Source organism: Myxine glutinosa, chromosome 14 (assembly GCF_964187855.1).
Source record: "Myxine glutinosa chromosome 14, kmMyxGlut1.1, whole genome shotgun sequence".
NCBI classification, from domain to species: Eukaryota; Metazoa; Chordata; class Myxini; order Myxiniformes; family Myxinidae; genus Myxine; species Myxine glutinosa.
In genome coordinates, this window is record NC_136274.1 from 86647417 (window position 1) to 86719505 (window position 72089).

Sequence of the window (72089 nt, forward strand, 5' to 3'; positions counted from 1 at the left end):
CTCGTTAGCTCCGCCTCGTGGAATCGGCACGTTGCTTCTCATTGGGTGCGTGCGGGGGGTTTACCAGGCTCCGCCCTTGACGAGGAGCTGACAAGGAGCCCCTTCGTGGTAACCCCGTGGAGCGCATGGTCTGGAGCTAATCGAGCCGGTGTGAGGACGCATCCTCCCCCGCTCCGCCGCCATCTCCTCTGTTGTTGTTGTAATTGTTGGGGAAGAAGATGGAAGGAGGTATGGGAAAGGTCCTAAACTCACTACTGATGCCATATAATCACATTCTGGTGCAACGAAGAGTCATAATTAATGGAGACGAGGCCTTAACTGACATAGAATAAGAATAACTAGGAAGATGTCCGAAAGTTGTCTACGTGTGGTGCGGTGGACCTGGGCACGACATTTAATGGGGGAATAAGGGGAAGGTCGGCTCTACTGATTGTTATTTACATGCAATGGGACTAGGGAATGGGGGATTGGGGAAAGTTGGGGAGTATTGGAGAAAATAGGGGAATATTTACAAGCGGATATGGAGGCCAAATTCCATATTCGCAACAATATAATGGATGTTGTGTGGTTAATTGATAAAGAGGTTGTTATAATGCATGTTGTGTGGTTAATTTATAAAGAGTTTGTTATAATATAATGGATGTTGTGTGGTTAATTTATAAAGAGTTTGTTATAATATAATGGATGTTGTGTGGTTAATTTATAAAGAGTTTGTTATAATATAATGGATGTTGTGTGGTTAATTTATAAAGAGTTTGTTATAATATAATGGATGTTGTGTGGTTAATTTATAAAGAGTTTGTTATAATATAATGCATGTTGTGTGGTTAATTTATAAAGAGTTTGTTATAATATAATGGATGTTGTGTGGTTAATTTATAAAGAGTTTGTTATAATATAATGGATGTTCTGCGCGTGGGCGGCAGTATCAGATCGGGGCGCCCAAACGCTCCCCGGCTAAAGTTCATCCTGCAGTGCCCACATTGTGCGGACAAACTCCATCATTGGCCGGTCACACTGTGCCTATCGGCCGGCCTCGAAGACCGAAATTGTGTCGGTTACCGATCCTCCGGGTTCGTAACTATGCCACCCTGTCAAACTGTCATGTATGCAGTGCAAATATTCACCGTTGTATCCCTACACCGGGACCGGGTTGTATCCCTACGCCAGACCTCGGATGGCGCTGCTGTGAATCGGGCCTTGATCGGCAGAGTGAATAAACGCGTACGACAATTGATCGCAGTTTGTCGAGATACATTACATGGCGACGAGGATAAACATCTAGACCATGACTTCTTTCGGCCATATCGATGAATTCGACCCTCATGAGGGGGATTTTGACACGTATTCTGAGCGGTTGTCTTTCTACTTCGAGGCGAACGGCATCGCGACCGAAGGCCGGATGAAGGCCGTCATGGTGGTGAGACGTTCACACTCGTTAAAAACCTGATTCGGCCTCGGACAATCCAGGAGCTCACGTATGCAGAGCTCAAGGCCGCTTTGAAGGAACATTGCAACCCATCTCCTTCAGTCATCCTGTGTCGGTTTAATTTTTACATGTGCAGACAGCAGCAAGGTCAGTCGATCGCAGACTTCATTGCACACCTCAAAAAACTGTCACATCTGTGTGAGTTTGGGGACACGATCGATGACATGCTTCGTGATTTGCTGGTGGTTGGCATGTCCGATGACCGCACTCGTAGACGCCTGCTTGCTGAGAGAAGACTGACGTTCCAAAATGCCAGAGACACCGCCATTTCCATGGAAAGTGCTGAACGCAACGCTACAAGCATCGGTGCCACTCGCTCGTCTGGTACCAGCCCTGCTGTGAATCGGTTGGATCATGTTGAGCCAAAACGTTGGAACAAGGCTCCTCGTCAGAAGCCAGTGCAGTCTCAAACCCACAACAACTGTTTTCGGTGCAACGGAAAGCACCCTCTGGAGACGTGTCGGTTCAAAGATGCGACCTGCCATTTCTGTTCGAAAACTGGCCATATTGCTCCAGCTTGCATCACTCGCAAATCGGGAAAAGGAAAAGCTGCTGACAAGATTCATCAGTTTATCGGTTCGGAGGAACCCGAGCTTGACCAGGTGAGCTCTGTTTCCGACAACTCAGAATCGTATGACCTGCTTCATATTGATTCTCACCATAGGCGGGACCCTTTTCTTGCCAATGTTGTCGTCAACAATCGACCATTGCAAATGGAGGTCGACACTGGTGCAGCCGTCTCGCTCATCAGCCATGCTGTTTTCACAAACCTGTGGAGTGATGCTGACCGACCCCATCTGAAACCTACTACCTATGGACTCTCCACCTATACAGGTGAGAAGATTGTTCCCTGCGGTACATGTGACGTCACGGTGGGCTACGATAACCGTGAGTTTCACCTACCCCTGATCGTCATTCCTGGAAAGGGCCCTTCCTTACTTGGCAGGAACTGGTTGAGCATAATTCGACTGAAGTGGGAAAGCATTCATCAATTCCGGGCAGCCAACGTTTCTCCTACCGCAGCATACACACTCAAAAATGTGCTGGATACGTACCCGGATGTCTTCAAGGATGAGCTTGGAACCTTGAAAGGACATACGGCTAAACTCAGGGTTGACCGGGATGCCAATCCTATATTTTGCAGGGCTCGCCCGGTCCCTTTCGCCCTGCGTGAGCGGATTGACAAGGAACTGGATCATCTTGAAAATCTGGGGATCATCGAGCAAATCCAGTATGCCGAATGGGCGGCGCCCATCGTTCCGGTCATAAAATCGGACCAGTCCATCCGCATATGTGGAGATTATAAAATGACCATGAACAGGTGTTCTTCATTGGATAAATATCCAATCCCGAGGATCGAAGACCTCTATGCTCGTCTCACGGGAGGCAAGACTTTTACGAAACTCGATCTCAAATCCGCCTATCTACAGCTCTGCTTGGACGAGAATTCGAAACAGTATCTTACCATCAACACGCATCGTGGGTTGTACAGGTACCACCGACTTCGTTTTGGAGTGAAATCTGCACCTGGAATTTATCAGCGTGTCATGGACAGTTTGTTTGCCGCCAAACGCAACGTCGTTTGTTACCAGGATGATATTCTGATTACTGGTCGTACGGACGCGGAACATCTACAGAACCTGGAGAGAGTTCTGAAGAAGATTTCGGACTCCGGCCTACGTTTGCGTCGAGACAAGTGCAAGTTTATGGTGCCATCAGTCATGTACCTGGGTCATACGATTGATGCCGAGGGTCTACACCCGACAGATGAGAAAGTCCGAGCTATCAAGGATGCTCCTGCTCCACGAGATGTGACCGAATTGAAGTCATACCTCGGTTTGCTTCAGTTCTATGGTCGTTACATCCCGAATGTGACCGACGTTTTGGGCCCCCTTTATCGGCTTTTGAGGAAAGGAGTCTCCTGGAGCTGGGGGTTTACTGAACAATCAGCATTCCAGACCTCTAAGGATCTGCTCAAATCGTCCAATGTTCTCGTTCATTTTGATCCAGAGAAGGATCTTGTGCTGACATGCGATGCCTGTCGGTATGGAGTGGGGAGTGTATTGTCACACGTGATGCCTGACGGTACGGAAAGACCGGTTGCATTTGCATCCAGAACGTTGTCCCCGGCAGAGAAAAATTATTCCCAACTTGACAAGGAAGGATTGGGAATCGTTTTCGGCGTCGGCAAATTTCGCCAGTACCTTCTTGGACATCATTTCACGATTCGCACTGATCACAAGCCGCTGATCAGTCTGTTTGGTCCAACTAAGGCGACATCTGACACACTACCGCCCAGGATCATCCGCTGGTCCCTGTTTCTCACTGCTTATGACTACACCATATGTTATAAGCCCGGTTTGTCTATCACAAATGCAGATGCCATGAGTCGGTTACCCCTTCCAGAATCAGTTGATGATTCGCCTACACCAGGATCCATTATCGCACTGATGGATCATCTGGAAGATTGTGCTGTCGATTCCGGCCAGATCCGCACTCATACTCGACGAGACCCCGTTCTGCCCAGAACTGTCCAGGCTGTACAGCTTGGATGGCATTTGCTACCTGAGGGTGACCCAGATTTTGCGGCTTTTAAAGCACGTAAAAACGAACTCAGCGTGGAAAATGGTTGCCTACTCTGGGGATGTCGTGTCGTGATCCCGAAAAATCTGCGTTCCAGGGTCATGGATGAAATCCATGACTGTCACCCCGGGATTGTGAAGATGAAGTCACTCGCCAGAAACTATGTGTGGTGGCCGAATCTTGATGCTGATATCGAACATCATGTCGACATTGTTACCCCTGCCAGAGCACCCGGAATACACCTGCGAAAGCGCCACTGCATCCCTGGGAATGGCCCAGCGAACCGTGGCATCGCCTACATCTCGATTATGCCGGGCCTATTAACGGCAGCATGATTCTAATAATTACGGATGCACACACAAAATGGATTGATGCCTATGTGACGCGTGGTACTACGTCAGCCATTGTCATCGAAAGACTCAGACGCTGTTTCGCCACTCATGGTCTGCCCAGGATGATCGTGAGCGATAACGGTTCGTGTTTTTCCAGTACCGAGTTTGCCAAGTTCACACGTCGGAACGGCATCAAACATACGTTTGTCAGCCCACATCACCAGGCTTCAAATGGCTTGGCCGAACGATCCGTAGGAATCATCAAATCCGGATTGCAGAAACTTCAGGAGGGAACCCTGGAAACAAAGCTGTCTCGTCTCCTGTTCAAATACCGTATCACGCCACAATCAACAACCGGTGCAGCTCCGTCTGAGTTACTGATGAAACGACACTTGAGATCGACACTTGACAATCTCAAACCAGACATATCATCAAATGTTTATCAGAGCCAGCTTAATCAAAAGTTGGTGCACGATAAGACGTCCAACAGTCGATATATCAACATTGGAGATCCAGTGTTTGCCCGAAATTTTGGTGCAGGTGCGACGTGGCTACCGGGGGACATCATCGAGAAGCCAGGTCCACTGTCCTGTGTGATTCGCCTGCAGGACGGCTGCGAAATTCGTCGACATCAGGACCACATAACCTACCGTCACTGTGAGTCGATGGAGCCTGTAGCATCGTCACAGTCAGGACAACAGTTCGACCCGCCACTGCCGGAGATCGTCGTGGCCGCTCCAGCCGGCTCGGATGCCCCGAAAACCTCTGCAAACGCTACACCCTTCGTGGAGACCAAAGGAATCACCTCGGACTCTGTATCCACTGGTACACCGCGACCCAAAGGAATCACCTCGGACTCTGTATCCACTGGTACACCGCGACGCTCAATGCGTGAGAGAAAAGCACCCGACCGGTTGAATCTTTGAAGATGTTTTTTTTTCACGTTGACACATGTTCTATTTTCATGTATTTTCATTATTCTCATAACCGTTTGCACACATATTTTCACATGTTTTGGAAATGTTGCTTTTGAAATGTCAATTCTGGAAATCTAGCACACTTGTTCTATTTTCACGTATTTTCATTATTCTCATAACCGTTTGCACACATATTTTCACATGTTTTGGAAATGTTGCTTTTGAAATGTCAATTCTGGAAATCTAGCACGTATTGCTCGTGGTAATTTTGGACTTAAAGGGGAGGATGTCATGTATAACCACCTATGCAGTGCAAATATTCACCGTTGTATCCCTACACCGGGACCGGGTTGTATCCCTACGCCAGACCTCAGATGGCGCTGCTGTGAATCGGGCCTTGATCGGCAGAGTGAATAAACGCGTACGACAATTGATCGCAGTTTGTCGAGATACATTACAGTTAATTTATAAAGAGGTTGTTATAATGGATGTTGTGTGGTTAATTTATAAATAATTTGTTATAATGGATGTTGTGTGGTTAATTTATAAATAGTGCTACGGTTTTGAGATTGGCACATATTAGTCATTAAAGGTTAAAGGGTTGCCCCCAAAATTAGTCCACAAGCAACACGTAGGCCACCTTAGAGTATTCGTTATGCCATAGTATGAGTAAGTATCGGCCATTTCCACTAGTGATACCTGCGTTGTGTAAAGACACGAGTTTAGGTCCTTTCGTTTTGCGTCCACCCTCCAAGTTCCATCTCAATGGGCATAATTGATCCCACGCCCCATTTTGGCTGATCCCTCAGTTTGTTACGCTTTGGCCAGCAGCAGTTTGTTACGCTCTGGCTGCCAGCAGCATTCGCTGCTCTTTGTTCGCTCACTAGTCGAGTAACACGAGGTAGGCCTGAGAAGAGGGAGGAGCGCGGGGTCGAGGTGGGGCGGCGTCAAAGCAGCGCGTCACGTCAAAGGCGATGACGGTAAGGGCCACCAGCCAACCAGGGCTCTAAAGGCATGGCGTGATAGGGCGTGGTAAGGCGTGTCTGGTAAATGCTAGAAGGTTCGCGGGGCGTGCCTATAAAAGCCTGTGCACAAAGCCCTTGGGAGGACTTGCACGAGAGGAGGACTTGCTACCAGAGGTCTGAAGCAGAGGACTCGTACGAAAGGACTTGCTTGAAGGAATTGCGCATTGTAAAGGACTCGCAGAGAAGGGGGCTGGAAGGACTTTTACGGCGAGCGCATTGAGAGCACTTCATTGTGTCAGTGCTTCAAGGCTTTGAACTGTATTCGCCTATTACGTACGCAGCCACGCGAGTAAACGCGGCCATAGCCGCCAGTGAAATACCGCCGCGCCAGAATCCCTCCCCTACCGTTCGCCCCGTAAATAGCCCAGTGCGTCCCAACGACACAATACGAGCTCCTGTCTGCTGCCTTCACCTACTTCGCGGTATGAGCTGGGGACCAGAGAGAGAGCTGCATGGAAGCCATCCCTGGACGCGCTGGTGACCATCAACCTGACCTTCATCAGCAAGCCCCGTGTGAGTGTGTATGTGTGAGACGGGCCCGTTTGTCTTGGGTATTAAGTTAAGACTGTTTTTAAGGCAGCACTGTGTCCCCTTTTTCTGAACCATTGTAAATAGTGTGAATAAATCTTGTTATTCCTTTTCTTCTGAATTCGACCGCTTTTGTGATTTCTCCATTGGCTAAGCGTGGTACGAGTAAGATCGCCAGAACCAGGGTCACCAACTAAACGGCACGGATCGCGTGTACGCACCGCTCGGCGTAGCCACCAACACGCGTGATTCGTGCGGGGCTTATTTCCTCGTTTCTGGGCAGTGCGGGTAATTAGGTAATAGTGATTCTAGTCCTACGACCCTATTTCGCGCTGTCCGGGAAGGACGTCAAAGGTCCCGGGTCCCATCGGCCAGTCAAAGACAAGGGGACTAATCCCCCCTTGGTAAGGGGATAAGGCCGGCAGAGAGATCCGCAACAATAGTTTGTTATAATGGATGTTGTGTGGTTAATTTATAAAGAGGTTGTTATACTGGATGTTGTGTGGTTAATTTATAAAGAGTTTGTTATAATGGATGTTGTGTGGTTCATTTATAAAGAGTTTGTTATAATGGATGTTGTGTGGTTAATTTATAAAGAGTTTGTTATAATGGATGTTGTGTGGTTAATTTATAAAGAGGTTGTTATAATGGATGTTGTGTGGTTAATTTATAAAGAGTTTGTTATAATGGGTGTTGTGTGGTTAATTTATAAAGAGTTTGTTATAATGGATGTTGTGTGGTTAATTTATAAAGAGTTTGTTATAATGGATGTTGTGTGGTTAATTTATAAAGAGGTTGTTATACTGGATGTTGTGTGGTTAATTTATAAAGAGTTTGTTATAATGGGTGTTGTGTGGTTAATTTATAAAGAGTTTGTTATAATGGATGTTGTGTGGTTAATTTATAAAGAGTTTGTTATAATGGATGTTGTGTGGTTAATTTATAAAGAGTTTGTGATAATGGAAGACAATAATGATTGTGTAGTTATAGCGACGTCATGACGAACAGAGCCAGAGGAGGTGAATGCAGAGAGCAGATCGGGTGGGGAATCGGAGGTCCTGGCGGGGTCTCCAGGGTTGGGAGTAAATGCGATCAGGGAGAATCGTCACCAGCTTTCATTACTTAAAAACTCGCTGATTGGATTAAGCACCCGAGAAATGGCCGCTGGTTAGGTCGGTGATTGAAGGCAGGCCCGTAATGGTGGGAATTAAAGGCTAATTAGAGCACCGAGCGGAGGGGGACGAGGGTCGGGGACGGGTGACGTTTGGGGCGAGATCGTGATGAGTCCAGAGTGGGAGATTTTGGGTTGAGGGAGGAATATGGGAAGAGAAGCCGAGGGGAGGGGGGAATCCAGGGGGAGGGGGAGGGGCTGACCGAGGCGCGTCTTGCCTCGTGCTGCGGGGTCTCGCGCTCCATTGTCATGCACGGGGAGCGAGCGCGCAATAAGAGGCGGCACGACAAGGGCTCGTGCATTGAGTGCCAACATTTTCCCTTCTGTGACATAGTAGCTTCGTCCACCATGGATTACCCGTACTTGAACGGAGCGCCGTACGAATCGTGCATGGCGGGAATGGACTCGGGGCTCGCCTCTGCGTATGCAGACTTCAATTCGTGCGCGCATGCCGGGGGGTTTCAGTACGGGACGGTTCGTCCTGCGTTTGGCTCTTTGGGTGGCTGCACCATTACGGCCCTGCGGGACCCACAGTCTCCTGCCTTTAGTCCTGGTAGGCACATTCAGCGGGATGGTTATACTTTGGAGTGAACAGATATTGAGAAGACCATGATGTCAGAGATTATTGAGCAGATCATAGTGATGGAGATTAAGCAGATAACGATAACGAAGATGGTTCAGCAGATGGTGGTGATGGCGATTGTTGAGCAGATGGTGGAGATGGCGATTGTTGAGCAGGTGGTGGCGATGGAGATTGTTGAGCAGATGGTGGAGATAGCGATTGTTGAGCAGGTGGTGGTGATTGCGATTGTTGAGCAGGTGGTGGTGATGGCGATTGTTGAGCAGGTGGTGGAGATGGAGATTGTTGAGCAGATGGTGGAGATGGCGATTGTTGAGCAGGTGGTGGCAATGGAGATTGTTGAGCAGATGGTGGAGATAGCGATTGTTGAGCAGGTGGTGGTGATGGCGATTGTTGAGCAGGTGGTGGTGATGGCGATTGTTGAGCAGATGGTGGAGATTGCGATTGTTGAGCAGATGGTAGAGATGGCGACTGTTGAGCAGGTGGTGGCGATGGAGATTGTTGAGCAGATGGTGGAGATAGCGATTGTTGAGCAGGTGGTGGTGATGGCGATTGTTGAGCAGGTGGTGGAGATGGAGATTGTTGAGCAGGTGGTGGTGATGGCGATTGTTGAGCAGGTGGTGGAGATGGTGATTGTTGAGCAGATGGTGGAGATGGCGATGGTTGAGCAGATGGTGGAGATGGCGATTGTTGAGCAGGTGGTTGAGATGGCGATTGTTGGGCAGATGGTGATGATGGTGATTGTTGAGCTGGTGGTGGTTATGGCGATTGTTGAGCATATGGTGGAGATGGAGATTGTTGAGCAGGTTGTGGCGATGGTAATGGTTGAGCAGATGGTGGAGATTGCGATTGTTGAGCAGGTGGTGGAGATGGCGATTGTTGAGCAGATGGTGGAGATGGCGATTGTTGAGCAGATTGTGGAGATGGCGATTGTTGAGCAGGTGGTGGTGATGGCGATTGTTGAGCAGATGATAGAGATGGCAATTGTTGGGCAGATGGTGATGATGTTGATTGTTGAGCTGGTGGTGGTTATGTTGATTGTTGAGCTGGTGGTGGTTATGTTGATTGTTGAGCAGGTGATGGTGATGGCGATTGTTGAGCAGATGGTGGAGATGGCGATTGTTGAGCAGGTTGTGGAGATGGCGATTGTTGAGCAGGTTGTGGCGATGGCGATTGTTGAGCAGATGGTGGAGATGGTGATTGTTGAACAGATGGTGGAGATGGTGATTGTTGCGCAGATGGTGGAGATGGTGATTGTTGAGCAGATGGTGGAGATGGAGATTGTTGAGCAGGTGTCGCAATGGAGATTGTTGCGCAGATGGTGGAGATGGCGATTGTTGAGCAGATTGTGGTGATGGTGATTGTTGAGCAGGTGGTGGTTATGGTGATTGTTGAGCAGGTGGTGGTATAGCAATTGTTGAGCAGATGTTGGAGATGGCGAATGTTGAGCAGGTGGTGGTGATTGAGATTGTTGAGCAGGTGGTGGTTATGGCGATTGTTGAGCAGGTGGTGGTTACGGTGATTGTTGAGCAGATTGTGGTGATGCTGATGGTTGAGCAGATGGTTGTGATGGCGATTATTGAGCATATGGTGGTGATTGAGATTGAAATTGTTGAAGAGGTAATGGTGATGGAGATTGTTGAGCAGATGGTGGTGATGGTGATGGTTGAGCAGATGGTGGTGATTGAGATTGAAATTGTTGAGGAGGTAATGGTGATGGAGATTGTTGAGCAGATGGTGGTGATGCTGATGGTTGAGCAGATCGTGGTGATATGATTGAGCATATTGTGGTGATTGAGATTGAAATTGTTGAGGAGGTAAGGGTGATGGAGATTGTTCAGCGGATGGTGGTGATGGAGATTGAAATTGTTGAGGACGTAATGGTGATGGAGATTGTTGAGGAGGTAATGCTGAGAATGATTGGCGTGCAAATATGGCAGTGCTACAATAAATGGTGAGCATACGACGGTGAGCGTTATGGTGATGAATATTACAGCATGCACATGTAGGTGATGAATTTGATTGTACCAATCATGGTGTGGCATATTTATTGATAAAATGAGACCTCTGTGATTCACATTTGGTATATATTATGCTTTCTCATGGAGAAGGATAAACATGTGCAAATACAGTACTCACGGAGATGATGATTGCAGGATGGCATTGATAATGTTAAATGGTAAAGATGGAGATTGATCAGGACATTCCACAATGAAAGCTTCTCTTTGTCGCTGACACCCGCACCGTGTATAGGCGCCATGTTGAGCATCCTGAGCGATGTTTGAACGTGTTTCGATGATCTGCGACATCTCGCATCCACACGTCCATGGCACAGATGCTCGTTCCTACCTCCTGGTCGTGCTACCTTCGTGCCCGAGTTAGACCTGCTCCCTTGTCCAGCAGTCCCAGACCGGCATGTCTCTGGGTCCCAGACTCAGGTCGTCGTGCAGCTGCTCGTTCCTACCTCCTGGTCGTGCTACCTTCATGCCCGAGTCAGACCTGCTTCCTTGTCCAGCAGTCCCAGACCGGCATGTCTCTGGGTCCCAGACTCGGGTCGTCGCGCAGCTGCTCGTTCCTACCTCCTGGTCGTGCTACCTTCATGCCCGAGTTAGACCTGCTCCCTTGTCCAGCAGTCCCAGACCGTCATGTCTCTGGGTCCCAGACTCGGGTCGTCGCGCAGCTGCTCGTTCCTACCTCCCGGTCGTGCTACCTTCATGCCCGAGTTAGACCTGCTCCCTTGTCCTGCAGTCCCAGACCGGCATATCTCTGGGTCCCAGACTCGGGTCGTCGCGCAGCTGCTCATTCCTACCTCCTGGTCGTGCTACCTTCATGCCCGAGTTAGACCTGCTCCCTTGTCCAGCAGTCCCAGACCGGCATGTCTCTGGGTCCCAGAATCGGGCCGCGAGCGCCTTTTTAACCGCCGACTTTAACCCAATTGGCGGCGTCGGGCCCGGAAAGTCACAAAATTACGTTAACGCTTGAAGAACAATCAAGTTATGTCGGTTATTTTATCCTTTTCACGAGCTCGGATGAAATTATTCCAAATCGCTATACAGGGTGAAAATAATGCTGTTACATTAAATTAACTTTAAAATCTAATCACTGGCCTAGGTCGTGATTGCGCAGGATTTTCCAAACTTTGGTCCCATCGTGGGAGTGAACGTTTCTCCAGGAATCGATGTCACTGTTGAAGATGTATCAGACTGAGCAGCATCGTCCATCACCTGCCCTTCACAAGGATCACAAGGATCACCTGCCGTGCACTCATACCTTGTGCTCCAACAGCAGCAAAACATCACTTTCCACACACTCTCTGCCATCCTGTCGTTGCGCATCGCAAAACGTTATTTATATCAAATAATCTCATTTGGGGACTCGACGCTCAGCAGATCAATAATGTCCACCAGCAATCTGCTGCATAAGGAGGTTAGAGTGGGCAGCACACACAAGGGGCTCCCAACTATGGGGTCAGGGGTCGCCAAGCGGTTTTACTCGTGCAATATATAAAAGGGGTCGCATATTGATGTACGCATACAACAACTTTAAATACTGTGCGCATACAACAACTTTAAATACTGTGCGCATACAACAACTTTAAATACTGTGCACATACAACAACTTTAAATACTGTGCGCATACAACTTTAAATACTGTAGGCATACAACAACTTTAAATACTGTGCGCATACAACAACTTTAAATACTGTGCACATACAACAACTATAAATACTGTGCGCATACAACAACTATAAATACTGTGCGCATACAACAACTTTAAATACTGTGCGCATACAACAGCTTTAAATACTGTACGCATACAACAACTTTAAATACTGTGCGCATACAACAACTTGCAATACTGTGCGCATACAACAACTTTAAATACTGTGCGCATACAACAACTTTAAATACTGTGCGCATACAACAACTTTAAATACTGTGCACATACAACAACTTTAAATACTGTGCGCATACAACTTTAAATACTGTAGGCATACAACAACTTTAAATACTGTGCGCATACAACAACTTTAAATACTGTGCACATACAACAACTTTAAATACTGTGCGCATACAACAACTTTAAATACTGTGCGCATACAACTTTAAATACTGTACGCATACAACAACTTTAAATACTGTGCGCATACAACAACTTGCAATACTGTGCGCATACAACAACTTGCAATACTGTGCGCATACAACAACTTGCAATACTGTGCGCAGACAACAACTTTAAATACTGTGCGCATACAACAACTTGCAACACTGTGCGCAGACAACAACTTTAAATACTGTGCGCATACAACAACTTTAAATACTGTGCACATACAACAACTTAAAATACTGTGCGCATACAACAACTTTAAATACTGTGCACATACAACAACTTTAAATACTGTGTGCATACAACAACTTTAAATACTGTGCACATACAACAACTTTAAATACTGTGCGCATACAACAACTTTAAATACTGTGTGCATACAACAACTTTAAATACTGTGCGCATACAACAACTTTAAATACTGGAGGCATACAACAACTTTAAATACTGTGCGCATACAACAACTTGCAATATTGTCTGCTTACAACAACTTTAAATACTGTGCGCATACGACAACTTTAAATACTGGAGGCATACAACAACTTTAAATACTATGCGCACACAACAACTTGCAATACTGTGCGCATACAACAACTTAAAATACTGTGCGCATACAACAACTTTAAATACAACAACAAAATTCAACTTTAAATACTGTGCGCATACAACAAACGTTTTGTATAATTTCCTGCGAGCAAAACCTTCATCTAATAGAGATGAGCTGCCTCCTAAATATACATATGGCCACTTGAACAAGTCCGGCTGCCCCCAGCAAATGCACAAAGCACGTCCTCATGCCCTACACCAAGTCCTGAGATGTGGTGTGCCATCTCCACCACAAAACGAAACTCCGATCTGCTGTTTGACAACGCTCAAGCCGACCTGTTACACTAATCCAGGTGAGCAAATGCACGAGATGTAACTTTTTTTTAGGGTTGGAAGCCTTTGTTACAACGATCCATTTTGGACAGGTTAATAATGTCGATCTAACCTGCTATTTATGTTGTCAACACCAAGGAGTAGGTTGGGAACTGCTGTCTTATCCCGCGAGTATGTGTTCATTAATCGTGTTCCCGGATGGTTTTTTCTGCGCACACAAAGCAGCACAAGATTCCATGAACACCACTGGCCCTTTCACTTTGAGCCAAGCTGGTAGTTTTGTGTAAATGTAGTAGCCTATGGTATATTCAAATCTTCGTTCACCATCATCGGAGCGAGGATTCATAAACATGGCACGATATGTGTGCTCCCTCGGCGATAGTCTCTCCCAGTTCCGCAGGACACCTTGTGCAGGCTGAACTACATCCACTCGGGAACAACAATCAAAAAGGAACCATCATCAGAGTTTTAGACGTTAAAGATCCAGCGATAAATGTTCAAATTGCCTTTTCAATGGTATCTTCAATCTCCACCTATAATGTAATCCTCATTTTGTTTCAATACCTATTTTCCATCTACAATTACACGTGTAATATTCTCATCTTTGTTTTTTCAGTTTCTGTCATTATTTGTATCCATTTACTTTTCTGTCTGGAATCGGCACTCATAATATTCTCCAATTTATTTTCATATATTCTCCATTTTCAATCTATACTCATAATATTCTCCAATTTATTTTCATATAATCTCCATTTTCAATCTATACTCATAATATTCTCCAATTTATTTTCATATATTCTCCATTTTCAATCTATACTCATAATATTCTCCAATTTATTTTCATATATTCTCCATTTTCAATCTATACTCATAATATTCTCCAATTTATTTTCATATATTCGCCATTTTCAATCTATACTCATAATATTCTCCAATTTATTTTCATATATTCTCCATTTTCAATCTATACTCATAATATTCTCCAATTTATTTTCATATATTCTCCATTTTCAATCTATACTCATAATATTCTCCAATTTATTTTCATATATTCTCCATTTTCAATCTATACTCATAATATTCTCCAATTTATTTTCATATAATCTCCAATTTCAATCTACTAGGACGTGCCCGTACGTGGGTGCCCGTACGTGCGTGCAAAAAAGCATGCGTGCAAACAACAACAACAAAAAAAAACTTTGAAACCACGTGGCAGTAACGACCACAGAACCCCCCCCTCTATTTACATGAAATGGTTTGGTCCATTCGCAACGACCACAGAACCCCCCCCCCCCCCCCCTCTATTTACATGAAATGGTTTGGTCCAAAGCGAACGGCTTGCGGAGTTTGGTAAAGAAATCGCCATAGCTCGGTAACTACTTCTCCGATTAATATGAAACCTTGAAAAGGCACATCCTCGGGTCCCCAGCAATATACCTGGCAAGTTTCAAGTATATCGGACCGGTAGTTGTCGAGAAACAGCGGTCACAGACAAACACACACACACACACACACACACACACACACAGACACACACACACACAGAGATTACTGGAATTATAGATAGATACTCATAATATTCTCCAATTTATTTTCATATAATCTCCATTTTCAATCCATACTCATAATATTCTCCAATTTATTTTCATATATTCTCCATTTTCAATCTATACTCATAATATTCTCCAATTTATTTTCATATAATCTCCATTTTCAATCTATACTCATAATATTCTCCAATTTATTTTCATATAATCTCCATTTTCAATCTATACTCATAATATTCTCCAAATTATTTTCATATATTCTCCATTTTCAATCTATACTCATAATATTCTCCAATTTATTTTCATATAATCTCCATTTTCAATCTATACTCATAATATTCTCCAAATTATTTTCATATATTCTCCATTTTCAATCCATACTCATAATATTCTCCAATTTATTTTCATATATTCTCCATTTTCAATCTATACTCATAATATTCTCCAATTTATTTTCATATAATCTCCATTTTCAATCCATACTCATAATATTCTCCAATTTATTTTCATATATTCTCCATTTTCAATCTATACTCATAATATTCTCCAATTTATTTTCATATATTCTCCATTTTCAATCTATACTCATAATATTCTCCAATTTATTTTCATATAATCTCCATTTTCAATCTATACTCATAATATTCTCCAATTTATTTTCATATAATCTCCATTTTCAATCTATACTCATAATATTCTCCAATTTATTTTCATATATTCTCCATTTTCAATCTATACTCATAATATTCTCCAAATTATTTTCATATATTCTCCATTTTCAATCTATACTCATAATATTCTCCAATTTATTTTCATATATTCTCCATTTTCAATCTATACTCATAATATTCTTCAATTTATTTTCATATAATCTCCATTTTCAATCTATACTCATAATATTCTCCAAATTATTTTCATATATTCTCCATTTTCAATCTATACTCATAATATTCTCCAAATTATTTTCATATAATCTCCATTTTCAATCTATACTCATAATATTCTCCAAATTATTTTCATATAATCTCCATTTTCAATCTATACTCATAATATTCTTCAATTTATTTTCATATAATCTCCATTTTCAATCTATACTCATAATATTCTCCAAATTATTTTCATATATTCTCCATTTTCAATCTATACTCATAATATTCTCCAATTTATTTTCATATAATCTCCATTTTCAATCTATACTCATAATATTCTCCAAATTATTTTCATATATTCTCCATTTTCAATCTATACTCATAATATTCTCCAATTTATTTTCATATATTCTCCATTTTCAATCTATACTCATAATATTCTCCAAATTATTTTCATATAATCTCCATTTTCAATCTATACTCATAATATTCTCCAATTTATTTTCATATAATCTCCATTTTCAATCTATACTCATAATATTCTCCAATTTATTTTCATATATTCTCCAATTTCAATCAATACTCATAATATTCTCCAATTTATTTTCATATATTCTCCATTTTCAATCTATACTTATGATATTCTTCATTTTTGTTTCATATATTCTCCATTTTCAATATACAATATACTCATGATATTCCTCATTTTTGTTTCAACATCCAATCTTCAATTTCCACTCGTTATATCGTTATTTTTATTTTTGTTTAAACATCTACTCATCTAACTTCAATCTACACTTGCTATAGTCTCTTCTGATCACTTGTGTTTCACCATCAACTCTTCCACCTTTTCCCAATCTTTGTCCTTCTGTGGTTTGTCAACTTGCATATTCATGTTAAATTCTGCTTCTACATTTTAAAAACTATTAGAAAAGGCAACATTTGTTAATTTCACTTGCTGATCACAGCTTGCCTGGAGGTATGCACACCCTAGACCGAGAGGTATGTACACCCTAGACTGAGAGGTGAGAGGTATGCACACCCTAGACCGAGAGGTATGCACAACCTCGACCTAGAGGTATGCATACCCTAGACTGAGAGGTATGCTTACCCTAGACTGAGAGGTATGCTTACCCTAGACTGAGAGGTATGCACACCCTAGACCGAGAGGTATGCACACCCTAGACCGAGAGGTATGCACACCCTAGACCGAGAGGTATGCACATTTACCTCTGAGCTGCCAAGCCTGAGTTGAAATTTTGACACAGCTATAAACTTCTATCCTTCAGGCGTAAATTTATTAAAACACCGTTATTTGTGTAACTTGTAGTAAAATAGTTATTTGTTAAAGTTATATTAAAATATAGTTATTTTTGTGAAATTATTAAAACTGTTATTTGTAAATTATATTAAAATACTGTTGTTTGTGTAAATTTATTTAAACTGTTATATGTGTAAAATTATTTATACTGTTTGTGTGAATTTATTTAAACTGTTATATGTGTAAAATTATTTATACTGTTTGTGTGAATTTATTTAAACTGTTATTTGTGTAAAATTATTTATACTGTTTGTGTGAATTTATTTAAACTGTTATTTGTGTAAAATTATTTATACTGTTATTTGTGTGAATTTATTTAAACTGTTATTTGCGTGAATTAATTTAAACTGTTGTTTGTGTAAAATTATTTATACTGTTGTTTGTGTGAATTTATTTAAACTGTCATTTGTGTAAAATTATTTATACTGTTGTTTGTGTGAATTATATTAAAACTAGCGACGGTACCCGCCCTACGGGCAGGGCTTCAATTGGGAAGCCGAAATGAAAAGGCAAAATATCAGAAATTGAAGGCAGAATTTTTTTTTTTAACGATTCATATAAACATCCGTCAAATCATATCACACGTAAATCATCAAAATCAAAACAGAATCTTTAGAATTTCAATAAAAGCCACATTCACTGTTCATCTTACTATAATTCACCAAATGTCCGTCTGTCTGTTCGAAGGTACCGTAAAAACTGCTGAACCAATCGCAAAGATATTTTGGGTGGGATTAAAACAACGTTCATTAAACATTAAACGTTCATTAAATTATTACGAAACGAAAAACATTACGAAATTACGTTCACACCGTCACGTCAAACACTACCGTGAACACATACATCGTCACAACATCGTCACAATGAGAACATCGTCACAATGAACGTAATGCGAACACGAATGTTATGCGGGAGTCAAAACCTGAGAATGTTGGAGACCAGAGCTGAAATTGGGAAAACTAAATAGCCTATTTTACTCCTGGAGCTCCCAGGATTACCCACGCAAAATATCTTTGCGATCGGTTCAGCAGTTTTTACGGTACTTTCTAACAGACAGACGGACATTTGGTGAATTATAGTAAGATGATGCTGTTTGTGTAAATTTATTAAAACTGTTATTTGTGCAAAAATTACTTAAACGTATTTGTGTAAAATTATTTACATTGCTATTTGTGTAAATTATGTTCAAATACTGTTATTTGTGTAAAATTATTAAAACTGTTATTGTGTAAGTTATATTCAAATACTGTTATTTGTGTAAAATTATTAAAACTGTTATTGTATAAGTTATATTCAAATACTGTTATTTGTGTAAAATTATTAAAACTGTTATTGTGTAAGTTATATTCAAATACTGTTGTTTGTGTAAAATTATTTAAATTGCTATTTCTGTAAATTATGTTCAAATACTGTTATTTGTGTAAAATTATTAAAACTGTTATTGTGTAAGTTATATTCAAATACTGTTATTTGTGTAAAATTATTTAAATTGCTATTCCTGTAAATTATGTTCAAATACTGTTATTTGTGTAAAATTATTAAAACTGTTATTGTGTAAGTTATATTCAAATACTGTTATTTGTGTAAAATTATTAAAACTGTTATTGTGTAAGTTATATTCAAATACTGTTATTTGTGTAAAATTATTAAAACTGTTATTGTGTAAGTTATATTCAAATACGTACTGTTATTTGTGTAAAATTATTAAAACTGTTATTGTGTAAGTTATATTCAAATACTGTTATTTGTGTAAAATTATTAAAACTTATTGTGTAAAATTATTAAAATACTATTATTTGTGGAGACTATATCAAAATACCATTTGTGTGTCTTATATCAAACCATTATTTGTGTACGTTAATATAAAACACCGTCCTTTTTTATCGGCCATTTTTAGCCCACCTTTTTTTGTGGGGCCGCCCATGGGGGAGGTGGAGATTGGACCAGGTGTTTGACGAATCTGCTGGCCATGCCCGAGGCACTCGTTAGGGCAGGAATTTGTTCAGGCTGCCGGCAATAGCTCGCCTACTCTTTGTGAAGGATACCAAGGGATCTTTAACGTCCACCCACGAATGTTGGCAGACAGGACGCCCGTTTAGAGCATCCGAGGGACGTCAGGTGCACACATTGGTGATTCACCCTGGCTCTGAAACACCGGGCTGACAGTTTACACCTGGGTAGCGATTCGAGCCCAGGTGGGACAGCTTATGGCGCTTTTCCATTGTACGGTACGGTAATCCCTGTGTCGTTTTTCCATCGCACAACAGAACCGTGAAAATAGTCGGATTTATCTGAAGTGACGAAAAGAAAAACTCCACCGCTGTGGTGACGTCATTTCCTCCGTCACCAAAGGTGGATGCAGGTTATGTTCAGTTTGTTTGTGAACAAAATATCTCAAAAAATTGTGGACGGATTCGGACGAAATTTGACAGAGAAATGGCGTATGTGACGAGGACAAAATGATTCGATTTTGGTGAAGATCCGGATCCGGATAGTATAATTTTTAAAGTGATTCTTCACCATTGGGAGATAAGGTCAAAAACGATACAAAGCAGGATATCTTAAAAAGTTGTGGACGGATGATGTTGATTAAATGTGATTCTGTATTGTGATGTTCTGGTCTACTCTGGGATACAAAATGTAAACTGTTCACCTGACGAAGGTATGTCTCTACTGAGTAACGTGCTAGTTTCTCATGCGACACTAAACTGTAAACAGCTCCGAAACTATGGAGGAACTTGAATCTGTGCTTTACCTCGTTGGGTTTTGGTTTTATCCGAACATGAGTTTTTTTAGCGAAATGTAAAAAGAGAGAGGAAGTGTTTGAGCAGAAGCTGAAAGACGCCAGAAAGAGGAAGCTAAAAGGAGAAAGAAACCTTTGCAGACAATTATGCAGACCGACAACGAAGATTTGGGTCTTGTTCGTCGGCGCAAACAAAGAATACAGGTAGAGTATGTCACGTTAACCTTCATATATAGCTAGTAACATTACGACTATCTTTCACTTTCTTCCTGAATTGACGATTGCGATTGAGCAATCAACGGTCTGCAATATTGCTACCTCCACCCATAGGTCCGGGTTCGGCTCACTTGGTACCGATCCATAGCAGGAACCAAATTTAGCACGGGTACTTAGGTACGGTACGGTTCGCTTTGCAATGGAAAAACGAAAAAATGGATTTTGCTTGCGGTCCGGTGCGGTGCGGTGCGGTGCGGTACGGTACGGTACGGTGCGGTACCGCGGTGGAAAAGCGCCATAAGAGGAGGGTGTGTTCCTCTAAGTCTAGGCCATCCTGTCAGCCCAATATTAAAACACTGTTATTTGTGTAAAATTATTAAAACTGTTATTTGTGTGAAAAATATAAAACACTTATTTGTGTAAATTACATAAAAATACCGTTATTTGTGTAAAATTATTGAAACAGTTATTTGTGTAAATTATATTAAAACCGTTATTTGTGTAAAATTATTGAAACAGTTATTTGTGTGAAAAATATAAAACACTTATTTGTGTAAATTACATAAAAATACCGTTATTTGTGTAAAATTATTGAAACAGTTATTTGTGTAAATTATATTAAAATACCGTTATTTGTGTGTACTATATCAAAACATTTATGTACATTATATTAAAACACTGTTATTACTCCCACCAGGGAGTAATGCATTCGATCGTGTCCGTGTGTGTGTGTGTGTGCGTATGTGTGCGTATGTGTGTTCGTGTGTTTGTGTTTTTGTGAACAAGATATCTGGAAAAGTTCTGAATGGATTTGGATGAAAGTTGGTGGGATGATTGCCCTTGGGATAAGGAAGAATTGATTATTTTTTGGTGAAGCTCAGGATATTATTCAGGATCCAGGAATTTTTTTGAAGGATTTTTTTACCATTGGAAGATGGGGCTCCAACTTGACCCACGGCCGGAGTATGCGCTCTACTGAGTGGCGTTCTAGTTTGTGTCTGTTTTTATTAAAATACCGTTATTCGTGTAAATTAAATTTACCATTATTTACAATTATTCGTGTAAGTTATAGTTAAACGTTATTTGTGTAAACCATTGAAAACACACTTTTTTGTGTAAATTATATTAAAACCTTTTTTTTTATAAATTGTATTAACACACCGTTATTTATGTAAATCATATTTAAAACGTTATTTGTGAAAATAATATTAAAATAACGTTATTTCTGTAAATTTTATATACTTTTATTGTGTAAATTATATTTGAAATTGTATTTGTGTAAACTATATGAAAACACCGTATTTTGTTTAAATTATACGAAAAGTTATTTTTACATTTTAAATAGTTTATTTTTACAAATTGTGAAAACACCGTATTTACACTAAAATAGTTATTTTTACAAATCGTGTTAACACTATTATTTGTATAAATTATATTAAAATGTTAGTTGTGTAAATTGATTACAATTGTGAAAATTGTGAATTGTATTGTGAATTGTAAAAATTGTAACTATATATATATATATATATTATATATATATATATATATATATATATATATATATATATATATACGTATATATATATATATATATATATATATATATATATATATATATATATATATATATATATATAAAACACAGTTTATATGTGTGTGTGCATGTGTGTGTGTGTATGTTACCGATAGACTCCTAAACGGAGAGGCTCACGTGCTTGATATTTGGCAGAGACATGGCCATTGAGCCTGGGAAGGACATGGCCTACCTAAAAATATTTGCCGAGATCCATATTTTTTATTCATATTTACCTCAGCACATTTCAGCGAGGAACATTATACACGGAATCTCAGCCGGTGCCAGAGCAGCTCGCTGATTCGCTCAGAGCGATCACGTGATCCAGACCACTGAACGGAAAATATATAGAATGACCATTGCCATTCACACCACATAGGTGGAGATGCAGCTACCGGGCGCCATCTTGGTTGGCACTCGATGCTGGGCGATGGTGATTTCCGTCACGTCGTTTGCACGTAATTCAGAGCGAAAGCGATTGCGTTTTTTCACCTTTTGTGCGATCGTGTTTTGTGTCGATTTTGTGCGATATGAATTAAACGTCTTTGAAACAGCTGTGAAACGTCTTTCCACAACCCTTCCTTAACCGATTGAAGCAGTTTATTGCCGCACAAAATGGCATTTTAACAGTTGTCTCGCTTTTAAAATCTGGGACACGTTCAAAACAAACGAGATCCGCGAAGCGAGTTGGTCGAGTTGTGTGAGTCGCGCTAACCAAGATGGCGACACGGCGGCTACACTTTTCACGGAGTATGAGCGTTCTATATATTTTCAATTCAGTGCGCCAGACTCGCTCACGTACTTGATTTGTGGCATAGACATGGCCATTGGGCCTTCACGGTGTAATTTGTGCGAGGCTTTTGTCCATGTGAGCTTGAGTCGAGAGGGGAATGTACGGGGTGGGAATGTACGGGTCTCCCTTCCCCGCCCGGCAACGCCGGTACTGGAGGGCGTCACAGGATCGGTGAGTCTCCAAATCGCTTCGTGCTGTTGTTGCGAAGATGCAGGACGATGTCGCGATTGTTGTGCTGCTCTCCTCCCATGAGAACTGCAACGTCATTGTTGACTGGCCCTCCCCTTCCTCCCCTCCTCTTCCCCCTCCCCCTCCCTTCCCCCTCCCCCTCCCCCTCCCTTCCCCTCCCTTTCCCCCCTCCCTTCCCCCTCCCTTCCCCCTCCCTTCCCCCTCCACCCTACCCCCTCCCTCCCTTCCCCACCTCCCCTCCCCTCCCCCTCGCCCTCCCCCTCTCCTCCCCTCCCACCCTCCCCCTCTCCTCCCCTCCCACCCTCCCCCCCGTTCCCTCCCCTCCCCTTCCCCCTCCCCTTCACCCTCCCCTCCCCTTCCCCCTCCCTTCCCCTCCCCTCCCCCTTCCCCCTCCTCCCCTTCCCCTCCCCTTCCCCCTCCCCTTCCCCCTCCCCTTCCCCCTCCCTTCCCCCTCCCCCCGCCCCTTCCCCCTCCCCCCTCCCCCTCCCCCTCCCCTCCCCTTCCCCTCCCCCTCCCCCTCCCCTTCCCCTCCCCTCCCCTCCCCCCTCCCCTTCCCCCTTCCCCTCCCCCCTCCCCCTCCCCTCCCCCTCCCCTCCCCCTCCCCTCCCCCTCCCCTCCCCTCCCCTCCCCCCTCCCCTTCCCCCTCCCTTCCCCCTCCCCCTCCCCTTCCCCCTCCCTCCCCTCCCCCACCCGGCAATGCTGGGTACTTCTGCTAGTATATATATATATATATATATATATATATTATATATATATATATATACTGTTAATTGTGTAAATTATACTGTATACACCATTGTGTAAATGACAGTAAAATATCGTTATTTGTGTGAATTATATTAATACTACTTGTTTTTATAAATTGTATTAACACCATTATTTGTGCAAATTATAAATACCGTTATTTGTGTAAATTTTATTAAAATAACGTTATTTCTGTAAATTATTTATACCATTAATTGTGTAAATTATATTTAAATAACGTCATTTCTGTAAATTAGATTTACCATTATTTGTGTAAATTATATTAAAATAGCGTTATTTCTGTAAATTAGAATAAAAGAACATTAAGTCTGTATTTATATATGCCATTATTTGTGCAAGTTATATCAAAATAATGATTTGTGTAAATTATATTTAAAACGTTATTTATGTAAATTGTATTAAAATAACGTTATTTCTGTAAATTATATATGTCATTATTGTGGACATTATATATGCCGTTATTTGTGTAAATTATATCAAAATCACCTTATTTGTGTAAATTTTATTTTAAAACGTTATTTGTGTAAACTATATGGAAACACTGTTATTTGTGTAAATTATATTAACACCGTTATTTGTGTAAATTATATTAACACCGTTTGTGTAAATCATATTAAAATCGTTATTTGTGGAAATTATATTAACACCGTTATTTGTGTAAATCATATTGAAATCGTTATTTGTGTAAATTATATTGACACCGTTGTGTGTGTAAATCATATTGAAAGCATTATTTGCATATGTTATATTGAAATACCGTTATTTGTGTTAATTACATTTAAAACGTGATTTGTGTAAACTATATGAAAACACCGTTTTTTGTGTAAATTATATTAACATCGTTATTTGTGTTAATTATATTAAAAACGTGATTTGTGTAAACTATATGAAAACACCGTTTTTTGTGTAAATTATATTGACACCGTTATGTGTGTAAATCATATTAAAAGGATTATTTGCATATGTTATATTAAAATACCATTATTTGTGTTAATTATATTTAAAACGTGATTTGTGTAAACTGTATGAAAACACCGTTTTTTGTGTAAATTATATTAACACCGTTATTTGTGTAGATTATATTTAAAACGTGATTTGTGTAAACTGTACGAAAACATCGTTTTTGTGTAAATTATATTAATACCGTTATTGGTGTAAATTATATTAAAAGCATTATTTACATATGTTATATTAAAATACCGTTATTTGTGTAAATTATATTTAAAACGTGATTTGTGTAAACTATATGAAAACACCGTTTTTTGTGTAATTATATTAACACCGTTATTTGTGTAAATTATATGAAAAGCATTATTTACATATGTTATATTAAAATACCGTTATTTGTGTAAGTTATATTAAAAACGTGATTTGTGTAAACTGTACGAAAACATCGTTTTTGTGTAAATTATATTAATACCGTTATTGGTGTAAATTATATTAAAAGCATTATTTACATATGTTATATTAAAATACCGTTATTTGTGTAAATTATATTTAAAACGTGATTTGTGTAAACTGCATGAAAACACCGTTTTTTGTGTAAATTATATTAATGCACACCTATGCTATGCACAAGGAATCCCGACGAGGTCATGTCTGCACCGCCTGCTCAAGCGCTTGTAGACCCTCACATCACCCGCTCGCTATGCACAAGGAATCCCAAGGAGGTCAAGTCTGCACCGCCTACTCAAGCGCTTGTAGACCCTCACATCACCCGCTCGCTATGCACAAGGAATCCCGAGGAGGTCATGTCTGCACCGCCTGCTCAAGCACTTGTAGACCCTCACATCACCCGCTCGCTATGCACAAGGAATCCCGAGGAGGTCATGTCCGCACCGCCTGCTCAAGCGCTCGTAGACCCTCACATCACCCGCTCGCTATGCACAAGGAATCCCGAGGAGGTCATGTCTGCACTTGGCATGGGGGCGGTGTACTTTGAATGTATCTGTACTTGTTTGTTGTACACCGCACCTTTGTCTTTCCGTCGCGGTCCCCCTGTGCTGTCTTTCCCTCACGGTCCCCCTGTGCTGTCTTTCCCTCGCGGTCCCCCTGTGCTGTCTTTCCCTCACGGTCCCCCTGTGCTGTCTTTCCCTCGTGGTCCCTCTGTACTGTCTTTCCCTCACGGTCCCCCTGTGCTGTCTTTCCCTCACGGTCCCCCTGTGCTGACTTTCCCTCACGGTACCCCTGTGCTGTCTTTCCCTCACGGTCCCCGTGTACTGTCTTTCCCTCGCGGTCCCCCTGTACTGTCTTTCCCTCGCGGTCCCCCTGTGCTGCCTTTCCCTCGCGGTCCCCCTGTGCTGTCTTTCCCTCACGGTACCCCTGTGCTGCCTTTCCCTCGTGGTCCCCCTGTACTGTCTTTCCCTCACGGTACCCCTGTGCTGCCTTTCCCTCGCGGTCCCCGTGTACTGTCTTTCCCTCGCGGTCCCCCTGTGCTGTCTTTCCCTCGTGGTCCCCCTGTACTGTCTTTCCCTCGCGGTCCCCCTGTGCTGTCTTTCCCTCGCGGTCCCCCTGTGCTGTTTTTCCCTCGCGGTTCCCCTGTGCTGTCTTTCCCTCGCGGTTGTCAGCTCTTTCACGAGCTTCGATTCAGTATACAAAAAAATAAAAAATAAATGCCGTTATTTGTGTAAATTCTATTAAAAGCATTATTTACATATGTTATATTAAAATACTGTTATTTGTGTAAATTCTATTAAAAGCATTATTTACATATGTTATATTAAAATACCGTTATTTGTGTAAATTCTATTAAAAGCATTATTTACATATGTTATATTAAAATACCGTTATTTGTGTAAATTCTATTCAAAGCATTATTTACATATGTTATATTAAAATACCGTTATTTGTGTAAATTCTATTAAAAGCATTATTTACATATGTTATATTAAAATACCGTTATTTGTGTAAATTCTATTAAAAGCATTATTTACATATGTTATATTAAAATACCGTTATTTGTGTGAATTATTCAAAACAATGACAACGAAAACCCTCAAATAAAACAAAAAAGTTTTCAACAACTCCATCATATTCAATTTTTTTAACAACCTCCTCAAAATGTGTACAAAACAAAACTTTAAAAGCGCAACGTGTTGCTCAAATAAGGTAAGTGGAGCAGAATTTCCAAGGTGAGTCGCAAGGTGGCTGCTGTGTTTTGGTTTAGCCTTTTGTATGGACCGTTCTAACCTTAATGAATGGTCTCTGGTCACCTTTATAAATGGTCTCTGGTCACCTTTGTAAATGGTCTCTGGTCACCTTTACAAATGGTCTCTGTTCACCTTTATAAATGGTCTCTGTTCACTTTTATAAATGGTCTCTGGGCACCTTTATAAATGGTCTCTGGTCACCTTTATAAATGGTCTCTGGTCGCCTTTACAAATGGTCTCTGTTCACCTTTATAAATGGTCTCTGTTCACCTTTATAAATGGTCTCTGGTCACATTTATAAATGGTCTCTGTTCACCTTTATAAATGGTCTCTGGTCACATTTATAAATGGTCTCTGGTCACATTTATAAATGGTCTCTGGTCACCTTTATAAATGGTCTCTGGTCACATTTATAAATGGTCTCTGGTCACCTTTATAAATGGTCTCTGTTCACCTTTATAAATGGTCTCTGTTCACCTTTATAAATGGTCTCTGGTCACCTTTATAAATGGTCTCTGGTCACCTTTATAAATGGTCTCTGGTCGCCTTTACAAATGGTCTCTGTTCACCTTTATAAATGGTCTCTGTTCACCTTTATAAATGGTCTCTGGTCACATTTATAAATGGTCTCTGGTCACCTTTATAAATGGTCTCTGTTCACCTTTATAAATGGTCTCTGTTCACCTTTATAAATGGTCTCTGGTCACCTTTATAAATGGTCTCTGGTCGCCTTTACAAATGGTCTCTGTTCACCTTTATAAATGGTCTCTGTTCACCTTTATAAATGGTCTCTGGTCACATTTATAAATGGTCTCTGTTCACCTTTATAAATGGTCTCTGGTCACATTTATAAATGGTCTCTGGTCACATTTATAAATGGTCTCTGGTCACCTTTATAAATGGTCTCTGGTCACATTTATAAATGGTCTCTGTTCACCTTTATAAATGGTCTCTGTTCACCTTTATAAATGGTCTCTGTTCACCTTTATAAATGGTCTCTGTTCACCTTTATAAATGGTCTCTGGTCACCTTTATAAATGGTCTCTGGTCACCTTTATAAATGGTCTCTGGTCACCTTTATAAATGGTCTCTGGTCACCTTTATAAATGGTCTCTGGTTTACCACCTGTTCACCACCTGTTCACCACTCTCCCATCCTCACCACAGTTCCCTACAAGCTGTTTGATCCGGGCTCTTTGAATGAGAAGAGGAAACAGCGGAGGATCCGCACCACTTTCACGAGTGCACAACTCCGTGAGCTCGAGCGCGTGTTCGCCGAGACTCATTACCCGGACATTTACACTCGAGAAGAGCTGGCTCTCAAGATCGACCTGACAGAGGCACGTGTGCAGGTACGAGGCGCACTCGGTTCACGGGTCCGCAATACCTGCGGACGTATTGTTACTGAATTATTGAATGTTACTGAATCGTCTTCGGAGTACATGCCTTGAATCCATTGGAAGGAAATGGTGCAGGTGTATCTCTCATCCTGCGATTTGGGATAGAATCTCCTTTTCATTCAGGATTTTTTCGATCAAATCGAGTTAATTTCCAAACTTCAGCATTTGTGTGCAGCTTTGTACATCGTGTCTGCAAGTCTGTGCACTAGTTTGTGTGCAGCTTTGTACATCGTGTCTGCAAGTTTGTGCACTAGTTTGTGTGCAGCTTTGTACATCGTGTCTGCAAGTTTGTGCACTAGTTTGTGTGCAGCTTTGTACATCGTGTCTGCAAGTCTGTGCACGTTTGTGTGCAGCTTTGTACATCGTGTCTGCAAGTCTGTGCACTAGTTTGTGTGCAGCTTTGTACATCGTGTCTGCAAGCATGTGCACTAGTTTGTGTGCGCATGCATCTTTATATGTTCATACTTGTCTGGTAATGGGCGACGGCAAATATGGAGAGTAGTCGGGGTGGGAGGAGGTTGAGGAGTAAAAAAAACCAAAAAAAAAACATGCTGGTCACCGTGGCTTAGACCAAACTGGCCAAACTTGCAAGGGTTAGACCAAACTGGCAACGCTTAGACCAAACTGGCAAGGCTTAGACCAAACTGGCAAGGCTTAGACCAAACTGGCAACGCTTATACCAAACTGGCAAGGCTTAGACCAAACTGGCAACGCTTAGACCAAATTGGCAACGCTTAGACCAAACTGGCAAGGCTTAGACCAAACTGGCAACGCTTAGACCAAACTGGCAAGGCTTAGACCAAACTGGCAACGCTTAGACCAAATTGGCAACGCTTAGACCAAACTGGCAAGGCTTAGACCAAACTGGCAACGCTTAGACCAAATTGGCAACGCTTAGACCAAACTGGCAAGGCTTAGACCAAACTGGCAACGCTTAGACCAAATTGGCAACGCTTAGACCAAACTGGCAACGCTTATACCAAACTGGCAAGGCTTAGACCAAACTGGCAACGCTTAGACCAAATTGGCAACGCTTAGACCAAACTGGCAAGGCTTAGACCAAACTGGCAACGCTTAGACCAAACTGGCAAGGCTTAGACCAAACTGGCAACGCTTAGACCAAATTGGCAACGCTTAGACCAAACTGGCAAGGCTTAGACCAAACTGGCAACGCTTAGACCAAATTGGCAACGCTTAGACCAAACTGGCAAGGCTTAGACCAAACTGGCAACGCTTAGACCAAATTGGCAAGGCTTAGACCAAACTGGCAAGGCATATACCAAACTGACAAGGCTTCGACGAAACTGGCAAGGCTTAGCCCAATCTGGCAAGGCTTAGACGAAACTGGCAAGGCTTAGACCAAACTGACAAGGCTTCGACCAAACTGGCAAGGCTTCGACCAAACTGGCAAGGCTTAGACCAAACTGACAAGGCTTCGACCAAACTGGCAAGGCTTAGACCAAACTGGCAAGGCTTAGCCCAATCTGGCAAGGCTTAGACCAAACTGGCAAGGCTTAGCCCAATCTGGCAAGGCTTAGACCAAACTGGCAAGGCTTAGACCAAACTGACAAGGCTTCGACCAAACTGGCAAGGCTTAGACCAAACTGACAAGGCTTCGACCAAACTGGCAAGGCTTCGACCAAACTGGCAAGGCTTAGCCCAATCTGGCAAGGCTTAGACCAAACTGGCAAGGCTTAGCCCAATCTGGCAAGGCTTAGACCAAACTGGCAAGGCTTAGACCAAACTGGCAAGGCTTAGCCCAATCTGGCAAGGCTTAGCCCAAACTGGCAAGGCTTAGACCAAACTAGCCAAACTGACAAGGGTTAGACCAAATTGGCAAGGCTTAGACCAAACTGGCAACGCTTAGACCAAACTGGCAAGGCTTAGACCAAACTAGCCAAACTGACAAGGGTTAGACCAAATTGGCAAGGCTTAGACCAAACTAGCAAGGCTTAGACCAAACTGGCAAGGCTTAGACCAAACTGGCAAGGCTTAGCCCAAACTGGCAAGGCTTAGACCAAACTGGCAAGGCTTAGACCGAACTGGCAAGGCTTAGCCCAAACTGGCAAGGCTTAGACCAAACTGACAAGGCTTCGACCAAACTGGCAAGGCTTCGACCAAACTGGCAATTACACTGAGCTGTCGTGGCACTTGACAAGGTGATGTCATGTACGAACAACTGAGTGACATCACTCAATTCAATTAAACAACCCCCACACCTTCAGCCTCCTGTTATTCAGCCTTTTGCTCCCACCATTCATACCTGCCCTCCCCTCCCACCATCCCTCACCATCCTCCCTTCCCATCACAATTTCCACCTCTCGGCCTTTTCTTTTTGTATACTTAGTCGACGCTCGTATAAAAGCTAACACATAGAACATATAACAAAGGGAGTAGTAGACAAGGGGGGGGGGGGGCAACAACAGTAGGGAACAGGGACATCAGGATATCTATGGAAGGGAGAGGGCTGGGGGGGGGGGGGGTTCACGGGATAAACAAGATGGTCACTTACTCGGACTTTCAGGAAAGAAAACAGGGAATTTGAAACAGGTGGATTTAACGGGGGTAGAAAAGATCAATGTTTTGGATGGGGGAAGATAAGAGACGGTGGTGAACAGCTGCTTTAAAGACCTGGAGGGAGGAGTGGGATTGAAGGGAGTGGGGGAGTTTGCTCACCTTCACTCCTTCATTCCTCTTTTCTCCCGCCTCTGGAGCAGAGAGTCTTCATTTTGGCAGTTTAACCATAGGAGGGTTGCAGGCAGATCTTGTGCGACCTGTAGGAATATTTGCGGGACAGAGCCCAGAGAGAGCTGGGGGGGCAAGGCCAGAAAGGAGTCGGTAGAAGACGGAAAGACCACCAACCTGCCTGCGGTGAGTGAGTGAGAGGCCCTTGGAGTTAGCTTCATCGCGGGAGATTCCAATGATTCTGAATGCTTTGGTTTCAACAGCGTGAAGACGAGCTAGGTGTGAAGCAGGAGCACCAGCCCAGAGGGGAGAGCAGTATTCCATTGAGCTGCGGATGAAAGCCTTGTATGTGGTGAGGAGCTCAGGTGTGCCAAGGAAGGACTTCGAACGACGGAGGATGCCCAGTCGGCGACTGGCTTTGGAGGCCAGATTTAAAATGTGGTTTTCCCAGGAAAGATCATGGCAGATAGTGAGACCCAAAAGCTTGAGTGACAGAACTTCTTGGAGAGGATTATTCAGAAAGTAGATGGGAGGGTTGTCCAGTCGGTCTTTTCGGAGAGACATCGTAAGAGTGTGAGATTTGTCAGGATTGAAAGACATGTTCCACTTGTTTGCCCAGTCTGTGATTTTGTCCAGGTCTGCAGAGAGTGAGGAGGCTGCAGACTGCCGATCTGAGGGATGAAGAATGGAGCGACAGAGAGTAGAGTCATCAGCAAAGAGATAGAGAGGATTTTCAAGAGAGTCAGAGAGATCATTGATGAAGACCAGAAAAATCACAGGGCCTAGCACACTGCCTTGGGGAACTCCAGCCTGAACAGGAAGAGGAGATGAGAGAAACCCATTCAGGGCCACACGTTGACTACGACTAGAGAGGATGTCCGCCAGCCATGCGTGGAGATTTCCATGGATACCAAAAGAGGAGAGTTTGGTGAGCAGAGCGGGGTGTCAGACCGTATCGAAGGCACGTGATATGTCAAGGGAGACATCAGCAAAGAGATAGAGAGGATTTTCCAGAGAGTCGGAGAGATCATTGATGAAGACCAGAAATAGCACAGGGCCCAGAACACTACCTTTGGGAACTCCAGCCTGAACAGGAAGAGGAGATGAGAGAAATCCATTCAGGGCCACACGTTGACTATGACCAGAGTGGAGGTCCGCAAGCCAAGCGTGGAGAATTCCATGGATACCATAGGAGAGGTTGGTTAGCAGGGTGGGCTGCCATATTGTATTGAAGGCACGTGATATGTCAAGGGAGACAGCTCTGATCTCTTGTCTGGTGGTGAGAACCTCCTATTTATTTATTCTTGTAATTTACAGAGTGCTCGGAATTATTTTATATTATTTATTATTTTATATTATTTATTATTTTATTTTTCAGAATTTATTTATTCTTATCCTCAGGTTATTCTGACAGGGAAGTTCAGCATGTGGAGATTTTGTCGAACCAATAATTTTCATCAACTACATAGTATTAAAAAAATATTCAAAAATCATTCAAATTCTAGGTTTACTCTGCCTTATTAATTGGCAGGCCTAATTCTTGTATTGCAGAAGGGAGCCCCATAATTTATGTGTGTAAATGTTTTCCTCACAGTTTACTTTTCCTCTGCTGTCTTATTTTATAGAAACCCGGAACACCCTTAGGGAATTGTCGTACTGTGCATACATCGCTTTGACTCATTACAAGTTGGCATGTGATGGAAACTGCCGAAACCAATGCATCAAACTACAATAATTGTTCTCTCGTCACCAAATGCTTCGGTGGCACCAATGGCCTCCAACTCCAGCATCACTAAAGCGCGGCCTTTCATGAGGTCTTTGGCCGTGCAGCATCATTTTATCTTCTCGAATTGTTCCTCTGCCAATGGCTAAAGCTGTGGGATTTTGCCATGATCAACAATGGAAAAAGCCTTCCCTCTTCAACTTTCATCCCTGGAGGTTTTTCTCACTTTTAAATGAATATTTTGATCTCGATGTTTTAAAGAGAGAGAGAGAGAGAGAGAGAGAGAGAGAGAGAGAGAAAGAGAAAGAGAAAGAGAAAGAGAAAGAGAAAGAGAAAGAGAAAAAAAAAAGGCTTGTTGTCAACTCTAACCCAAGGATAAAACCGCTTCTTCTTACCTGGATATCCACTTCAACAGATTCTCAAACATTGGGACTAAAAAAAGTGACCGAGTCCTAAAAGGCCAGAGGTCTGAGATCTGTGAGGCCCATGAAGCAAAAGCCGAAAGTTGTTCATTTTGTTGCTCTTCGTTTTTCTCCCTCTGTAGTTTACTTTTTCTGTTTCATTGATTAATTGTAAGATTGTCTAAAGTGAGTTATATCAGGCTGTAGCGGCTGCCGCTGAGTTTTCACAATCGCCTTGCACCTATCAAGGACGCGGAGCGATCACCATGCCGGGCTCGTCCAGGACGCCCAGGCCTGCGCTCAACTTGCCAGGCCGCAGCCAGGACGCTGGGCCACGCCCCCTGGCGCCGGGCCTGGGCAAACCCCCTGGCGGAATAGATATATATTGCTGACTGATAAACGGTTTTTCAGAGTGCCTGAGTGTTTGATTTCATTAAAGCAACTCAGATGAATTCTAGCTTTTTGTCGCGTCCATTCTTCCGATCGACGTGGGAGCCCCGGCTCCTTCATTGGTGACCTATCGACATGGACACGGCAGTCGCCCTTAAACTGCCTACCTTCTGGGAGGCTCACGCGGCGGTTTGGTTCGCACAGGCGGAGTCCCTGTTCGCCCTGCGAGGCATCACGGCCGACGACACCCGCTTCCACCATGTGGTAGCTGCGCTCGGGTCGGTTACCGCGGCCCGCGCCCTGAGCCTCCTCGAAAGCCCGCCAGCCGCTGACAAATACGGCGCGATTAAGAAGCTGCTCCTCGATGCTTTCGCCCTCCCATCGGCGGAACGCGCACGGCGCCTGCTCGATCTGCCTGAGCTCGGCGACACGCGCCCTTCCGAGCGCATGGACTACATGCTTTCACTGCTCGGCGAGCACTCTCCGGCATTCCTGTTCCGGGAGCTGTTCTTCCGTCAGCTGCCTAACCCGGTACGCCTCGCCCTGGCAAGCACGACGATCACAGATCCCCGGGCCCTTGCCAGAGAAGCCGACAAGATCTCCGCCGCAGGACAGCGCATTGTAGCGGCGACATGGGACCCACCGCCGTCCGACGCAACACCCAGGGCGCCCGAGCACCCGGCACGGTCGACGGCCGAACTGCCGACGCCATTGGCGGCCGCTCTACCGAGCCGACCACCTCCGGCACGACGACCGAGGCCTCCACCTGACCAAGCGTGGTGTTACTATCATGCCAGGTTCGGACAGAAGGCCCGGACATGCCGACCCCCGTGCACCTTCGGCAGGCCGGGAAACGGCCGGGCCGGCGTTCATTACCAGCCATGAGCGCCGGCCACACGGGCAACTTACTGTTCATCACGGATAAAGCGTCCGGACGGCGCTTCCTGTGCGACACCGGCGCCCAACTGAGCGTCATACCCGCCTCTGACCAGGACAGGCAATCCGCGGTTTGCGGCCCCTCCTTAGTTGCGGCCAACGGATCGACTATCCGCACCTTCGGCCCGCGCAACGTCACCCTCTGCTTCGGCGGCCAACGCTTTGCTTGGACGTTTGTAACCGCCAACGTGCCCGTGGCTCTGCTAGGCGCCGACTTCCTCTGCGCACACGGACTGCTGGTGGACGTCCAACGGCGTCGTTTAATCAACGCTGAAACCTTCAGCTCCCTGGTATGCACATTGAGCAGCTCCGCGCCGACCGAGCTGGCATGCGCCGTCCCGGCGGCGAACGAGTTTGCTCGCCTGCTCACGGAGTTCCCGGCCCTCACGCGGCCGACGTTTTCGGCCGTCGCAGTACGGCATGGGATCGAGCACCACATACCAACCACGGGCCCGCCGGTCTACGCCAGGGCCCGCCGCCTCGACCCAGCCAAGCTCGCCGTAGCGAAGGCCGAATTCGACGCGTTGGAGCACCTCGGCATCGTGCGGCGCTCCGATAGCGCGTGGGCCTCGCCACTGCACATCGTGCCAAAGCCGGGGGCTGGATGGCGCCCGTGTGGCGACTACCGCCGTCTCAATGACGCTACCACCCCCGACATGTACCCGATCCCGCATATCCAAGACTTCTCCGCCCGTCTGGCGGGACGGGTCATTTTTTCGAAAATTGACCTCATACGGGGATATCACCAGGTACCTGTCAGGGCGGCCGACGTCCCTAAAACGGCAGTCATCACGCCGTTCGGCTTATTCGAATTCTTGCGGATGCCGTTTGGTCTCAAGAACGCGGCTCAGGCGTTCCAGCGCTTGATGGACGGCGTGCTGCGTGACCTGCCGTTCCTTTTCGTTTACCTGGACGACATCCTCGTCGCCAGCACGTCCCGGGCCGAGCACCTCCTCCACCTCCGGACGCTGTTCGAGCGCCTCAGCGAGCACGGCCTCATCGTCAACCCGGCCAAATGCCACTTCGGCACGACGGCCGTTGATTTTTTGGGCCATCACATCACCAAGAACGGGGCCGTGCCGCTGCCAACCAAGGTCGAGGCCATCACCACGTTCCCGCGTCCCCGCACCATAAAGGCCCTGCAGGAATTCCTGGGAATGGTGAATTTTTATCACCGCTTCGTGCCCCGCGCTGCTCAGCTCATGCGGCCCCTCTACGAAGCCCTCCGGGGCATGCCGGCCAAGCACGACATCGCCTGGTCCGCAGCAATGGATGCGGCCTTCCAAGGCTCAAAGCGGGCCCTCGCCGACGCAACACTGCTCGCTCACCCGGTGCTCAACGCTCCCATCGCCCTCACCACGGATGCCTCCGACTACGCGGTGGGCGCCGTACATGAGCAATGGGTGAACGGGGTTTGGCAGCCACTCGCTTTTTTCAGCCGGCAGCTCCGGCCGAACGAGCTCAAATACAGCACGTTTGACCGGGAGCTCCTCGGTCTACACCTGGCCGTCCGCCATTTCCGCCACCTCCTGGAGGGCCGACCTTTCACGGCGTTCGTCGACCACAAGCCATTGGTTTACGCCATGGCCAAGGTCACGGAGCCATGGTCGGCCCGCCAACAGCGCCACCTCTCCGCCGTGTCGGAGTTTACCACGGACATCCGGCACGTCGCCGGCAAAAACAACGCCGTGGCCGACTGTCTTTCCCGGGCCAGCGCGAACGCGGTCCACCTGGGCGTGGATTTTGCGCTTATGGCGGCGGACCAAACCACCGACACCACGGTGCAAGCCCTCCGGGCGGCGGACACGGGCCTCCGCCTGGCCGACATCCCCTGCGCGGACACTGTCCTGCTCTGCGACGTCTCCCAAGGCCAGCCTCGCCCCATCGTGCCCGTCGCCTGGCAACGCCGCATCTTCGCCTCCCTCCACGGCCTTTCCCACCCGGGCCGGAAAGCTTCCCAGAAGCTGGTGTCGGCGCGTTTCGTCTGGCACGGCCTTCGTCGGGACGTCCGCGATTGGACCAGCGCCTGCACGGCCTGCCAACGGGCCAAGGTCCACCGACACACCCAGGCCCCGCTGGCACCTTTCACCGTGCCCGAACGACGTTTCGACCACGTCAACGTGGATCTGGTGGGCCCCCTCCCCCCGTCACGGGGGTTCACACACCTGCTCACCATGGTGGACAGGACCACCAGGTGGCCGGAGGCCGTTCCCCTCGTCTCCACCACCACCGCCGACGTGGCGCAGGCTTTCATCGCCACCTGGGTCGCCCGCTTCGGCGCACCGGCGGACATCTCGTCAGACCGCGGTCCACAGTTCACCTCCGAGCTGTGGGGCGCGGTCGCCCGCAACCTGGGGATCAAGCTCCACCGTACTACGGCCTACCACCCCCAAGCAAACGGGTTGTGCGAGCGATTCCACCGCTCCATGAAGGCCGCGCTCATGGCCGGCCTTCAAGACGTCGGGTGGGCCGACCGGCTGCCGTGGGTCCTTTTGGGCCTTCGCACGGCCCCCAAGGAGGACCTCCAGGCATCCACCGCCGAGCTTGTCTATGGCCAGGTGCTACGCGTCCCGGGCGAATTTGTGCCCGACGCTACCAGTCCCTGGTCCGCAGCTCACCAGCGCTCGGACCTCCAGGAGGCCGCCCGACGGTTTGCCCCTGTGCCAACATCCCACCACGGTGACCCCCAGTCCTACGTCCCCCCAGCACTCCGCACAGCGGAGTATGTTTTTGTGCGTCACGACGCACATCGGTGGCCACTCCAGCCGCCGTACGACGGGCCCTTCCGGGTGCTGCGACGGGACGACAAGTCGTTCGTCATCGACATCGGCGGCAGGTCGGACCGGATTGCTGTGGACCGCCTCAAGCCGGCGCACGTGGACGTCGACCACCCACCACGGGTGGCCCTTCCGCCGCGGCGAGGCCGTCCCCCGTCCACGGTGCCCCCCACTCGACCGCCCACCACCTCACCGGACCCCCTCCCACGACCCGCCAGGGGTCGCTTTGGCCGGGTCATCAGGACCCCCCTCAAATTGACCCTGCCGGTGCAAGTCGATTCTGGGGGGACGTGTGTAGCGGCTGCCGCTGAGTTTTCACAATCGCCTTGCACCTATCAAGGACGCGGAGCGATCACCATGCCGGGCTCGTCCAGGACGCCCAGGCCCGCGCTCAACTTGCCAGGCCGCAGCCAGGACGCTGGGCCACGCCCCCTGGCGCCGGGCCTGGGCAAACCCCCTGGCGGAATAGATATATATTGCTGACTGATAAACGGTTTTTCAGAGTGCCTGAGTGTTTGATTTCATTAAAGCAACTCAGATGAATTCTAGCTTTTTGTCGCGTCCATTCTTCCGATCGACGTGGGAGCCCCGGCTCCTTCAAGGCTTTACCTGTCTGTACCTTAATCGCAGCGGTTTCTCCACTTGTGTTCATATAAATCGTCCATCGTCGTTTCAGCAACTGTCTGTTTGAGGTTGTACGTATTGATCTTTGAGGTGATCCTGGATTTTGTTACCTGCTGATCAGGATTCATGCAACACGGGGAGAAATGCAAGATTGAAAGTCACGACTTGTGGAGTAAAAAAAAAAGTATTGATTTACGTGTCACTTCCACCACCTTCCCCTCACCTACCTACCTTCTTGCACTCCACATTTCAAAGCATCCACTGGTTTATTGTTTCACTTTTTCATGAACTAAAGATACGTGATTTTCAAACATCAAGTACAAGTTTGTATAAAATGTGTTTGTAGTTGCCAAGATCGACAGTCCAAACTCAAGGTACCTGCAACTAGCGAAGCTTCTTAATAGAGAAGGTTCAAACAAGAACCTGAGTGTTTCTTTTTGAGCAGGTGTATGCACATTCGTCGGTGGTACCTTCAGATTTGATCATCCAATATGTCAATATACTTTCATCATCATTTTTCAACTTCCATCTTGTGGAGTAGCTTGCTATGCATCTAATATTTTGTGGAACACCTGCAGACGTCATTGTACTTCAATGATTTACCTTGGTGCATAATTGAAACCCTCTACCTTTCCTCCCGTGTCCCACGAAGGTTTGGTTCCAGAATCGGCGCGCCAAGTTCCGCAAGCAGGAACGAGCCGCAGCCGCCGCCGCCGTTTCCGACAAGTCGCCTCCTCCAAGAAAAAAGCACGAGGTCGTTTCAGGAGTCGATGAGGATCATGGCGAAGTCAAGGCCGCGGCCGCCGACAGCACGGCGCCACCATCGGGTCCGGTCATGGTGTGCGACCCGCCGAGCCGAGGTCCGGGGTCCGGCGACTCCCTGGGCTCCCTCGAGGCGACCCCTGGGCTCTGGCTGTCCCCCGCCGGTCTTCCGAATTCTCCGCTCGTGGTCGATTCGCTCTGTGGACCTTTTGCTTCCGTGCTTTCGTCCATGCAGCGGCCTAGTCTCGGTCACTGCAAAGCGCTACCTTGAGGAGGTCCCGCACGGTCCGTCCGAGTCCTCGGTGTACAATGTGCGACGAGCTCATACTTAATCATTAAGTTATCGGTTCACAAAGAAGCAAATGTAACATGTGATGGATGTGCTCATGTTTGGGCCTTTTTCTATTGCACGAAGCGGTGGCTACCTGTGTACCTGTACTTGTTTGACACAGACGGCCTCGCTTCGCACGTATAAAGGACCCAACCTGAGGTCGGGTGTCTTTTGTCATTTCCCACCAGGAAGAAACTTCAAACGTTCTCGTGTGTTTCTGAATTGTGTCATCACCGATATCGTTGATTCCAGAGTAAAAGGTGAAACGCTGCTGCTCAATGTTGGTGCTGCCCACAACCCTAACTATGACAGTTACCACTTTCTATCCAGGGTTCCTACATCACCTGGTATGGACCAGGTAATGCACGAGTATCCAGGGTTCCTACATCACCTAGTGTGGACCAGGTAATGCCCGAGTATCCAGGGTTCTTACATCACCTAGTGTGGACCAGGTAATGCCTGAGTATCCAGGGTTCCTACATCACCTGGTATGGACCAGGTAATGCCCCAGTATCCAGGCTACCTACATCACCTAGTGTGGACCAGGTAATGCCCGGGTATCCAGGGTTCCTACATCACCGAGTGTGGACCAGGTAATGCCCGAGTATCCAGGGTTCCTACATCACCGTGTGGACCAGGTAATGCCCGAGTATCCAGGCTTCCTACATCACCTCGTGTGGACCAGGTAATGCCCGAGTATCCAGGGTTCCTACATCACCTAGTGTGGACCAGGTAATGCCCGAGTATACAGGGTTCCTACATCACCTAGTGTGGACCAGGTAATGCCCGAGTATCCAGGGTTCCTACATCACCTAGTGTGGACCAGGTAATGCCCGAGTATCCAGGGTTCCCACATCACCTAGTATGGACCAGGTAATGCCCGAGTATCCAGGGTTCCTACATCACCTGGTATGGACCAGGTAATGCCCGAGTATCCAGGGTTCCTACATCACCTGGTATGGACCTGGTAATGCCCGAGTATCCAGGGTTCCTACATCACCTGGTATGGACCAGGTAATGCCCGAGTCGATCATATTGTCGGACAAGCTTCCCCGTTTCTGTGATGCCGCTTTTGACATGGTAAGTCGTTCTACTTCTTCCTCGTTCTACTTCTTCCTCGTTCTACTTCTTCCTGGTTCTACTTCTTCCTGGTTCTACTTCTTCCTGGTCTTCTTCCTGGCCCTACTTCTTCCTGGTCCTACCTCTTCCTGGTCCTACTTCTTCCTGGTCCTACTTCTTCCTGGTTCTACTTCTTCCTGGTCCTACTTATTCCTGGTGCTACTTCTTCCTGGTGCTACTTCTTCCTAGTCATACTTCTTCCTGGTTCTACTGCTTCCTGGTTCTACTTCTTCCTGGTTTTTTTTTTTGTTTTTTTTTGGATACAAAATCGAGGCTCGTGAAAGAGCTAACATTTATTTCACAAACAAATCAAACAGACAAACAAAATATATAAAAGAAGGGAGCGGTAGACAAGATGGGGAGAGAAGGGGCAGCACACAAACACAACATTTGAGAGCAGGGACATCGGGAGATGTGTGGGAGGGAGAGGGCTTGGGGGGGGGGGGGAGGCGTGGGAAGGGAGGGAGGGGAGAAGTATAAAATACAAGGACACCAAGGACTTCCAGGACAGAAATTGGTATTTAAAAAAAGTGGATTTGGGGTGAAATTAGCGGGGGTAGAAAAGATCAAGGTTTTGGATGGGGGAAGATAAGAGATGGTGGTGAACAGCTGTTTTAAACACCTGGAGGGTGGAGTGGGATTGAAGAGAGTGAGGGAGTTTGTTCCAGAGGCGGGAGAAAAGAGGAATGAAGGAGTGAAGGTGAGCAGAGAGTCTTGATTTTGGCAGTTTAACCATAAGAGGGTTGCAGGCAGATCTTGTGCGAAACTGTAAGAATATTTGGGGGACAGAGTCCAGAGAGAGCTGGGGGGGGGGCAAGGCCGGAGAGGAGTCGGTAGAAGACGGTTCTACTTCTTCCTGGTTCTACTTCTTCCTGGTTCTACTGCTTCCCGGTTCTACTGCTTCCTGGTTCTACTTCTTCCTGGTTCTACTTCTTCCTGGTTCTACTTCTTCCTGGTTCTACTGCTGCCTGCTTCTACTGCTTCCTGGTTCTACTTCTTCCTGGTTGTACTGCTTCCTGGTCCTACTTCTTCCTGGTTCTACTTCTTCCTGGTTCTACTTCTTCCTGGTTCTACTTCTTCCTGTTCCTACTTCTTCCTGGTCCTACTTCTTCCTGGTCCTACTTCTTCCTGGTCCTACTTCTTCCTGGTCCTACTTCTTCCTGGTTCTACTTCTTCCTGGTCCTACTTCTTCCTGGTCCTACTGCTTCCTGGTTCTACTTCTTCCTGGTCCTACTTCTTTCTGGTCCTACTGCTTCCTGGTCCTACTTCTTCCTCGTTCTACTTCTTCCTGGTTCTACTTCTTCCTGGTTCTACTTCTTCCTGGTTCTACTGCTTCCTGGTCCTACTTCTTCCTGGTCCTACTTCTTCCTGGTCCTACTTCTTCCTGGTTCTACTTCTTCCTGGTCTGACTTCTTCCTGGTCTGACTTCTTCCTGGTCCTACTTCTTCCTGGTCCTACTTCTTCCTGGTTCTACTGCTTCCTGGTTCTACTTCTTCCTGGTTCTACTTCTTCCTGGTTCTACTGCTTCCTGGTTCTTCTTCTTCCTGGGTCTACTTCTTTCTGGGTCTACTGCTTCCTGGTTCTACTTCTTCCTGGTTCTACTGCTTCCTGGTCTTACTTCTTCCTGGTTCTACTGCTTCCTGGTTCTACTTCTTCCTGGTTCTACTTCTTCCTGGTTCTACTTCTTCCTGGTTCTACTTCTTCCTGGTTCTACTTCTTCCTGGTTCTACTGCTTCCTGATCCTACTTCTTCCTGGTCCAACTGCTTCCTGGTCCAACTGCTTCCTGGTCCAACTGCTTCCTGGTCCAACTGCTTCCTGGTTCTACTGCTTCCTGGGTCTACTGCTTCATGGTCGTACTTCTTCCTGGTCCTACTTCTTCCTGGTTCTACTTCTTCCTGGTTCTACTTCTTCCTGGTCCTACTTCTTCCTGGTTCTACTTCTTCCTGGGTCTACTGCTTCCTGGTTGTACTTCTTCCTGGTTGTACTTCTTCCTGGTTCTACTGCTTCCTGGTCCTACTTCTTCCTGGTTCTACTTCTTCCTGGTTCTACTGCTTCCTGGTTCTACTTCTTCCTGGTTCTACTGCTTCCTGATCCTACTGCTTCCTGGTTCTACTGCTTCCTGGTTCTACTGCTTCCTGGTTCTACTGCTTCATGGTTGTACTTCTTCCTGGTCCTACTTCTTCCTGGTCCTACTTCTTCCTGGTTCTACTTCTTCCTGGTTCTACTTCTTCCTGGTTCTACTTCTTCCTGGTTCTACTTCTTCCTGGTTCTACTTCTTCCTTGTTCTACTTCTTCCTGGTTCTACTTCTTCCTGGTTCTACTTCTTCCTGGTTCTACTTCTTCCTGGTTCTACTTCTTCCTTGTTCTACTTCTTCCTTGTTCTACTTCTTCCTGGTTCTACTTCTTCCTGGTTCTACTGCTTCCTGGTTCTACTGCTTCCTGGTCCAACTGCTTCCTGGTCCAACTGCTTCCTGGTCCAACTGCTTCCTGGTTCTACTGCTTCCTGGGTCTACTGCTTCATGGTCGTACTTCTTCCTGGTCCTACTTCTTCCTGGTTCTACTTCTTCCTGGTTCTACTTCTTCCTGGTCCTACTTCTTCCTGGTTCTACTTCTTCCTGGGTCTACTGCTTCCTGGTTGTACTTCTTCCTGGTTGTACTTCTTCCTGGTTCTACTGCTTCCTGGTCCTACTTCTTCCTGGTTCTACTTCTTCCTGGTTCTACTGCTTCCTGGTTCTACTTCTTCCTGGTTCTGCTGCTTCCTGATCCTACTGCTTCCTGGTTCTACTGCTTCCTGGTTCTACTGCTTCCTGGTTCTACTGCTTCATGGTCGTACTTCTTCCTGGTCCTACTTCTTCCTGGTCCTACTTCTTCCTGGTTCTACTTCTTCCTGGTTCTACTTATTCCTGGTTCTACTTCTTCCTGGTTCTACTTCTTCCTGGTTCTACTTATTCCTGGTTCTACTTCTTCCTGGTTCTACTTCTTCCTGGTTCTACTTCTTCCTGGTTCTACTTCTTCCTGGTTCTACTTCTTCCTGGTTCTACTGCTTCCTGGTTCTATTTCTTCCTGGTACTACTTCTTCCTGGTCCTCCATTAATTCAGCCCAATTTAAGTTTCTTGGTGAACAGTAAACTCAGAACTAATTAAATACAAGCATTACGCGTAGGTCCCCCGACGTTGAAGTAATGAGTTGACAAAGTGGAAGACGCAAGGCGGCCATCTTGGATTTTGACGTGGCGACACAATTTTGAACAGCGTTCTTCCTTATGCGTAGATACACCCAAACACCAGATTAGAAGTTGGTACTTCGCTTATTTTTCAAGATATTCCGCTCGCAAGGTTCAGACATACATGGCGGCGGCCATGTTGGATTTTGACGTGGGGGCACAACAAATTAGAATTCGGTCCTTCGCTTACGCACGCACGCACGGACTGGCGCACGGACGGGCGCACGGACGGACGCACAAACGGACGGAGGGGAAAACCATAGTCCCCCTTTCGCTCCGCGGTGCGACTGGGGACAAAAATGGTTCCACTCCCCGTCCCCACAAATAGAGAATGAAAGGTATGAACTCGGAGAGAGATCGACGTTGAAGCTCTCAATACAAACTCAGCTGAGCAGTGAAGCATGTTTCCTGCGGAGCAGAGCCTCCGCTGGGTATGTGGTGGCCCCCTGCAAACACCATTGGGGGGGGGGGGGGTTCCATTGGCTGGCTAATAACATGGGGGGTGGGGGGCTTTGCATTGGTGGGCTAATAACATGGTGACAGATCTTCAGGTGAAGAATCGATTCATACCTTGGTTCCGGAAGTATTGGAATGACCAGCTCTGTGTGTTTGTCTCTGCGTGCACCTGTCTTTCCACACCATCATGGGTAATGTTTTGTCATATCTCGGCTATACCTGTACCGATTGTAACCAAACTCGATAGGACAGTAGTGTGGGTCAATCAGTGTGATATGTGGCCAACAATGAACTAAGTCCAATCAATGTCAATCGCTGTTCATTATTTGCCAGGTCGTCAGGCAGGTGAGCTAAATATAGCATAACAATTGTGCATTTTGTGAGGAAAGCACCAAATTTGGCACACTAGTAGACTATCATATTATGAAAAGATCTGGATATTGGGCCATCTCAGATTCAGAGATTTGATTTTTGCAAGATTTGCAGATTTTGCAAGCTGAGATTGCAACGCCAGGGACGGCCGACTCCTTCCTGCGAGCTGCCCACGTCACCCGCACAAGAAGAGCTCATCAAATCACTGCAGCGGCACCGCACATCCTGCAACACCGTGCGTATGAACGCCACTGTATGACATATGCTGATGATGCAGAAGACCTGCCTGAGTTCGAAGACAGGTGTCACCAGAGAGGAGAAGACATTCCCAACTTTCAGTACTGGGCAACTGTGCTGGAACTAGAGATGTTGGTACTGGTCCACGTGCGTTCTCTGCGGCAGGCTTCATTCACGACGTACCTTGATGCCCTGACGGAACTGGTCCCATGGTTCCATGCCTTAGACCACACACACTATGCCAGGTGGGTCCCTGTTCACCTGAGGGACACGGTTGCACTCCCAATGAAGCACCCAGATGTAGCCAGAGAATTCAGGGCTGGCAACTTCACTGTACAGAAGACGAAGAAGGTGTTCTCTTCGATCCCAATCGAATCGAAATCTTGCAAAAATCAAATCTCTGAATCTGAGATGGCCCAATATCCAGATCTTTTCATAATATGATCGTCTACTAGTGTACCAAATTTGGTGCTTTCCTCACAAAATGCACAATTGTTATGCTAAGGTGCCCCACTAAGGATAGCTTATGTAGGCCGAATGCCGAGTATGTAAAGAATGAAGATAACGCTGACTGACGCCCTCAAGGTACTTCCTCAAGATGGAGGAAATGACGTAATATCGAGTAAATGATTCCCAGTAAATTTCATTAGATTTGCTTTGAGGTCGTTTGAAAGCTTTTTAACAAGCCTTGTTTGTTTGTAATTCCTCCACCTTGTTTGTAATTCCAACTTCTTTCCTGGAAGTCCTGGCAGTGTCCATATGTTTTATGCCTCTCCCACCCCCTTTCCCATGCCTCCCCCCCAAAGCCCTCTCCCTCCCACAGATCTCTCGATGTCTCCATGTCTCTCGGTTCCTGCTCTCAAATGTTGTGTTTATGTCCTTCCCCCTCTCTCCCCATCTTGTCTACCGCTCCTGATGTTATTTGTTTTATGTGTCGGTTTGTCGGTTTGTCTTTCTGTGTGATAAATGTTCGCTCTTTCACGAGCCTCGATCTTGTATACAAACAAAACAAAACATACAAATCAAAACATAACCTTCCGCTTTTGCGAAGGTAAACATAACTAGAACGGGCACTCGGTAGAGCGCATACCTTCGCCGCAGCTACTTTTGTTGCCAAAATAAAAGACTACAAGATCTGTGTAGCAAAGCATTTTGGCATTAGTTTCATACAAATTGGACACAAATTGACCGCGCTATGGTAAAAAGACGATTTTGACCTTTTCATGACCTTGACCTTGACCTTTGACCCGATCGATTCCAAAATCTAATCAAATGGTTCCCGGATAATAACCTATCATCCCACCAAATTTCATGCGAATCGGTTGAATACTTTTTGAGTTATGCGAATAACATACACACACACACACACACAGACATACAAATAAATACACAGCGATCAAAACATAACCTTCCGCTTTTGCGAAGGTAACAAAAAGAAAATGAAAAAAAAAAGTGATAAAAACATTTTTTTTTTTAATGAAAAAGGATGTGGGGATGTTACTGTGAAAATGTACGGAAACAAGAAGAAATCAAAACTGCGAGCAGCGATGCCCCGGCGACCCAGACACCCCATTCTGATTGCTCAAGTGTGCAACAGCGTCCTTGACAACGGCAGCCCGGACCCGATTAGCAAAGTTTGAACTGAATTGATCCGAAAAATGAAGGAGGTGCATTTTAGAAGTTTTTCATGGAATCCAATATGGCCGCAATGTCACATGACCTGTGACATCATCCAGAGGATATACATCGTCCAGTGGCATACTATAAGCTCTTATCGACAAAAGGAGACCAAGTCTCTTATAGACAAAAGGAGACCAAGTCTCTTATAGACGAAATGAGACCAAGTCTCTTATCGACAAAAGGAGACCAAGTCTCTTATAGACAAAAGGAGCCCAAGTCTCTTATAGACAAAAGGAGACCAAGTCTCTTATCGACAAAAGGAGACCAAATCTCTTATCGACAAAAGGAGACCAAGTCTCTTATAGACAAAAGGAGACCAAGTCTCTTATAGACGAAAGGAGACCAAGTCTCTTATCGACAAAAGGAGACCAAGTCTCTTATAGACAAAAGGAGACCAAGTCTCTTATCGACAAAAGGAGACCAAGTCTCTTTTAGACAAAAGGAGCCCAAGTCTCTTATAGACGAAAGGAGACCAAGTCTCTTATCGACAAAAGGAGACCAAGTCTCTTATAGACAAAAGGAGACCAAGTCTCTTATCGACAAACGGAGACCAAGACTCTAATAGACAAAACGAGGCCAAGTCTCTAATCGACAAAAGGAGACCAAGTCTCTTATCGACAAAAGGAGACCAAGTCTTATCAACAAACGGAGACCAAGTCTCTCATAGACAAAAGGAGACCAAGTCTCTTATCGACAAAAGGAGACCAAGTCTCTTATCGACAAAAGGAGACCACGTCTCTTATAGACAAAAGGAGACCAAGTCTCTTATAGACAAAAGGAGACCAAGTCTCTTATCGACAAAAGGAGACCAAGTCTCTTCTTTTTTTTTTTTTTCTTTTTTTTTTGTATACAAGATCGAGGCTCGTGAAAGAGCTAACATTAATCACACAAAAAGACAAACCGACACACAAAACACAAAAAACAAGGGGAGCGGCAGACAAGATGGGGAGAGAGGGGGAAGGACACAAAAGAGAGGGGGAAGAGGGGGAAGGACACAAACACAACATTTGAGAGCAGGGACATCGGGAGGACTTGGGGGGAGGTGGGAGAGGAATAAAACATATGAACACTGCAAGGACACTGGGGTGAATTACCGGGGGTAGAAAAGAACAAGGTTTTCGATGGGGGAAGATAAGAGATGGTGGTGAACAGCTGTTTTAAAGACCTGGAGGGAGGAGTGGGATTGAAGAGAGTGGGGGAGTTTGTTCCAGAGGCGGGAGAAAAGGGGATTGAAAGAGTGAAGGTGAGCAGAGAGCCTAGACTTTGGCAGTTTAACCATAAGAGGGTTGCAGGCAGATCTTGTGCGACCTGAAGGAATATTGGGTGGACAGAGCACAGAGAGAGCTGGGGGAGCAAGGCCGGAGAGGAGTCGGTAGAAGACAGAAAGACCACCAACCTGCCTGCGGTGAGTGAGTGAAAGGCCCTCGGTGTTGACTACATCGCAGGAGATTCCAATGATTCTGAAAGCTTTGGCCTCAACAGCGTGAAGCCGAGCAAGGTGTGAGGCAGGAGCACCAGCCCAGAGGGGAGAACAGTATTCCATTGAGCTGCGGATGAAAGCCTTGTATGTGGTGAGGAGCTCAGGTGTGCCAAGGAAGGACTTCGCACGACGGAGGATGCCCAGTCGGCGACTGGCTTTGGAGGCCAGCTTGGAAATGTGGTTTTCCCAAGAAAGATCATGGCAGATAGTGAGACCCAAAAGCTTGAGCGACAGAACTTCTTGGAGAGGATTGTTGAGAAAGTAGATGGGAGGGTTGTCCAGTCGGTCCTTTCGGAGAGACATTGCAAGAGTGTGAGATTTGTCAGGATTGAAAGACATGTTCCACTTGTTTGACCAGTCTGTGATTTTGTCCAGGTCTGCAGAGAGTGAGGAGGCTGCAGACTGCCGATCTGAGGGATGAGGAATGGAGCGACAGAGAGTAGAGTCGTCAACAAAGAGATAGAGAGGATTTTCAAGAGAGTCAGAGACATCATTGATGAAGACCAGAAAAAGCACAGGGCCCAGAACACTACCTTGGGGAACTCCAGCCTGAACAGGAAGAGGAGATGAGAGAAACCCATTCAGGGCCACACGTTGACTACGACCAGAGAGGAAGTCCGCCAGACATGCGTGGAGATTTCCATGGATACCAAAGGAGGAGAGTTTGGTGAGCAGAGCAGGGTGCCAGACCGTATCGAAGGCACGTGAAATGTCAAGGGAGACAGCTCTAATTTCCTGTTTGGCGTTGAGGACCTCCATCCATTGTTGAGAAAGCAGAAGCAGCATGCCCAGAGTAGAGTGACCAGGTCTGAAACCAAATTGATGATCAGAGATCAAGCCATTGGAGAAGAGGAAAGATTTAATATCTGAAGCAATGATGGATTCCATGACTTTGCTGATAATTGGGAGAAGGCTGATTGGTCTGTTGTTGCTGGGATCTGTTTTTGCACCTTTTTTGTGCAAACCGGTGATGTTGGCTGATTTCCAAGCAGATGGCAGATGACCTTGAGCAAAAGAGAGGGTGAAGAGAACAGAAAGAGGGAGTGAAAGAGCAGAAGAACATGATTTTAGGACCCGTGGGCTGATGCTGTCAGGACCAGTTGCAGAATCAGAGTCGAGGGTTGACAGAAACTTTTCCACCTTGTCAGGAGGAAAGGACACAGAGTCCAGGAGCAGCTGGGTACGACTGGGTACGGTGGGTACAGAGAGGGATGGGTTTGGGACACAAGATTTAGAGGCAAACACAGAGTTGAGGCATTCAGCTTTTTCACGTGCGGAGTCAGCCGTTAAGCCGTTTGAGGTGAGGGAGGGGATGGAGGGGGAACAAACACCAGAAACAGATTTGACCAGACGCCACCAGGATTTGGAAGAGGGAGACAGATAAGAGAGTTCGGTCTTGAGAATGGTGAGATATTGTTTCCTGGCTCTCCTGAGGGTGGACACACACTTGTTTCGGGCTTTGTGAAAGGAAATGAGATTTCCTTCCGTTGGATTTGCTTTCCAGGAGACGAAAGCAAGTTGTTTCACGGCAACAGCCTCACCACAAGATTCCATGTACCATGGACGGGAGGAAGGGTATGACAACTGAAGACGAGATGGTATAAATCTGTGCATGAGAGAGAGCAATTTACTTTGAAAGAATTCCCAGGATGAGTTGATGTCAGAGGCGGTAGAGATGGGAGACCAGTCCAGATGATTGATGGCTGCTTGAAGACCGTGCCAGTTGGCCTGAGTGAAATGCCAGACTCGTCGACGCTGAGGAGGCTCTCTGAGAATGGTCAGAGAGATGTCCACTTTGACAAGCACATGATCAGATGAGCCGATTGGAGCAGAAGAAGAGCAGCAGACATTTTCAGGGAAGTTTGTCATAACCAAATCCAGAAGAGAAGATGCTCCGTTGACTGAGATCCGGGTCGGGAAATTGACAGATTGTGTCAGTCCCAGTGAGTCGCAGAAGTCCTTTGCTGAAGAGCCATGGCTGGTGAGAGAGGTACCCACACCCAGCCAACTGGCATGGTGACAATTGAAATCACCAAATATGAGGAAGAGAGAGTTGGGATGGGTAGATAGAAGTTGGTCCATATTATCAGACAGTGAGATGTAGATGGAGTCATCGCTGTTTGGTGGACGGTACAACACACATATGAACAAAAGGTGGGAGCGAAGGGGAAGCCGTAGCCAAAGGTATTCCTGGGGGTGAGGTGGAGAGAGGGCAGTGGAGGGCGAGTGAGGAAGAGAGGTTTTTATAAAGATAGCAACCCCACCTCCAGGACAACCCCACCTCTTATAGACAAAAGGAGACCAAGTCTCTTATCAACAAACGGAGACCAAGTCTCTTATAGACAAAACGAGACCAAGTCTCTAATCGACAAAAGGAGACCAAGTCTCTTATCGACAAAAGGAGACCAAGTCTCTTATAGACAAAAGGAGACCAAGTCTTATAGACAAACGGAGACCAAGTCTCTTATAGACAAAACGAGACCAAGTCTCTTATCGACAAAAGGAGACCAAGTCTCTTAAAGACAAAAGGAGACCAAGTCTCTGTCAGACAAAAGGAGACCAAGTCTCTTATCGACAAAATGAGACCTAGTCTCTTATAGACAAAAGGAGACCAAGTCTCTGTTAGACAAAAGGAGACCAAGTCTTATCGACAAAAGGAGACCAAGTCTCTTATAGACGAAAGGAGACCAAGTCTCTTATCGACAAAAGGAGACCAAGTCTCTTATAGACAAAAGGAGACCAAGTCTCTTATCGACAAACGGAGACCAAGTCTCTTATAGACGAAAGGAGACCAAGTCTCTTATCGACAAAAGGAGACCAAGTCTCTTATCGACAAACGGAGACCAAGTCTCTTAAAGACAAAACGAGACCAAGTCTCTAATCGACAAAAGGAGACCAAGTCTCTTATCGACAAAAAGAGACCAAGTCTCTTATAGACAAAAGGAGACCAAGTCTCTTATAGACAAAAGGAGACCAAGTCTCTTATCGACAAAAGGAGACCAAGTCTCTCATCGACAAAAGGAGACCACGTCTCTTATAGACAAAAGAGACCAAGTCTCTCATAGACAAAAGGAGACCAAGTCTCTTCTAGACAAAAGGAGCCCAAGTCTCTTATCGACAAAAGGAGACACAGTCTCTTATAGACAAAAGGAGACCAAGTCTCTTATCGACAAAAGGAGACCAAGTCTCTTATCGACAAAAGGAGACCACGTCTCTTATAGACAAAAGAGACCAAGTCTCTCATAGACAAAAGGAGACCAAGTCTCTTATAGACAAAAGGAGACCAAGTCTCTTATCGACAAAAGGAGACCAAGTCTCTTATCGACAAAAGGAGACCAAGTCTCTTATCGACAAAAGGAGACCAAGTCTCTTATCGACAAAAGGAGACCAAGTCTCTTATAGACAAAAGGAGACCTAGTCTCTTATAGACAAAAGGAGACCAAGTCTCTTATTGACAAAAGGAGACCAAGTCTCTTATAGACAAAAGGAGACCAAGTCTCTTATCGACAAAAGGAGACCAAGTCTCTTATAGACAAAAGGAGACCAAGTCTCTTATCGACAAATGGAGACCAAGTCTCTTATAGACAAAACGAGACCAAGTCTCTAATCGACAAAAGGAGACCAAGTCTCTTATCGACAAAAGGAGACCAAGTCTCTTATAGACGAAAGGAGACCAAGTCTCTTATCGACAAAAGGAGACCGTCTCTTATAGACAAAAGGAGACCAAGTCTCTTATCGACAAAAGGAGACCAAGTCTCTTATAGACAAAAGGAGACCAAGTCTCTTATAGACAAAAGGAGACCAAGTCTTATCGACAAATGGAGACCAAGTCTCTTATAGACAAAAGGAGACCAAGTCTCTTATCGACAAAAGGAGACCAAGTCTCTTATCGACAAAAGGAGACCAAGTCTCTTATAGACAAAAGGAGACCAAGTCTCTTATAGACAAAAGGAGACCAAGTCTCTTATCGACAAAAGGAGACCACGTCTCTTATAGACAAAAGGAGACCAAGTCTCTTATGGACAAAAGGAGACCAAGTCTCTTATGGACAAAAGGAGACCAAGTCTCTTATGGACAAAAGGAGACCAAGTCTCTTATAGACAAAAGGAGACCAAGTCTCTTATAGACAAAAGGAGACCAAGTCTCTTATAGACAAATGGAGACCAAGTCTCTGTTAGACAAAAGGAGACCAAGTCTCTGTCAGACAAAGGGAGACCAAGTCTCTTATTGACAAAAGGAGACCAAGTCTCTTATTGACAAAAGGAGATCAAGTCTCTTATTGACAAAAGGAGACCAAGTCTCTTATAGACAAAAGGAGACCACATCTCTGTTAGACAAAAGAGACCAAGTCTCTCATAGACAAAAGGAGACCAAGTCTCTTATAGACAAAAGGAGACCAAGTCTCTGTTAGACAAATGGAGACCAAGTCTCTGTCAGACAAAAGGAGACCAAGTCTGTCATAGACAAGAACATGAAGATGTTTAATGTGGTAACAGGAACCATTTAACCTTATATAATAAAGCGTGACGGACACAGAAGGAGCACAACAACAACAACAACAACAACAACAACAACAACAACACCAGCTCTGCCACAAAAGGTTTTCGTGTTTTTCACTGTATTTTTCATCCATTTTGAGATTTACAGATAGATTCGCCATGTGGTTGTGAAGTGCAACATGAAGTCTTCGATTAAACCCGTCAGTGAAGAGATTGGGAGCCGGTAGATTTGCATGATTGTGTTGGTTTTTTGGGGGTTTTTTTGGGGGGGGATACAAGATCGAGGCTCGCGTAAGAGCTAACATTGATCACAAAAAGACAAACTGACATATAAAACATGATAAAGGGAGCAGGAGAACAAGAAGGACAGCAGGGACATCGGGACATCTGTGGGAGGGAGAGGGCTTGGGGCGAAAGGGGAATGGGAAGGGGGGGGGGGGGGGGGGGGAGAGAGGTAAAAAAAAAAAAACACATGGACACTGCAAGAGGACTTCCAGGAAAGAAGTCGGTATTTGAAAAAAGTGGATCTGGGATGAATTAGCGGGGGTAGAAAAGATCAAGGTTTTGGAAGGGGGAAGGTAAGGGATGGCGGTGAACAGCTGTTTTGAAGCTGCGCGTCCTGAACGGCCCGGGATCTGCGCACGGAAGCTGGCGAACCCAAGTCCGCGGCTGCACGTTGCTCGGTTCGAGTTTAACTTGTGTGATTAATTCCCAGTGTGTGTGTGTGCAAGGCGCCTATGTTGGGATTTAGAGAGGTAAGAATTGATAAGTCTGCTCTCGTCCTTTTTCTGTCAATTGTAAATAAAACGTGCACATTTTGTTTCCTTTCATCCTGCTCGTGTGCGTCCTGTCCTTTAACCCACGACCCAGCATCGTTCGAAACCAAATCCGGTTGCTCAATCAGGCCCAGAAATCACGCAGCATATTAACCGTGATTCACACCAGCACAATAAAACCGCTCGGCGCACTCGATCGGAATAAGGTGTGAAACTGCGAGGGGGGGTTCATTTCCCGGTCTTTCTAACCACGCGGTCTCGAAGGTATTTGGGTAGTGACCGATAACCCTTCACCTGTGGTTGGGGGATTGGCATTTGAAGTTGCTTCGCAACCCGTCAACCACGAGTTTAGTCGCGGCCGACGGCTTGTGGACCCGGTCTCTGAGGGGGACCGGGGACTTCACCTCCACCTTGGTACGCCGACAGAACCGGGGATCCGCAACAATACTTTACTCAAGTGTCTGCTTATCTATCCACTTCTCGGTGCCATCCCACAACCGAATCTTCTTCTTCATATTTCATCACACGATTGTAATCATGAATATCAAAAGCGTGCTTTGGCACGCCATCGAAAAACAAAAAAGCAGAGACGAAATGCTGGAGAACTGTTTCCAGAGTCTAATGATATAGACTGTGATGTCTGTAATAAGGATATTAAAAATGGAGGTCTCACCTTTTTAAGTCTCACCTTCAATCACGCAAACATAAGACTATGTTTGGATACTCCATTGCAATGAGTGATAATGCATTTAAAGGACATATAAAGAGTGATAATGCATTTAAAGGACATATAAAGAGTGATAATGCATTTAAAGGACATATAAAGAGTGATAATGCATTTAAAGGACATATAAAGAGTGATAATGCATTTAAAGGACATATAAAGAGTGATAATGCATTTAAAGGACATATAAAGAGTGATAATGCATTTAAAGGACATATAAAGAGTGATAATGCATTTAAAGGACATATAAAGAGTGATAATGCATTTAGAGGATATATAAAGAGTGATAATGCATTTAAAGGACGGAAAAAGAGTGATAATGCATTTAAAGGACATATAAAGAGTGATAATGCATTTAAAGGACATATAAAGAGTGATAATGCATTTAAAGGACATATAAAGAGTGATAATGCATTTAAAGGACATATAAAGAGTGATAATGCATTTAAAGGACATATAAAGAGTGATAATGCATTTAAAGGACATATAAAGAGTGATAATGCATTTAAAGGACATATAAAGAGTAATAATGCATTTAAAGGACATATAAAGAGTAATAATGAATGCATTTAAAGGACATATAAAGAGTAATAATGCATTTAAAGGACATATAAAGAGTGATAATGCATTTAAAGGACATATAAAGAGTGATAATGCATTTAAAGGACATATAAACAGTGATAATGCATTTAAAGGACATATAAACAGTGATAATGCATTTAAAGGACATATAATGAGTGATAATGCATTTAGAGGATATATAATGAGTGATAATGCATTTAAAGGACATATAAAGAGTAATAATGCATTTAAAGGACATATAAAGAGTGATAATGCATTTAAAGGACATATAAACAGTGATAATGCATTTAAAGGACATATAAACAGTGATAATGCATTTAAAGGACATATAATGAGTGATAATGCATTTAGAGGATATATAATGAGTGATAATGCATTTAAAGGACATATAAAGAGTGATAATGCATTTAAAGGACGGAAAAAGAGTGATAATGCATTTAAAGGACATATAAAGAGTGATAATGCATTTAAAGGACATATAAAGAGTGATAATGCATTTAAAGGACATATAAAGAGTGATAATGCATTTAAAGGACATATAAAGAGTGATAATGCATTTAAAGGACATATAAACAGTGATAATGCATTTAAAGGACATACAAATAGTGATAATGCATTTAAAGAACATATAAACAGTGATAATGCATTTAAAGGACATATAAAGAGTGATAATGCATTTAAAGGACATATAAAGTGATAATGCATTTAAAGGACATATACAACAAACAACAACATGCATTTTAAGGCCATTTTCCCTGCTAGAGCGGGGGTTAGCCTTGCGGTCCCCATGACAATCTTCTCCATTTTGCCCTATTTTCTGCATCTCTCCTTGTTAACCCCCTTGCCCGCATTTCTTCTTCCACCATCTTTAGCCAAGTCTTTCTCGGTCTTCCCCGTCTTCTACTTCCTTCTACATTCATTTCCATCACTCTTCTCAACCAGTCACTTTCATCCTTCCTCAACACATGACCAAACCATCTCAACCTGTTCCTCTTCACAGCATCAATCGCATGCTCTATTCCCATCATCTTTCACAATTCATCATTTGTCTTCCTCTCTCTCAACGATACTCCGCACATCCGTCGAACCATTCGCATTTCCACCCTTTCCAACCTTCGTTGCTGCTCTACGTTCATTACCTATGTCTCGCTCCCATAAATCATAACACTTCTCACACATGCAGCAAACACCTTTCCCTTCAGCTTCAATGACACTCCCCTCCTCGTCAGCACGCCACTCAATTCCCGAAACGTCTTCCATGCACATCTCACTCTAGCAACCGTTGCCGAGTCTGATCCACCTTCTCCATTCAGCATGTCTCCGAGGTAGCAAAATGTTTTCACACCTTCCAGCTTCATGCCGTCTCCAAGATCCAACTCAACATTTCCTCCATCTGCAGCTCCCTCTGTGCACACCTTACATTTGAATGTAGCTGCCACACTGGTTAATGACCCTCTCAAACCATTACATTTTTGATGAACCCACTCAGCGCACATTGTACATTGAATGGAATTCACTCCGACACCCTTCCTGCACACAGCACATGGCCACTTCCCAGTTCTTTCCACCTCACCACATGCTTTACCACTTGCCATCACCTTCGTTTTTCCGATATTCACCTTCAGACCTTTTGTCTCCATACATTCCTTCCACGTGTTCATCTTTTCCTTCAGTCCATCCATACTTTCCGCAATCAACACCAGATCATCTGCATACAACAACTCCCACGGTAAACCCTCCTTTACGTTCTGAGCCAGCACCTCCATCACAGCTACAAATAGTAGTGGACTTAGTACCGACCCCTGATGCACTCCCACCTTCACCTCAAACTCACCACTGTTCCCGTCCTTCGTCCTTACAGCTGTGCGCGCTCTTTTGTACATTGCCATCACTACTCTGATCAACCATTCCTCCACTCCTAACTTCCTCAATGCCCATGTCAATACTTTGCGTGGAACCCGATCGAATGCTTTCTCCAGATCAACAAACCCAAGAAACAACTTCTTCCTCTTCTCCATGTACTTCTCCTGCAACTGCCTCACAATGAAAAGCGCATCTGTCGTTCCTCTTCCTGGCATAAATCCAAACTGCATTTCGTCGATCTTCACTTTCTTCCTTATCCTCCTCCCCAACACCCTTTCCAATACCTTCATTCCATGCTCCAATAACTTTATCGCTCGGTACGAGCCACACTCCAGAGGGTCACCTTTCCCCTTGTATAGAGGGACGAGGGTACTCAGTTCCCAATCCACTGGAATGCGGCCTTCTTTCACCACCAGATTACAGATCTCTGTCATTCTCTTCACACCCCAACTTCCTGCTGCCTTCAAAATATCTCCCACAACTCCCGTCGGCCCTCCCGCTTTTCTACCCTTCATTGCTTTTATCGCTTCCTCAACTTCCTTCTCAGTTATCTCCTCTGCCTGGTGGTACTTGCACCCTCCTTTCCTCCCAGGCTTCTTCATTCACTACAATGCCATTCACCCACACTCACAATACTCTGCTCAATACTCTTTCTACACACACACACAGCATCATCTGATCTAACTACTCCCTTCTGAAAGTCGCGCTCCCCGTCTTCCCTTATACTAAGTGCTCCCACGTCGTTATAATCCAACTAATCTACCTACGTCCCCTACTACAGGTATGATGTCGCTATTTAAATCTACAGTTACCTATGGTCATTTCTAAACCCTAACATTATCCAAGCCCTCCCTGGCTAGGTTTTCACCGCCATACCCCATAAAACTACAGCTCCTTTGCTCCACGTGCGAGATGAATGGTAAATGTACCATCCCTCTACATCGGGCATCCTTCACTATCACCCCCAGTCCTCTGGCACTATGAGCCCCCCTCATAAGAGGTACTGGGTCCTGCCTTGGCATCTAAAGCCGAGGCAATCCACGAGGGCGCCTGTTCGCCGGTGTAGGGTTTTATCCGGTCGGCATGGACGATCCGAGGGAGGGCTCGTGGCCCCATTTTGATCTTAACGACCACGTCACAGACTTGAGACAGGACGACCCCAGGGCCTTGCCAGGGAGAGGTGGGTTTCGGGCACCTACCCTTCCGCCTCCGGGGATTGAAGAACTAAATCTTCATCCCCGGAGCGTACTGACTACCCTGGCTCCGGTGGTCGTACCTGCGCTTCATCTTGGCCCCCGCCAGATGGAGCTGGCGGCAGGCAAAGGCATGGACCCTCTCCATGCCTTCCTCCAGGTGACGTGCGTAACCCTCCCTCGGCGGTGTATCTGTGGTGTCTGGCACAGGACCGCATAGCAAGTCGGCGGGAACCCGCAACTCCCGCCCATACATAAGCAACGCTGGACTGCATGCGCTGGCCCCGTGCTGGCTGGTTCGGTAGGCCATTAACAAATACGGGAGATGTTCGTCCCAGTCATCCTGATGGGTGGTGGTGAACAAGGCCAGTTGTTGGACCAATGTTCGATTGAACCATTCCACCATCCCGTCAGATTGTGGCCGCAAGGGCGTTGTCTGTGTTTTCCTAATTGACAGGAGTCTGCACACATCTTTTAGTCATTGACTTTCAAAATTTCGACCCTGATCAGTGTGCAGCTCCTGTGGAATCCCATGCCGACATACAAATCCTTCCACGAAGGCCTGTGCTACCACCCCGGCTTCTTGGTTGGGGAGGGCATAGGCCTCTGGCCACTTGGTGAAATAGTCCATTACAACGAGGATGTACTTATTACCTTGGTGGGTGCGGGGTAGCGGTCCTAGAATATCCATAGCCACCCGCTCAAGGGGGGCCCCCACCTGGTGTAATTGAAGGGGGGCCCTCATCCTCCGTGCTGGTCCCTTTTTGGCAGTAGAGGCGTTGCATCTCCGACACCAGTCCTGTATGTCGCGCCCCATATTCACCCAATAGAACCTACGGTGGACCCGAGATGTCGTCTTTGTCCTGCCCAAATGGCCGCCGGAGCGGGTACCATGCACCTGATGTAATATGGTGTTCTTGAATTTATTTGGAACTATCACCAGCCAGTACCAGTTCACTGGATTTGGATTTGGTTCACTTCACTGGGTTCACTGGATTTGGTTCACTGGACTGGAGTTCACTGGACTGGATTTGAGTACCAATTCACTGGTAATTCCCTGCTTGTCGTTAAAGGCGGCAAAAAGGGTTGGCGTCAGGAAGGGCATCCGGCCGTAAAACATTGCTTCAAAAAGGGGACCGAAAAACAACAACAACCACAGTTCCCAAAAAAGGCCAACCCCCGCTTGCGGGGAAAAATGGCCTCTAAAGGTGGTTTTTATCACCAGCCAGGAAGTTCTCTCAGAGGGAACCTCCACCCACTTGCGATATAAGATGTTATCCTTCAATTCCAGGGTCTGCCACTGAGCCCAATATGCCTTTGTTGGCGCACGAGGGGGGTGACCTCTTCCCCATTAGGTCTTTGCCCCAATCTGACCCATTCGTACACCGGTCCCAGGACGGGGTCCTCCCGCTGGGCCGTGCTCCATGCCAAAGTTCCAAATTCCTCGTCTGTGGTTAGTGGCAAAATTGGCCCTCTCACCCGGGTTGCACGGATGACGAGATAGGGGCGGAATCGCCCAATTGCTCCCTCTCCTCGTGTCTCGCACAAAATTTACAGTTTTCTCCCAGACAAGGACGCCCAGAGAGTGCATCGGCATTCCCATGGGCCTTCCCGGCCCTATGGGTCACATTAAAATCGTACTGCTGCAACTTTTCCAACCACCTTGCAATTTGGCCCTCCGGCTCCTTGAACCGAAGGAGCCATTTCAAGGAGGAATGGTCAGTTGAAACCAAAAATTTCTGCTCGTACAAGTACGGGTGGAAATGGTTCATGGCAGCCAGCATAGACAATAACTCTTTGCGAGTGACGCAATAATTTCGCTCGGGCCTACTCAAGGCCCGACTATAATAAGCGATCACTCTCTCCACGCCCTCCTGTATCTGAGACAAAACTGCGCCCAATCCTTCCTGGCTTGCATCCCTGTCCAGTGTAAAGGTCCCGTCACTAGTGGGGTAGGCTAGAATGGGTGCGGATGTCAAACACCTCTTCAATTTTAGGAAGGCCTCTTGGCACTCCCTTGTCCAATTAAATCGCGTCCCCTTCTCCGTAAGCCGGTGAAGGGGACGGGCTAACTCTGCAAATTTCGCCACAAAGCGCCGGTAGTAGGAGCAGAGTCCCAAAAATCCCCGCACCTCCTTGATGGTACGTGGTGCGGGCCACTCCTCTACCGCTGTAATTTTGCCTGGGTCGGTTTTTACCCCCTCGCGACCGATAATGTGACCTAGATAGGCCACCTCTCTTGCAAACAAAGTGCACTTGCTCGGGCTCAATTTCAACCCTGCCTGTCTGAGGCACCCAAACACCTGGTCCAAATTAGCTATTGCCTGGGGGAATATCTTCGCATGCACTAGGACGTCATCCAGGTATACCAGGCATGATTGCCATGGCATGCCGCCTAGTACATGCTCCATGAGTCTCTCAAAGGTGGCGGGGGCGTTACACAAACCAAACGGCATCACAGTGAACTGATACAGCCCCTTACCTGTGGAAAATGCCGTTTTCTCCTTCCCTGCCCTATCCATCTCCACCTGCCAATACCCACTCTTGAGGTCTAAAGTTGAAAACCAATTTGAGCCCGCAACGGCATCGAGGGTATCGTCAATTCTTGGCAGAGGATATGAGTCTTTGAGTGTCATGTTGTTTAGCTGGTGATAGTCCACGCAGAAACGCGTGGTCCCATCTTTCTTTTTGACCAGCACAACAGGTGACATCCAAGGACTTCCCGAAGGCCTCGGTGACACCTGCCTCGAGCATTTTTTCTACCTGCTCGTCAGCTTCCTCGCTATTGCTCCAAGGGAGCCGTCGGGCGGGCTGACGAATAGGCCGGGCCTCACCGGTGTGGATCTGATGTTTCACCAGGCCCGTATGTCCAATATCCTCGGGGGACAGGGAGAAGATATCCAAATGGGATCCAATTAATTTGTGTAAGGCCTCCCTCTGGGTATCTCCCAACTCGACGCTACATCGATTTACCATCTCGCAAATGGGATCGGGCGAATTCCTAGTACTTATTGAAAGCTCCCCCTGGGGCTGGCTCGGCTAGACGTTCTCGCCCCTCACTGCCGCGACTTCCTTAACTGGGGTGCAGCCGGCTATCTTCGTGCCCCTTACTATAGTGCGTGGTTCTGTACTAATATTAATTACGCGGACGGCCACCACCGGCCCGTCCGTTTTTACGAGGGTGCGGCCCACGAATAAACCCGGGATGGACTGTGCTGCCACCGGTTCGACCAGGCCGCAGGACTCTGCCATGTTGGGCGAGCTGACCATCGGGCCGGCACTATGGCCTCGGCCCTCAGAGGGATGGTCACGGCCTCGGAAGCCTCCAGCTCCGTCCTCTCGGCCGTGCTCACCCCCTCCAATGGTAGCTCCTCTACTCCCACTTGCAGGGTCCCCCGGCACAAATCGATTTTACAACCGCTGGCAGTCAACAAATCCAACCCTATTAAGCATGGGTCGCACACCTCCGCCACCAAAACTTCTATTTCCCTCTTTACCGACCCCAACTTGAGGGTTACAAAACCATGCCCTATGATCGGGGCCGTTACCCCGGTAGCCAGCTGCAAACAATAATTTTCCAGACGCTGGATTTTATCCCAGCCGTCTGCACTCCAATTAAGGATCACAGGGTTGATGATCGTGGCGCAAGCTCCTGTGTCCACTACGGCGTCTACCCCCACGACGGCAATTTTGCACCGAATCGTCAGGCTACCTGTACCAATTTGGCCACAATGAATGACCTGTCGCGTCAATGAGGGCGCTTCACCATCCCCTACTACCGAACACGGCCCTGTATGTCCGGCACCTTCTAGTTTCCCGGGCCCTGGCGGGGGGGTGTCTGGTGTCGGCTAGTCCGACCCGCACGGGGCGGAGTTGTTGGTCTCGGCTGCCGGGGTGCATCCCGGCGCGGAGCTCGACACTCCCACGCATGGTGACCCATCCGGCTACAATTGTAGCACCTCACCTGGGAAGGTGCTTGCCTCCGGAATTCCAAATTTCCCCCCCCTGAATGTCCGAATTGGGGCATTTGATCGTGGCCTACCGTGGGCCACCTCCGGGGCCGCCTGCCATGGTCCAGGTCCCGCCAGGCGCTGGTTCACCAGCCCCCAGACCATGCTGTCCAGGTCAGGACCCCCTTCAGGGGCGGACCCCCTAGGGGGGCCGCCACCCGTCACGGGTCCTACCTGGCGCACTGCCACTGCGTGGCGCTCACCTCCCCGGGCCAGGGGCCTCGCTGCTTCCCAACGGGCCTGGCTCAAGGTCTGCGGGCACCACATGGCGAGCTGTTGTCAGAGCTCCGGATCCGGGAAGGCCTGGATAAAGTGATCCAGCGCAAGGTTTTCCTGGGAACCCGCTGCCATGTCCGCATGTGCGATCCCTACTGTGCGGCGAATGTCGTGCGCAAGTTCCCCGATGGTCTCCTGGGGCTTACGTTTTCGCTGCGCAAGCTGAGCTTTAACAAGCTCGCTCTGCTGTTCGATGCCGAATCGGTTAATTAAGCCCGCACGGAGGGCTGGCAGGGTGAGAGCACCCGGCGGTAATGTCGTCAGCACCTCCGCCGCCACGCCGCGCAGTGCCCCCACAAGGTGTACTCCACCTTCGTCCGGATTCCAACCGTTACCCCTACACACATACTCAAACTGCAGCAGGTACGCCCGCAGATCACTCTTGCCGTGATATGGCGCGAGTGGGACCTTGTGGGTGCCCGAAGGCCGGACCCCGTGCGTCGCTCCTTGCGGGGTTAGCGTGGGGCCGAACCATTCGGGCCCCCACAGCACACTATTCCCGGCGGGTTCTCGTGCATCCCCCGTCCCTCTGAAAACTACCCTTGTCGGTGTCAATGCCTGGGTCGCCCCTCCGCATCCCGCTACCCACTCCATACTCGCACACCCTTGCTCACCAATACCTCTCGCACTCCCCATAGTCGGACATCCTTGCACACACTCTCTTTCCACGCACTCCGGACCAGTCGCACACCTCAGCCTTGGCCTTTCACGAACGCCCGGGTCCATACCAACACCCAAGCTCGCTGAACCTCCCCTCACACCATAGACATTTCCGAGCATATCGCCACTCACCTCGGCGCCTCTTCTCCTTCGCTCCTCCTCCGCCACCTGCAAACTCTTTATTTGGTCAGTAAGCACATCATCACGCTGTGAGCACAGACCTTGCACATAATCCATCACCTCCTCCTTCAGCTCCTTCTTAGTTTCCCTCCGTCTCTTTTTAATTTCACTCACTCCTTCTTCCACCTCCTCTAACTTCTGTTTCACCTCTTTTATTTCCTGGTGCGCCCCCTCGATTTCTTCCTCTAGCATCACCTTGGTCGTCTCTATATGTTTCCTGACTTCCCGTTCTTTCGTCTCCAATGTCTCTGTCACCTCGTCCAACCTCTTTGTCAACCCCTCGTGTACCATCTGACATTCTTTCTTTGTCGCCATTAATTCCTTCTTTATCTCTTTTTGCGTCGCTTTCAACCCCCCTATTACCGCTGTGTTCTTTTTTACCTGCTCCCCTAGCTCCTTCTGTCCCACTGTCAGCTGCCCTACTCCTTGCGTCAACTCCTCTATACCCCCTTGTAACCTCGCCGTACTCTTTCTCATCTCCCTCTCCATGCGCTCCTCGCACTGCTTCACCTCATCGCATACCCCCGCGACCTCTTCGCTCACACCTCGCTTTATTTCCTCCCCCATCTCTCCCCTTTCCCTTCCAGACGCCACCCTCATTTGTTCGAGCTCCCCCTTGTGGGCGACCAATTTGGTTTCCAACCCAATCCTTACCTCCTCTATCTGATTCCCCATTTGTTTGATTTCCCGGGCGGATTGCTCCCCCATTTCCCTCAATTTGCCTTCCATCTTATTTTCTAGCCCCGTTAACCCATTCTTCATCCCTTCCATTTGGTTCTCCTGGGTGGCCATTCTGTTTTCCAATCCCGTTAACCCATCCTTCATTTCCCCAATTTGGCTTCCCAATTCCCCAATTTGACTTCCCATCTCATTTCTTAATTCACCAATTTGGCTTCCCATATCATTTCTCAATTCCCCAATTTGGTTTTCTAATCCCCCAAATTTGACTTCTAGGCCCCCAATTTGGCTTCCCATAGCATTCCTCAGTCTGCCAATTTGGTCTCCCATATCATTTTTTAATTCCTCATTCCCCATTCGTATGGCTGCATAGATCTGCGCCATGAGGTCCTGCACATTCATTCCCCCGATTTGTGCAGTGGGCGCGGCCCCTGCCGCGGCCACGTGCGAGGCGCCGCCATCTTGTGCTGCCGCGAACACGTGCGAGGTGCCGCCATCTTGTGCGCCTGCAACCCCCTCTACCGCACCTTCTTCAACCTCCTCCTCTATCTCCCCCATCTCCTCCCTGGGATCCTGGGTCGACTCTACCCCCTCTTCTATCTCCTCCACCGGCATCCGACCGCCTTGACTATCCATGGCACGACTATAATTTGGATATTATAATAAAATTTCGGCCGCTCGTAATTTTGACCACATTTTTTCGATGGATTAAAATTTGGTTTGGGCTTCAAATCCCACTCCCCGACACCAATTATTACGGATCTCAAATTACAGCACTCCCCTTACCGAGGGGGGTTTAATCCCCTCGTCTATTATGCTGGCCGTCCGAGTCCTAGAAGATATCACGCTCCTTTGTGTGGTTGAGGTTGACCAGGGTGACTGGTAAATGGAGTCCCAGATACCTTCGCCAACCTTGCCGCAAAGCAGGGCGCTACTTCTGCACGAGCCACGGACAAGATGGAATTTTGCCGAGCGGTTTAGCAATCCGAAGCTCGAGCCGTTAGCAGAAAGACTAACCCGATTCTGAGCGGTTCCTATATCGTGCCACCGATATTCAATTGGGGACAGGACGCAAGCGATCGGATGAGAGTAACCAAAGAATAAGAATGGTGAAGGAAGAACAAATATGATTTATTAACTACACTAAAAGAGGAAACGAAAGGCAAGAATATACAAAAGAAGGAAATAAAAGGACATAGGGCAACCTTATACACTCTTATATACACAAAGAATTAAGTTAAGCACCCCTACACAACGAATTAGGGTAAGCACCCCCTAATATATATTCTTTGTGTATATGTATACATTGGCATATATTCTAAGGTATGTGAGATCAAATAATGATTGGTATGACATTAGCAATTACCCATTGATGAAATTGAGTGATCAAAGTGAAAAAAAGTGATTGGTTGAGTCAGTGATCCGATCACGTGGGTCCTACACACGTTATTGACGCAAAGATCGCTAGAGGTCTTCTCAGAACAATGACTGTACGTTAGAAAACATAAACGTCATCCACACTGTCCGTGATGGACCTATAGCTCCATACTTAAATTGAGGTGAAAATATGCCTAAAATTCCCAGAAAATTTCACCTTAAATTATTCAGAATAAAATATTGTAAACGGCATGATTGTTATGTTTTTATGTGACCATAATATCACTTCTCCAGAAAATATAGCAATATCATGGGTATATTACACTGTTTTGACGACAACAAACTTGTAATGTGCGAGGTTGTAAAAAAACGGGGGGGGGGTGCTTAACTTAATTCTTTGTGTATATAACATGCCCAGGACAATACAGACACACTTACACGAATGGGGTGATGGTGGTGGGAATGAAGAGAAGGATCCAAGCAGATGGTTCCAGGCTCCGGGTCTGCCGTGAAGAATGGCAGGCAGCTGGTGTCGTTAGCGCGCGACCGGACCTTACAAATGCGAGGGGCGGGGAGGCTGCGTGCGTATAGCGTGCCGAATGCTCTCAAACCAAACGGAAGTTCGTATCAAACGATCGTTCCAAGCGATCCTCTGCGCAGTTCTTCATCAAAGGGCTTCCCTCGCGCAGTTCTCTTAGATTTGACTCCTTCTCTCTCCCTGGCGCATCTCTCTCCATCTGCCCAAGAGGGCTTGGCACTTGCGCTTTTATAACCCGCTTAGAAATCAAGCCGCGCTTCATCGAGCCACGCCTATTAACGAGCTCACTTCAGCCCTGGTTGATCAGCGAGGGTTCACTGACTCCACCCTCGACGGCTCGTGGGCGAGGCCACACCTCCTCCCATGGCTCCGCCCCTTCTTTCCTCGAGCCGACCGCATGTTCAATGGAGTTTGGAGCGAGCGCTAAGGTAGCGACGACGGCAATAAGATTATGTGGCAGCATTGGGAAGGACAAGCCCCACCTGTAGGTGCTACTGGCACTTTGGAGAGAGAGATTGGGGATAATTGAAGGGGCCGAGGTTATTTGATTAATACACCGCAGATTCAACTATTGGAAACAGATCCTTACCTGAAACACATACTAATGAAATAACTAAAGAAGAAGCCTATGGTGTGCTACGTGTTGCTCGTGGCCTAACTAGGGTGCGACCTTTGACCTTTACACCAAAAATGGGAATATTTACAGGGGATTATTTATAAGGGAATATTACAGATATTTACAAAGTGGAGGGTTCTAAAAACCACAACAATATATTGTTACGGTTTTTAGAACATTCACATGTAAATTTAGTAGTAAATTCCCTTATAAATGACCCCTGTGTACATGTCCCCTTAATTGGCTGTTAATTAAAGATTGCACCTTAGTTAGTCCATGAGCAACACGTAGCGAACCATAGGACCTCTCTGTAGTTATTTCATTATTGTGTGTTTCAGGTAAGGCTGTGTTTCCAATCGTTGACTCTATGTTGCATCAATCAAATGAGATAGGGCCCCTTTCAATTTTCCCCAATCGTCTCCCGCTCTTCAAGTGCAGTAGCGGTAAGGCAGCGTTCGCTGCACGTAACAGTTGGGCTGTTTTCGTGGCCATCACACCGCCTCTGCTAGCCCAGTAGCGTTCACTGCCTGGCGCCAAACTCCATTACGCACCAGGCCAAGAAGGGGGGAGGAGCCGCCAGAGCACGGGCGTGGCACCACCTCGTCATCAAAGGTGGGGCCAGAGAGCCTTTAACGACCAACCAGGGCTCGGTGGGCATGGCTTGATAGGGCGTGGCATGAAACGTCTGGAGAGTTCGAGAGGGTTCCAAGGGCGTGGTTATAAAACCCTTGGCGCGAGGTCCCCACCAGAGACGGTGAGAAGGCAGAGACGCATGAGGAAGGAGCACTGGAGAGAGATGCGAAGAGAGACGCGTTGACGACCGGGTTTTGCTGAACCAAGAGCGAGTGCGTGCACGCGGGACACCAACAGCGTGCCGCGATTCCCGAGCATCCCTGCCCACCCATCCTGTGGACCATCTGCCCTTCTCATCCTTCCCGCCATTCCTGCCTGAAAACCCCATTAGTGTACGTGAGTTTGTTCTGTTTGTCTTGTCCCTGGGTATAAGTAAGAGTGTTTAAGAATTGCCCTGTGTATCTTCTTCTTCTTCGCCCTGTAAATTACTTTCGTTCCCTTCCTCTCTTTCTTTGGTTTTTGTATAACAATTAATAAATCCCTGTTCCTTCTTATTCTCTGGCTTCTTTCTCGTCCGATCGCTTTAGTGATTTCCCCATTGAGTACCTGTGGCGCAATTTCGGCCGAACCGCTTACAATTGGGTTTAGTCATCTGTTAACGGCCCGCGTCACGGCTCGCTTCGCTCGGCGCAATCCATCAATTACGCTACGGCTCGGGCGGGAGTATTTCCTCGCGTACCAGAAGGCGCTGGTACTTCGGTCATAGGAAGAATCGGCCTACTACCCTATTCAGCGCTGACCAGGCGTGACGTCATACCCGCGTGACGTCATACCCCCAGGACCGGTCGGACGGCCAGCTTAACAAGACAAGGGGATTAAACCCCCCTTGCTAACGGGAGTGCCGTCCCCCGGATCCATAACAATTGGTGTCTGGGAGTGGGATTTTTACCCGAAGTGCGCTTAACGCACTCAAAATTACGAGCGGCCGAAATTGTAGTAAGATCTAAATTAAACCGTGCCATGGATGATCAAGGTGGTCGGATGCTGGTGGGGGTAGAAGAAGAGGGTTTGGAGGTAACCCAGGACCCCAGGGAGGAATTGGGAGAGGGAGAGGAGGAGAGCAATACGAATACGGTAGAGGGGGTTTCAGGCGCACAAGATGGCGGCGGCGCGCACGAGGTTGGGGGCGCATGGAATGGCGCCTCGCACATGGTGACGATGGTCGAGCCCGCAGTGCCAACTAGCTGGGATCTATTTTTGGCACGGATGAGGCCCTATATGGTCAAAACAGGTGAAGACAGGAAAATAGAGGGAGACGATTCAAGGGCAGAAGTGAGAGAATTGGGGGATCAATCCGCCCAGGAAATCAAACAAATGGGGGATCAGATAGAGGAGGTTGAAGAGGGTGTAGCAGTGGGGGTTGCAGGCGCACAAAATGGCGGCGCCTCGCACATGGCGACGGGGGTCGAGCCCGCGGTGCCAACGAAATGGGATCTATTTTTGGCACGGATGAGGCCCTATATGGTCAAAACGGGTGAAGACAGGAAAATAGAGGGGGACGAATCAAGGGCAGAAGTGAGAGAATTGGGGGATCAATCCGCCCAGGAAATCAAACAAGTGGGGGATCAGATAGAGGTGGTCAAAAACGGGCTGGAAAGCGAATTGGACGCCCAAAAGAATGAACTAAAAGAAATAAGGGCAGAGTCAAAAAGGGAGGAGTCCAGGGGTAACATGGAAAAATTGGGGAAGGACTTTGGGCGCGAGTTGGGCGAGAAGGTCCCAAGGGTACGCGACGAGGTAACGCGGGTTGAGAAGCGCGGGTTGAGCGAGGCGGAGCAGGGCGCGGTTAAAATGACGGGCATAGAGATCGCGACCCGGGGTATGGGAAAGCCGGCGACCGCTGAGGTAGAGAAAATTTTATTAGAGCCAGCGGCCGTCGAGGGAAAAGACAAATAAATTAAAGGAAAAGAAATTGGAAACGAAAAGTCCGAATCATTCAAAGCAGTAGTGGAAATTGGGCTTGTAGAGACCGCAGATGTAGAAAAGCACTCGCGGCAGGGAGAAATGGAAAATGCACAAAGTCTGGATTCGCATCATGATGCTGTGCTTATTAACACCAATGAAAGTTTGCAGGTGGTGTTGGAGCGAAGGAGAAGAAGCGCCCAGGTGAGTCGTGCTGTATATTGTGCGGGGAGATTTTGCAGAAGGATGTTTGGCGCGAAAATTCTTTTCACGCGCTTGGGATCCCAGCGTACCGCGGGCGTTTGTGGGAGGTCCGTTGGGCGCTGTGTGAGAGAAAATGGCACGCGTGTGAGGAAAAAGTGTGCGTCGAAGAGTGAGTGGGTTACAAAGTGTGGGAGTGATACCGAGTGTGAGCGAGAATGCACGTCGGAGCGTAAGTGTACGGAGTGTGACACGGAGAGTGGGTTGGTGGTGGCGCGGGTGCGGGAGGGCACATCGGAGCGCGTGATGGTGAGTGTTACAGAGGATGTAACCGGAGAGTGTGCGCAAGAGTTGGCGCGAGAGTGTGCGGTGATGATTGGGTGTGCAGAAGAGTGCACACTCGTGGTGAGTGTTACGGAGGACGTAACAGGGGAAGGAAGGTGTGGAACGAAGTGTGTGAACGACGAGTGTGTGCAAGAAGGTGCGTGAGAGGAGTGGTGTGTAAGAGGGTGTGCAAATGGTGGAATGGATGTGTAAGAATGTGCGCGAGAGTGTGTGGTGAGCGTTATGAGTAGACCGGGGTATGGAGCAAAAGAGAACGAACGAAATGAGTGGTGTGAGAATGCAAAGCGAGCATCGACGTTAAACGGGATAGCGGTTACACTGACGTTTAACCGACGCGAGCTCTTGGTCCGTGCCGGGCTTTGGGTATTGCGGGAGCCGGCGGGGATCGGTGCTGCGTCACTCCTCTTCGGAGCGTCGTTGACGATTCGGGTCTGGCCCCGCCCCGCATGGTCGAGTCCGAGCCTTGCCGGGCAAGGCGACCGGCCCGGTTCGAGGGCAGGTAGGAAGGGTCGGGACGGCGCCCCCTTGTGGTTGCGGCGTTCCGTCCGGGCAAGATTGAGCCATCGGGCCGGAGACCGAAAACCTCCGCGCCGAGATGGTGCGTGGAATCTCGGCCCGAGCAAACCTCCTCCCCTGAACCGAATGCCGGACGGACTCAACCTGCAGGCGACCAAACCACCCGAATTCATTGCTCGGCTTTGCGAAGCCGAGTTTTAATGATGTAACGACGCACCGAGAGGCTCAAGTGAGTGGACTGTGAAGATGATAGTGTTTTGATTCGAAATTGGAAATAGTGAATAGGATTGGCAAAATGGATTGGCAAATTTGATGGGTAAAAATGATTGGCAGTAATGATTGGCAAATTTGATTGGCAGAGAATTGAATGGGCAAAATTGATAGGGGAGATGCCCGATGTGGAGGAATGGCAACTCTGCCATCCCTCACATCCCCCGGGCACATGAGCTATAGTTTATGGGGTTGTGGCGGTGAAAACCAAGCCAGGGAGGGTTTGGATAATGGATTAGGGATCTAGAGAAATGACAATAGGTAATGGTAGGGTCAAGTAGCGACATGATACCCGTAGTAGGGGACGTAGGTAGATTAGTTGGATTATAACGACGTGGTATGTGCAATAGTGTAAGGGATGACTGGGGATGCACTAAGTTAGAAGGACACCAGCTAGTTAGATGATGCTGTGTGTGTGAGAATATTGGTGTTGAGCAAATGAGGAATTGGTTGAGAATGGCCGTGTGTGTGTGAGAATCTTGGTGTTGAGCAAATGAGGAATTGCTCGTGAATGGTGCAGTGTGTGTGAAGGAGGTGATGGAGCAGCGTATGGTGAAAAGTGCGATTGTGAGTTGTATTGAGCGAATGGTCCTGGAGGAAGGAGGGTGCAGGGGGCACCAGGTGTGATGGAACAGGTGAGTGTGCAAGTGCAGGTGAAGCACAGGTGGATGGGGAATGGTTGTATGGAATAGATGGAATGGAGTATGGAATGGATGGTGTGGAGTGAGTAGTGTGGAATATGTGGAGTGGAGTGGTTGGTGCGAACGGAGTGGATGGGGAAGGATGGACACCCTCACGAATACCCGGGGAGGGTAGTTTAAACGTAGGTAGAGGAAGTAGGTAAATTGTGGTTGGATATTGGCATCTGTGGTGCGGGTAGTTGCACAGGAGTGTTGTGATTGGTGCATGAGTAAAGTGGAATGGCTGGGCGTGTGGCCTGTTAGTGAGAAAGATTAAATGGGCACTCCGCCACTGTTAGTATGTCGGCCAGGTGAGGCCGCAGGTAGGCTCTGGGAGCCAGTACTTGTTCAATGGGGCCTGAGGATCCAGTGGATGGACCCGGGTAGCCCGACGCCAGAGAGGGCGGTAGGGGGTGAGAGCGCCAGAGGGCCTTCCCCAGGTAGGTTAGGGTAAGGAGCAGGTAAGCTCGGGAGACAACTGCAGTGGCGGGGGTGTGCAGGTGAGCGGACCTGCTGGGAGCGCCACACGATCCAGCCCGGAAATTGTGCGAGGGCACAGGGAGTAGAATCGGGGGAGTGAGACCCCAAATTGGTGAGCGCCACAGTTTGGTCAATGGGAGTTCGGTTTTTAGAACCACATAGTGTAAAATGGCCAATGGTTTGGCAGGGAAAGACCCCGGGTAGTGTAAAGTGTGTTAAAGTCATTTAGAAGGTAGTTAGGTTTGAAAGCCTCTTCGCACCATCCGCAGCCACTCACCAAGGTGACAGGACTCCACACCACCGGTTTTTGCAAATGTCTGGTATGTAAGACGCATCATGACGTGGGGGTGACATTGTGCTTGTTTTTATTCCATCTCTTCCTCCTTAGGAGGGATTGATGAGAAATTGGGATTGATGGCAAATTTGGTTTTAGAGGGATTGTTGATGATGAATTTGGTATAGAGGGGAGATATGGGGAAGACAGGACGTTAGTGACGAATTTGTAAAATTGTGTAAATACGGGGTAAGGGCCAAGGGTGGATTAGGTGACAGGGGGGGAGCGTACTGTAGGGACGAGCTTTCTCCGCTCGCTCTCCTGCGCACCTCACCTCTGCATTACTTTGTGTTGATGTGTACCCTTGCACCCTTGCACCCCGCTAACCCTGCTTTGTCTTCCTTCCCCACTCATGGATTTGTTTCTTTTGGGCCCGGGGGGAGTGCGCAGGTGCCCGCAGTTGTGTGCCCGCACCCTCGCTGCTGCCTGCCTGGACCTCACGTTGTTGTGGCCGAGCACCACCATATGGACCACAGGTCTGTGGCCGAGCACCACATTCATGGACCCCACCTTTTGGGGCCTGGCACCTCTGCTGGGGACCGGCCATTGTGGCCAGATCTTGCTTGCGGACCACGGTAAAGGTGGCACCTAAGCCATGCAGGTGGACCACCCTTAGTTGGCCCCTGCTGGCCATAATTAAAGAAATTGACACGTTTTTTGCCTTCTTTTTATTACCAAATAGGCCGCAAGCAAAGAAGTCATCCAGAACAATCGGCCCAGCAGAGAAGACGTCGCAAGGCATCGTTTATTGAACTGTGATGACTGTGCACCCACCGGATGGTGCTTTTGGTGCTTTTTGTGCATATTGGTGCTTTGGTGCTTTTTGTGCATATTGGTGCTTTGGTGCTTTTGGTGCTTATTGGTGCTGGTGGTATCGGTGCAGTGCATGCCTTTCCTCTTTTCAAAACATCTTTTTTTTTGTTTCCCAAAAGACAGGTCCTGGGTTCGCGTTGTAAATACTAACTAGTGTCTTTGTAAATAATGCTCCCCACTGTCAATGTGTAGTTTGAGAATTAATTCCGTGATTCGGTTATCCTGTGGGCGTGAATCTGTTAGATAGAATTCAACGCAGCAGGCGGGACATACTTAGTTGTTTTAAAAATGTCGCACTCAGGGTGAAGTTAATAGTAGAGGGATACCACACCTGAGTGTCACACTAAGATAAAGTTCTTTCAGGCCGGGACGGCCCTGGAGGTAATGAGGGTGCAGTGTTGTGGTTTTTAGAACCCTCCACTTTGTAAATATCTGTAACATTCCCTTATAAATAATCCCCTGTAAATATTCCCATTTTTGGTGTAAAGGTCAAAGGTCGCACCCTAGTTAGGCCACGAGCAACACGTAGCACACCATAGGCTTCTTCTTTAGTTATTTCATTAGTATGTG

At 46.7% G+C, this 72089-nt stretch overlaps 1 protein-coding gene across 1 annotated transcript; it reads left to right on the forward strand.

The window, feature by feature from the left end:
- The first annotated feature begins 8315 nt into the window (after positions 1-8315).
- LOC137439993 (paired mesoderm homeobox protein 2B) lies at positions 8316-38940 on the forward strand. Its single transcript, XM_068136329.2, has 3 exons — positions 8316-8598; positions 27943-28127; positions 38364-38940. Exons 1-3 carry the CDS (start codon positions 8394-8396, stop codon positions 38742-38744), a joined length of 771 nt encoding a protein of 256 aa, XP_067992430.1. The 5' UTR covers positions 8316-8393; the 3' UTR covers positions 38745-38940.
- The last annotated feature ends 33149 nt before the right edge of the window (positions 38941-72089 follow it).

Coding starts and splice junctions, on each gene's coding strand:
- LOC137439993 (XM_068136329.2), top strand. CDS start 8,394: ATGGATTACCCGTACTTGAACGGAGCGCCGTACGAATCGTGCATGGCG. Junction 8,599..27,942: donor GTCTCCTGCCTTTAGTCCTG/GTAGGCACATTC, acceptor TCCTCACCACAG/TTCCCTACAAGCTGTTTGAT. Junction 28,128..38,363: donor TGACAGAGGCACGTGTGCAG/GTACGAGGCGCA, acceptor TGTCCCACGAAG/GTTTGGTTCCAGAATCGGCG.